This window comes from Phyllobates terribilis, unplaced genomic scaffold (assembly GCF_046119375.1).
Source record: "Phyllobates terribilis strain yellow unplaced genomic scaffold, ASM4611937v1 Scaffold_12__6_contigs__length_324123572, whole genome shotgun sequence".
NCBI classification, from domain to species: Eukaryota; Metazoa; Chordata; class Amphibia; order Anura; family Dendrobatidae; genus Phyllobates; species Phyllobates terribilis.
The window spans coordinates 581,673-653,761 of NW_027362772.1; the positions used below are offsets into that span (position 1 = coordinate 581,673).

At 48.5% G+C, this 72,089-nt stretch overlaps 2 protein-coding genes across 2 annotated transcripts in view; both read left to right on the forward strand.

The window, feature by feature from the left end:
- The first annotated feature begins 2,332 nt into the window (after positions 1–2,332).
- On the forward strand, positions 2,333–30,850 carry LOC141171858 (uncharacterized). The gene is made up of 8 exons (XM_073655487.1): positions 2,333–2,408; positions 5,180–5,241; positions 14,526–14,675; positions 14,805–14,984; positions 15,069–15,192; positions 15,272–15,369; positions 15,568–15,658; positions 28,114–30,850. The coding sequence occupies exons 3-8, from the start codon at positions 14,598–14,600 to the stop codon at positions 29,919–29,921; spliced, it is 2,379 nt and encodes a 792-aa protein (XP_073511588.1). The 5' UTR covers positions 2,333–2,408; positions 5,180–5,241; positions 14,526–14,597; the 3' UTR covers positions 29,922–30,850.
- A 32,419-nt stretch (positions 30,851–63,269) lies between these two features.
- LOC141172894 (uncharacterized) overlaps positions 63,270–72,089 on the forward strand; it is a 13,680-nt gene continuing 4,860 nt past the window's right edge. Inside the window, exons 1-2 of the mRNA XM_073657514.1 lie at positions 63,270–63,338; positions 63,414–63,504. Coding sequence (XP_073513615.1) covers positions 63,270–63,338; positions 63,414–63,504 — 160 coding nt within the window. The remainder of the gene's footprint in view (positions 63,339–63,413; positions 63,505–72,089) is intronic.

The following is a 72,089-nucleotide window of genomic DNA, read 5'->3' on the forward strand; positions in this document are numbered from 1 at the left end:
CCGACAGGAGCCCATACATTCTCCTGCCTCCAATAATATATACCTGACAGAAGCCCATACATTCTGCTGCCTCCAATAATATATACCTGACAGGAGCCCATACATTCTGCTGCCTCCAATAATATATACCTGACAGGAGCCCATACATTCTGCTGCCTCCAATAATATATACCTGACAGGAGCCCATACATTCTCCTACCTCCAATAATATATACCTGACAGGAGTCCATACATTCTGCTGCCTCCAATAATATATACCTGACAGGAGCCCATACATTCTGCTGCCTCCAATAATATATACCTGACAGGAGCCCATACATTCTGCTGCCTCCAATAATATATACCTGACAGGAGCCCATACATTCTCCTGCCTCCAATAATATATACCTGACAGGAGCCCATACATTCTCCTACCTCCAATAATATATACCTGACAGGAGCCCATACATTCTGCTGCCTCCAATAATACACTGCTCAAAAAAATAAAGGTAACACTTAAACAACAGAATATAACTCCAAGTAAATCAAACTTCTGTGAAATCAACTGTCCACTTAGGAAGCAACACTGATTGACAATCAATTTCACATGCTGTTGTGCAAATGGAATAGACAATAGATGGAAATTATTGCCAATTATCAAGACACCCTCAATAAAGGAGTGGTTCTGCAGGTGGGCACCACAGACTACAGCTCAGTACCAATGCTTTCTGGCTAATGTTTTGGTCACTTTTGAATGTTGGTTGTGCTTTCACACTTGTGGTAGCATGAGACAGACTCTACAACCCGCAGAAGTTGCTCAGGTAGTTCAGCTCATTCAGGATGGCACATCAATGCGAGCTGTGGCAAGAAGGTTTGCTGTGTCTGTCAGCGTAGTGTCCAGAGGATGGAGGCGCTACCAGGAGACAGGCCAGTACACCAGGAGACGTGGAGGGGGCCGTAGGAGGGCAACAACCCAACAGCAGAACCACTACCTCCGCCTTTGTGCAAGGAGGAACAAGAGAAACACTCCCAGAGCCCTGCAAAATGACCTCCAGCAGGCCACAAATGTTCATGTGTCTGCACAAACGGTTAGAAAACGACTCCATGAGGGTGGTATGGGGGCCCGACGTCCACAGATGGGGGTTGTGCTCACAGCCCAACACCGTGCAGGACGTTTGGCATTTGCCACAGAACACCAGGATTGGCAAAGTCGCCACTGGCGCCCTGTGCTCTTCACAGATGAAAGCAGGTTCATACTGAGCACATGTGACAGAGTCTGGAGACGCCGTGGAGAGCGATCTGCTGCCTGCAGCATCCTTCAGCATGACAGGTTTGGCAATGGGTCAGTAATGGTGTGGGGTGGCATTTCTTTGGAGGGCCGCACAGCCCTCCATGTGCTCGCCAGAGGTAGCCTGACTGCCATTAGGTACTGAGATGAGATCCTCAGACCACTTGTGAGACCATATGCTGGTGCGGTTGGCCCTGGGTTCCTCCTAATGCAGGACAATGCCAGACCTCATGTGGCTGGAATGTGTCAGCAGTTCCTGCAAGATGAAGGCATTGAAGCTATGGACTGGCCCGTCCGTTCCCCAGACCTGAATCCGATTGAGCACATCTGGGACATCATGTCTCGCTCCATCCAGCAACGTCACGCTGCACCACAGACTGTCCAGGAGTTGGTGAATGCTTTAGTCCAGGTCTGGGAGGAGATCCCACAGGAGACCATCCGCAACCTCATCAGGAGCATGCCCAGGCATTGTAGGGAGGTCATACAGGCACGTGGAGGCCACACACAATACTCAGCCTCATCAGGAGCATGCCCAGGCGTTGTAGGGAGGTCATACAGGCACGTGGAGGCCACACACAATACTGAGCCTCATCAGGAGCATGCCCAGGCGTTGTAGGGAGGTCATACAGGCACGTGGAGGCCACACACAATACTCAGCCTCATCAGGAGCATGCCCAGGCATTGTAGGGAGGTCATACAGGCACGTGGAGGCCACACACAATACTGAGCCTCATTTTGACTTGTTTTAAGGACATTACATCAAAGTTGGATCAGCCTGTAGTGTGTTTTTCCACTGTAATTTTGGGGGTGACTCCAAATCCAGGCCTCCATTGGTTAATAAATGTGATTTCCATTGATGATTTTTGTGTGATTTTGTTGTCAGCACATTCAGCTTTGTACAGAACAAAGTTTTCAATGAGAATATTTCATTCATTCAGATCTAGGATGTGTTATTTGAGTGCTCCCTTTAGTTTTTTGAGCAGTGTATATACCTGACAGGAGCCCATACATTCTAGGCTCAACCGTGCATCCACTGAGGCCCCTGATCATGTGACCCCTGACTCCTCCCCTCCTGTGACCTCATCACAGGTCCTGTGCGCACACAACAGCCATATATGTGGTGGCGGCTCTGCAGGTGGAGGTATGTGGAGACCCCATTACTGGGCGCAGTGGGCATTAACCCCTTCAGCACGGAGGCTCTTTGGGGGTCTCTGTGTGGTGTGAACAGTGAGGTAACAGCTGTGGACAGAATGCGGCTTCGCTGGTTCCCGTCCACATTTGATCCCTTCAGACGACTGCAGGATGAAGGACAGAAGCCCAGAGACGTCCTCACACAATGGCCGCTGCTTCTCTCCTAGTTCCCGCACAGTGATGTAGATACTGGTGATAATCGCCCCCATATTCTCTTTATTCCTCCGGTGCGATGGATTTACCCTCCAGTTCAGCAATGCTCCTCCGCCATCTCTCCTCCACCTCAGCTATTTACCCTTTCAGTGCCACAAAACTGAACGTTCTTCCAGTCCCCATTGTGCTCTCTTAGGAAATGTGTGGAATCGTTGGAGGGGTTAATGGCCGCGGGATTAGTGGGGTCTCCTATGTGCTCATTAATTCTCTGCCTTATTTACGGGAGCAGCAGCCGACATATCTGACAGTACACCCCAGACACTGAATGCCATATGCTACAAATTCACTGCTGCAGGCGATCCATTGTTTAACCCCTTCGCGACCTTGGGATTTACCATTTTTGCATTTTCGTTTTTCACTCCCCTTGTTCCCAGAGCCATAGCGTTTTTATTTTTTGGGCAATATGGCCGTGTGAGGGCTTATTTTTTGTGGGACGAGTTGTACTTTTAAACGACATTACTAGTTTTACCATATCGTGTACGGGAAAACAATTCCAAGTGCGGTGACATTGTAAAAAAAAAAAATGCAATTCCACAGTTGTTGTTTGTTTTTTTTTCTTTCCAATTTCACAGTTGTTTTTTTTACCACGTTCACTGAATGCTAAAACTGACCTGTCATTATTATTCTCCAGATCATTACGAGTTCGTAGACACCAAACATGTATAGGTTCTTTTTTTATTTAAGTGGTGAAAAAAGAATCCAAAGTTTGCTAAAAAAAAAAAAAAAAAATGGTGCCATTTTCCGAGACCCATAGCATCTCGATTTTTTTTGGGGATCTGGGGCTGGGTGAGGACTTATTTTTTGCGCGCCAGGCTGACGTTTTTGATACCATTTTGGGGTAGATACGATGTTTTGATCGCCCGTTATTGCATTTTATTGCCATGTTGCGGCAACCAAAAAAACGTAATTGTGGCGTTTGGAATTTTTTTCTCGTTGCGCCGTTTACCGATCAGATTAATTCTTTTTTTTATATTGATAGATCGGGCGATTCTGAACGCGGCGATACCAAATATGTGTATGTGGGGTAAAAGGGGGGTGATTTAAACTATTATATTTTTTTTAAATATTTTTAAAAACATTTTTTTTAAACTTTTTGCATGCTTCTATAGTCTCCATAGGATACTAGAAGCAGCAACTGTCTGATCGCCTCTGCTACATAGAGGTGATCAACAAGTCACCTCTATGTAGCATAAATGCACCTGTACTATGAGCGCTGACCACTAGGTGGCGCTCATAGTAATCTTTGCATGACAACCACTGGAGTCTGCTGCAGACCCAGGGTTGTCATGCCCACCCATCGGTGACCCGCGATCACGTGAGGGGGTCACCGATGGGCGGGGCTAATGCCGCGTTTCCGGCGCGAGAATGTTAAATGCCGCTGTCGGAGATTGACAGCGGCATTTAACATGTTAACAGCTGCGGGTGGATCGCGATTCCACCTGCGGCTGTTGCGGGCACATGTCAGCTGTAAGAATCAGCTGACATGTCCCCGGTTCAGTGCGGGCTCAGCGCCGGAGCCCCCGCTGAACAGGGGGTGACAGCCTGGTGAGTACTAATACGCCCTGGGCCATTAAGGGATTAATGAAATGTTTTTATTTAATGTGATTAAACCTATTTCTTGTGTTCCGCATATTTACATGGTGAACATTCATCAATGCCGCATTGGTGAAAACCCAGAGGTGTAAGGCAGGTTCTCGTTATCGGCTTCTCTTGGGATTAAAATAGGAGACAGGAGTTGTGAAAGGGTCGGGGCCGAGAACAAACAACCATCTCGTAAAATCTAATTTAATTGGCTATCAATATATAACATGGGAAGGTATTTGTTAATAATTCCTTTAATCTGGCTATTTTCTTTGCTGTAAATTGTTACAAATATAGCTTTATCTAAGGTTACTTACTTCTCTGAATGTTTGATTAGTAAATCATAACGTAATTTTTTATCTGCTACTTTAGTGGCTCTATTCATTGCCCATCTATTATAACTGCCTTTTTGGAGTCTGTTGTAAATGATGTTTTTCCTTATTATATTGGAAACTCTTAAAAACGCTTGGTAGAAGGTCTGCCATGTTCCCCAATGATAATCCTCATGTGCTGTGCACATGGTGCGAAAATTTCCGCTGCGGATTATCATTGCGGAAAAATCCACAGCACTACCAATTATTTTGCGGAATTGCTGCGTTTTAGCATTGGACCGCGTGACATCCGCATGACTACACATGCACATGCGGATATCATGTGGTTCAATGCACGGATGGTACCCGGGTCTGGAGAAGAGGAGACTCTCATCCAGACCCGGGTACCATAGTACCTGTAGATAAAAAAGAATTAAAAAAAAACAAAAAAAAAACCTTATAGTCACTTTCGGCGCCCCCGGTCTCCTCTGAGTGGCGCTGCTGTCTCCTTGGCTTTCGGCGGTGGTCTGCAAGGACCTTCCGTGACGTCAGCGGTCAGTTGATGGTCACGTGACATTCACATGACTAAATAACGTTTAGTTATTTACTTTTTTAGAGCACCTGGAGCCACCGAAGATACCAGACGCATCGGAGAAGGAGACCGGGGGCCATTGGAAGGTGAGTATAATGTTTTTTTTAATTTTTTTTTTTTTTTTTTTTACTATTGATGCTTCATTTGCAGCATGATAACTTGGTCACAGTATATAAATCCATGCCGGTTGCATGGATTTATATTGTGTGACCAAGTTGTCAAGTACTTTTCCAAGTGATGCTAAAAGCGCTTGATAACCCGCATGCGAAATCGTGCTAAGCTTCTACCTGGAAAAAAAAACGCACGTACAATCCGCATGCGTTTTCTCTGCCAGGGAGATGCAGAAACGCTCAGGAAAAATCAGCAGCATTTCTGCATCGTGGGCACATAGACTTAGAATGGTGTTTACATCCACAACAAGCCATTGACCTTATAATTTTGCTAGCTTTAAGTATATATTTGTTAGTTCTGATTTTAATGCATATATTTAATAAAGGTTTAAAATTTTACTTCAGAGAGGTTTCTCACAGTACTGCCCCCTACGCACACATTATGGTACTACCCCACAGCTGATTAATAAATACTATAATGCCCATAAATTGAGAAGGCTCAGTGTGACTCAGCACCAGGCACCTTGTCCCATGATGGTGATACCATTGAATAGAATAGTGAATCAGGGAGATTTAAGCTCTCCGATCCACCATTCACCCTTCACCTGTGAGTCTAAGACTTCGTTCACTGCAGGCACAATGGCGTCACTACATCCCACCTGTAGTACGGAGCCTCAGTACTCACACTGCACAGACCGGAGCAGCGCACCTCAGAAATGGGTTGGATGAGTTGTGTGTGTGTGTGTGTGTGTGTGTGTGTGTGTTTTTATTGTTAACTATCAGGAATTGTTGGGGCATCATATTATCATATTAAGTGAAGGGCTGTGGGGGCCATCATACTGTGTGGGATCCCTCATTCTGAGCTATATGAGTACACAGAAATACAGTGTCCATTTTAGGACACGATCAGGTATCAAAATCAAACATCAGAATTATGTCAGTTTGAGGCTAAATACCCTGTCTGAGAACTGATTCTGACTAGTGACTTTTACAACTGTAATAATAATAAAAAAAAAAAGTAACTGTTCACTGATGGGACTTGAACCCAAAATTCTGTGTCCTAAAGCCAGTGCACTAACACTGTAGTTTCAGAGGTAATGCCATGCCTGGAAGCAAGGAGGGGTCCCCTAATCAGGTATACCAGCATACAACGCTTTCCTGGCTCCAGACCAGCAAGGAGCTTCTCCCTTTTTACTCAGGGACGAGGGCTGCAGCATAGCTATACACAGCAGGGCCAAAGAGGTAGCGCAAAGGGAAGGCCTACAACTCCACCTGGCTAGGTGGATCCCCCCAACTTGCTTCCAGGCCGCCCGGACCTCTACTACCAGCTAGTACCCGTGCCCCGGTCTGCCTAACCACTGCAAGTAAAGATAAGAGGAAACCGCCACTAAGTTGTGGACTGATTATTAACTGCGCCATCCTCTGCACTACACCATAACCGCAACGTCTACACTGCCCTGGAGCTAAGCTCTGCCTGTGGAGAGCTAAACCAACTCTGCTGCATTAACAACAGCTCCAGAGGACCTGCTCCGCAGCGGCGGCTCCACATAGCCGCATACCACAGGTGGCGTCACAAACTGTATATAAGAACTTTTATTCCCTGAAAATATCCCCTTTTTACTGACCGCCCTGGGTCATGGACTGGGTCTCCGCCACTGTGACATCTCCCCTAGCAACGACCGGCCCGGCACCGAGTACCCCACGTCCCAGGGGGCGCGTCGGATGCCTTACCATTGCGCTATCCAGTCAAGTGATGAAAATACTCAGGGTGACTAAAAGTCATTGTGTGACTTTCTTCAAACATCAGAATCACACATCAAAATCACACATCATTTGAATTTGGCTTGCTTGCAGTCTGTGCATAAGTCCCAATGAGTTTTAGACAAGTTGCACTGAAAATCATATAACCAAATAGAACTCCTAGGTTTTTAAAACTGAGTTAATAGCTTAGTGGTTAGTGCACTGGCTTTGGGATGTATAATTTTGGGTTCAACTCCCATCAGTGAACAGTTACTTTTTTTTATTATTACGGTTGTAAAAGTCACTTGTCAGAATCACTTATCAAAATCACTTATCAAGATCAGTTCTCAGACAGGGTATTTAGCCTCAAACTGACATCATTCTGATGTTTGATTTTGATATCTGATCATGTCCTAAAATGGACACTGTACAGGAGAACAATTTCCTGGTGATGAGTCAGATAGGGATAAGTAAGTGAGAAATACAGACCTTTGTTCTATCTGGTTGCAGACTTGAATTGATAGGGTGTTGTGTGACAGGAGGGAGACATCAGATTGAACGTTCTGAAGGAAAGATATAATGGCAGTGTGAATCCAGATTCCAGGCAGGGAGCATAGCGGAGTCATAGAGCAGGGAAAAGTCCTTAGCTCAGACCAGGAGGTCTACTTAAACAGTATAGAACTTCGCCCTGGAGGGAGGGGGCAGAAGGCCAGGAGGCCTAATTAAAGAGGTAAAACTTTAAGGTGAGCAGCAGGATGAGGTTCTTAGCACAGGCCAGAAGACCTACTTACAGTAAATGGTGCAAAACTTTGCCCTGAGGGGGCAGAAGGCCTAAATAAGGCTATGTGCACACGATGCAGAAATGAAGTAGAAAATTTCTGCATCTCCCTGGCAGAAAAAACGCATGCGGATTGTACATGTGTTTTTCCTGCGGAATACATGCGGATTGACAATCGTTTTCCAGGCGATTTTAGCATCACCTGGAAAGTGCTTGACAACTAGATCACACTATATATAAATCCATGCAAACGGCATATATAGTGTGACCGTAAAAGAATGTTTAAAAATAAAAAAATAAAGCTATACTTACCCTCCGATGGCCCGGCGTGTGCTGCCGCGTTCGGTCCTGGCTTGTTCCTGGCTGCTGGGATATCGCGAGACACTGCGCTGAAGGACCTGGGTCACATGACTGTGACGTCACCGAAGGTCTTTCAGTCTTGCACGCGAGCAGAGGGAAGGAGACCGGGGGCCATCGGAAGGTGAATATATCTTATTTTATTCTTGTTTTTACAGTTTCTATGGTACCTGGGTGTGGAGGAGAGTCTCATCTTCTCCACACCCGGGTACCATCCGCACATTAGAACGCGCCAATAACGCAATTACAAATGCAGTCTTGCGGAATTGGCGCGTTCTAATGCAAGTCAATGGCGGCAAAAACGCTTCGTTTCCGCAAAATTAATGGACATGCTGCGGATTTTTGAGCGCAGCGTAAACGCTGCGGAAAAATCCACAGCATGGGCACAGCACATGTGGATTATCATTGGGGAACATTGCTGCCCTTCTACCATGCGTTTTTAATGCATTTCCGCAGCTGCAAAAACGCTGCGGAAACGCATTAAAAACGCATCGTGTGCACACAGCCTTAACGGGATTAAGTTAAGCATAGATTCCTTATCTTAAAGGAAGAGGATTTAAGCAAACTATTGTCTATAGTAGAGAGGAAGTTACAGCGTCGCCAAACTGGGACACGAGTCCTTCTACAGAGAGTTGAAAATGCAGTGTCACAGCAAGTAGTGTGTGGCCCTCATTGAATGTATTTTGAGCGTACTATACTAATGAGGAGTCGTACAAGATGCACCTCAGCCAGTGAGGTCCTCACAAATGAACTGGAAGCTGAAAGTAGCTCTAGGGGCCGTAGTGACACATCTCGACCCGTATGGTCCCCACAGGGGATAATGGACCTTCCCATAATGGTTTGCTGGACTGTTGTAGCTTGTAATAAAACTTATGTACTGTACCCAGAAAGCTCGTGACTGCATGAATGCAGAAGAATTCATAAAGTGTTGTGTCTGATGTCTGATGTGTATATACTTCTCATTAAGTTCTTGTTAAGTAAAGAAAAGTTTATTTTTGGATTTTGGTCTCATTCATTCATCTCCATACCATGTGGTCTGTTCCTGCCGAGTAGAATAGCAGCATGCGGTCTGCAGAGTCGGGAGATATGACTCCTTCCAAACATGCCTAGATATTTTTTTCCTTTTGAGGTTGAGAGGCCCAATTACAGCTATTGATGTGGGCCCTGTGATTTCAATCTATGCCACTGTGAAACTTATTGATCTCATAGTACAATGTCCCCCACACAGTATAATGTTCCCACAGTACTGGCATCTGTCACACAGTGTTGTGCCTACTATCTGATGTATATACTTCTCATCAAGATCTTGTTAAGTAAAGAAAAGTTTACTTTTGGACTTTCGTCTCCCTCATTAATCTCCATACCATCTGGTCCGGGTCTGCCAAGTACAATGGCAGCATGTGATCTGCTGAGTCAGGAGATATGACTCTGCCAAATACATTTATATATATTTTCTGTTTGAGGTTGGGGATCAATTACAGCTATTGCTGTGGCACCTGTGATTTCTATCTACACCATTGTGTATAGGATAATAGAGTATAATAAAGTTGTTATGGATGTGACTTAACTAACATTGTGCAGTGAATGTGTTTTCCCTATAGTGACGAATTCTTGCTGGTAAAACTGTGATATTTTTATTTCATATTAAAACTTTTTTAAAAGTTTAAGCAACTCTCATCAGTGCGATCATACACCATACAAGCCTCTGATTGCTCAGGTGATGCACTGTACTACTGTAGTGCCGTGTATTATCCCTGCCTGTCTGTGTAATACTAACGGCCCCATACACATGAGATAAGGGATGGCTAAACGGTTATTTGGCAGACGACATATCTCTCCAGACACCCCCATACGCACACATATTCCAGCTTTCCTGTGGGCAGCATGAGAGAGTCGCCTCCAGACTCCTCTAGCGGAGGGTTATCTACAGCAGTGGTCCCCAACCTTTTTTGCACCAGGGACCGGCTTGAAGCAAGATCATTTTTCCATGGCCCAGCAAAGAGGGGGTGGGGTGGGCGGGGCTTTGGTCATATGGGGGCGGGGTAATGGAGGGATTTGGAGTTTAGTGCATACTTATCATATAGTGTAGACCAGGTCCCCGCCAGGAGCTATGCCAGGAGCCCCACATAATGTGCTGTGCCAGGAGCCGCATCACTGAGGCCCCATCACGCCCTGCAGCAGGACAGGGCAGCTGTCCTGACAGCTGCTGTTCAGCTGCATTTACTTCATCCCAGGGGCGGACACAGACTGTAGTGGGCCCCTGTGCAAGAAATTTTTTGGGGCCCCCCCCTGCCCTTCATAAGGCAACAAAGTTATGTAAACATAACCCCCCCCCATGTGCATCTCTCACCCCCCCATGTGCAGCTCACCCCCCGTGCATCTCTCATCCCCCTCCGTGCATCTCTCATCCACCCCCCGTGCATCTCTCATCCACCCCCCGTGCATCTCTCATCCACCCCCCGTGCATCTCTCATCCACCCCCCGTGCATCTCTCATCCACCCCCCGTGCATCTCTCATCCACCCCCCCCGTGCATCTCTCATCCACCCCCCCGTGCATCTCTCATCCACCCCCCCGTGCATCTCTCATCCACCCCCCCGTGCATCTCTCATCCACCCCCCCGTGCATCTCTCATCCACCCCCCCGTGCATCTCTCATCCACCCCCCCGTGCATCTCTCATCCACCCCCCCGTGCATCTCTCATCCACCCCCCCGTGCATCTCTCATCCACCCCCCCGTGCATCTCTCATCCACCCCCCGTGCATCTCTCATCCACCCCCCGTGCATCTCTCATCCACCCCCCGTGCATCTCTCATCCACCCCCCGTGCATCTCTCATCCACCCCCCGTGCATCTCTCATCCACCCCCCGTGCATCTCTCATCCACCCCCCGTGCATCTCTCATCCACCCCCCGTGCATCTCTCATCCACCCCCCGTGCATCTCTCATCCACCCCCCGTGCATCTCTCATCCACCCCCCGTGCATCTCTCATCCACCCCCCGTGCATCTCTCATCCACCCCCCGTGCATCTCTCAATCCACCCCCCGTGCATCTCTCAATCCACCCCCCGTGCATCTCTCAATCCACCCCCCGTGCATCTCTCAATCCACCCCCCGTGCATCTCTCAATCCACCCCCCGTGCATCTCTCAATCCACCCCCCGTGCATCTCTCAATCCACCCCCCGTGCATCTCTCAATCCACCCCCCGTGCATCTCTCAATCCACCCCCCGTGCATCTCTCAATCCACCCCCCGTGCATCTCTCAATCCACCCCCCGTGCATCTCTCATCCACCCCCCGTGTATCTCTCAATCCACCCCCCGTGCATCTCTCAACCCCCCCCCGTGCATCTCTCAACCCCCGCCCGTGCATCTCTCAACCCCCCCCGTGCATCTCTCAACCCCCCCCCGTGCATCTCTCAACCCCCCCCCGTGCATCTCTCAACCCCCCCCCGTGCATCTCTCAACCCCCCCCTGTGCATCTCTCATCTCTCAACCCCCCCCTGTGCATCTCTCATCTCTCAACCTCCCCCCATGTGCATCTCTCATCTCTCCCCTCCCCCCCATGTGCATCTCTCATCTCTCCCCTCCCCCCCATGTGCATCTCTCATCTCTCCCCTCCCCCCCATGTGCATCTCTCATCTCTCCCCTCCCCCCCATGTGCATCTCTCATCTCTCCCCTCCCCCCATGTGCATCTCTCATCTCTCCCCTCCCCCCCATGTGCATCTCTCATCTCTCCCCTCCCCCATGTGCATCTCTCATTCCCCCCACTCCTAGTTAATTGTATTTAAAAAAAAATAAAACTTGTTATACTTACCCCCATGCGATCCCTGCAGAATCCTGGCGCTCGTCCAAATCGCTGACACCAGGTTCTCCTGCCTTCCGGTCATGTGACGGCGCCGTCACATGACCGGAAGTCAGAGGAATTATGAGATGTCCTGGACCCGGCGCTTTGCATGGGGCCGGGGGCCCCATGAGGAGAGAGACTCACAAGAGGGGGGCTCCGAGGGGGCTCCTACCGGCCCGGGCCCCATACTGGAGTCAGGGCAGTCATGCCCTGATGGCGGCCCTGCTGGAGGCTGGAGGGGCCCCCTCTCCCTCGGGGCCCCCATTCAATGAACCGGCTGCACGGGCGGTAGTTCCGCCCCTGCTTCATCCTGCTTCAGGACCTGTGGTGACATCACAGTTATGTACCTTGATGTCATCACAGGTCCTCTACAGGTCTACCCTGCGGGAGTCTAGAACAGCGGGCAGCATCCACCCCACACAGTGTGCTCTGAGCCACCGCAGACCAGAGCACACTGTCAATGTTTAGTGATTGTCTGTGGCGGTGCCGCGGACCGGCTGAAAAAACCCCAACGGCCCGGTCCTGGTCGGCGGTTGGGGACCTCTGATCTACAGGAAGAACAAACTGATTAGCCTCTGAAATTCAGGATGCCAAATCCTTCTCTGCCCTGACATCATCTGTCGGGAGGCCCCCAAATACATTATATAGTCGACCAAACCCCCCGAAATCAGTGCTTTCATGTAACTTTAGTCTAAAGTGTATGGGGGCATTAAAAGGTAACTTATTGGACATTGCCTCTGGCCTGGCCTAATAGACTTTCATGGATTGCAGGCCCAGACACCATTAATAGGCATTTAAGTATCATAGCTACTAGGCAGCCCCATACTATCGTGTACTTGGGGGAGGAGGGGAATTCAGCTGAACTTTCTCAAACCTTCTTAGATGCCATGTTTGTTTTGGACAGCAGCAAGTGGTTAAGCTGCCAGTGTTTTTGTTGCGGCTGCACCTGTGCCATCCCTGCGGTGTACATCTATGTTCTAGGGCCAAAAGAGTTATTTAAAAAAAAAAAAAAATGTTTAATGTGTTAAAAAATAACCAAATGTGTGTTATTATTATATCGCCATTTATTCCATGCCGCTTTACATGTGATCGGGGTATACACAGCAAAAACAATTACAATAATCTTGAACAATACAAGTCAGCAACTGGTACAAGAGGAGAGAGGACCCTGCCCGCGAGGGCTCACAATCTACAAGGGATGGGTGAGGATACAGTAGGTGAGGGTAGAGCTGTTTGTGCATCGTTATGGTGGAGCGATGGTTACAGCAGGTTGTAGGCTTGTTGGAAGAGGTGGGTCTTCAGGTTCCTTTTGAAGGTTTCCACGGTAGGCGAGAGTCTGATATGTTGGGGTAGAGAGTTCCAGAGTAGGGGGGAAGCACGGGAGAAATCTTCTATGCGATTGTGGGAAGAGGAGATAAGAGGGGAGTAGAGAAGATCTTGTGAGGATTGGAGGTTGCGTGCAGGTAAGTATCGGGAGACTAGGTCACAGTTGTATGGAGGAGACAGGTTGTGGATGGCTTTGTATGCCATGGTTAGGGTTTTGAACTGGAGTCTCTGCGTGATGGAGAGCCAGTGAAGGGATTGATAGAGATGAGAGGCCGGGGGAATAGCAGGGGGTCTGGTGGATTAGTTGGGCAGCAGAGTTTAGGATAGATTGGAGGGGTGGGAGAGTGTTAGATGGGAGGCCACAGAGCAGGAGGTTGCAGTAGTCCAGGCGGGAGATGATGAGGGCATGCACTAGTGTTTTTGCAGATTCTTGGTTGAGGAATGTGTGTATCTGGGAGATTTTTTTGAGTTGGAGTCAGCAGGAAGTGGAAAGTGCTTGGATATGTGGTTTGAATGAGAGATCAGAGTCCAGGGTTATGCTTTTTCATGTTTTTTTCATTTTACAAGAATTGTTGGTGCCAATTTTCTTTTGAAACATTTTAATATCTGCTTTTTTCTGGTGTTTTTATTGTAATATAGGAAAACCTAAGGCCAGAAATAAACCCCATAAAATACTGTACATGCAGACTTTGGTATCAAATAATTTATGTCCGTGGTATTTGTGCAAACAAGAAAGTTTTATAAAAGCCTCAAACTTCTGTGTGTGAATCAGACATGATAATAGAAGATTACAGTTTGGGGAAGACGGGAAACATTCATATAGACGGCCAGTGGTGATGTAGTCAGTGACTTACTCTGGCCAAATATCTGTCTAGAGCCGTATTATAAGATAAAGATGTCGTCCTCATCATGAAGTAGTTATTTCTCATGTCACGTGTAATGAATATCTCCTGCAGTATTACTAATGCTGATCCCAGTGTCAGTAAATGAGATGAGAATTAGTGTTATGGAAGATGAGTCTATGAGAAACGTATTCAGCTGCCGACTCCGAGGAAGAAACTGCTTGTTGTCTGTGGCCTAAAATATATAGGTTTTATTAGTAGATGTAAAGAAGAAAACTAGATACTGTAAAGTAATAAATCTCATATCTCCAGTAATTGTATTATTACACTGAATTCTTTATGATGTTACATTTTTATCTTTTTCTCATTCAGGTCTCTACAATATCAGATCATCTCAGTGAATATCTTCTACAAAAGGGAATTTTACTGATTTACCCAACAAATATGGATATGGACAGAGACAAGATGGCGGAGAAGATATTGCACCTCACCCTAGAGATCCTCTTCCGGCTTACTGGAGAGGTGAGAGATTCTGATGACGTCACATTACATCATTCTTATCTATGGGAATAACAGATGGACAGAACTGGAGAGGTGAGGACTCTGGAAATGTCTGGAGTGAGATTTATTAATGTGTCTCTCCACAATCAGGATTACACAGTAGTGAAGAAGACCTCTAGTGAGCGCTGTCAGGACCCTGTGTCTGAGGGATGGGGAAGACCCCTGAGCCCAATCACAGGGCCTCCATTTCACCCCCTGATACATGAGGACATCAGTGACCAGAAGATCCTAGAACTCACTTACAAGATGATTGAGCTGCTGACTGGAGAGGTGACACTGCTGGGAATGCTGGGACATTATACAGTAACGCTATGGAGGGATCGGGGGGGGTGATGGTATCATTGTATGTGTCAGGTTCCTATAAGGTGTCAGGATGTCTCCGTCTATTTCTCCATGGAGGAGTGGGAGTATTTAGAAGGACACAAAGATCTGTACAAGGACATCATGATGGAGGTTCCCCAGCCCCTCACATCACCAGGTAATAGGATTAAATACACACGGCCTATAATTATCTGTATGTAAAGAATGAATTCAGTCCCTGTATGTGTTTCCTCCAGATCTATCCAGTAAGAGGACAACACCAGAGAGATGTCCCCGTCCTCTTCTTCCACAGGACTGTAAACAAGAAGATCCCAAGGTTCCTCAGGATCATCAGGTAGATGGAGAGAAGGTGTCATGAGATCTCCCCTATGATGTGTAGACGGCTGTGAAGGTCTTGTGCTCAGTCTTGTTTTATCCACCATTATTATATGTTTTATACTTGTGTAATGAGAACGGTGGAGATGGCAGGATTAGAGCTGATCATAGATGTGACTTCTCCATCTGTCTGTGACTTTTATAATATTTGTTTCAGGGTGAAGATCTGACCCATATTAATACTACAGAGACATATGTGAGGGGTGATGAGTGGTGTAAGGAGGAGATTCCTACATATGACTACCCAGGTGAGTAGTGACCACTAAATGCAGAGAAGTCACAGATTCTTCTCAGTCACTAGATGTGGTTATCTTCTCTTCGGTGTAGTCCGGTCATATCACAGTCAATCAGTCACCCTTTTCCTGCTAAACCAAAACTGTCCCCATTACTTTGAGCGTTGACAGTCCTGTTGGAGTGAGACATGTTCCGACCAGAGCTTACAGTCCGGAGAACGCACCCTACCCCCTGGGATTAGTAGACGCTGACCCTTACCTTCACAGGTCCCTAAACCGCAAAGCAAAATGACAGCGTACGTAAAATTTGCTGACAACATAGACAATCATGTGAACAAAAATATAATCCGTATGGTGGGCCTTGCTTTTATGACGAGACACCAGTCCAAGTCCTTTTTATTTATATGCTCAAATATAAACCATAGTCACAAAAACACAAGAAATATAATAGAATTATATATTTTCTCCTTTCTTTTTCTATTTAAACACTTCCCTGACACTCCCCCATTCAGAGAAGAGAAAAGAAGAGAAAACCCTTCAATCAATAATTCTTGCCCATATTTCTTAAATTCTTTTGCTCCTACTTATTCCAGCTTTTCATTTATTGTGATGTGCAACTTTGCCTAAGCTGCTGTTAGAAAATTATATTTTTCTAAGTTATCCAGTTCTTAAAAATAAAACCCCTTGCAGATAATAACTGTGAAGTAATTAGATCCTTAGTAGGAAAATCCATCCTGACTCCTATAAAAAAAAAAATGAAATGACAAAACAATATTCAGCCTCTCAGCAACAAATGTGTTAACTGGTTCCCAAAATTCCCTAATTTCCCGGCAGTCCCAATACACATAAGATAGATCTGCCGCCTCTGAGTTATGATGTTTTTAATTGTAAGTTTTTGTATATAAATATTACAATACACAAAAGTATCCCCACTAGTCCCAAATCCCTCCCGCCCCAACAAAATACAACAAGATATATTAAAGTGCAACATAATCAGTAAAGTAGATTCACGGTTCAGTAAAGGATAGGGAGGCCGGAATGACCTCTAGTTGTGCTCAAAAGTTTACATACCCTGGCAGAATTTTTCCTTTCTTGGCCTTATTTCAGAGAATATGAATGATAACAAGAAACCTTTTTCTCCACTCATGGTTATTGGTTGGGTGAAGCCATTTATTGTCAAACTACAGTGTTTTCTCTTTTTAAATCTTAATGACAACCAAAAACATCCAAATGACCCTGATCAAAAGTTCACATACCCTGGTGATTTTGGCCTGATAACATGCACAGAATTTGACACAAATGGGTTTGAATGGCTACTAAAGGTAACATCCTCTCCTGTGACCTGTTTGCTTGTAATCAGTGTGTGTGTGTGTATAAAAGCTGAGTGAGTTTCTGGGATCCAGACAGACTCTTGCATCTTTCATCCAGCCAGTGACGTTTCTGGATTGTGAGTCATGAGGAAAGCAAAAGAATTGTCAGTGGATCTACGGGAAAAGGTAGTTGAACTGTATAACAGATGAAAGGGATACAAAAAGATATCCAAGGAATTGATAATGCCAGTCAGCAGCGTTCAAACTATGATTAACAAATGGAAAAATCAGGGGCTCTGTAAAAACCAAACCACGGTCAGGTAGACCAACAATAATTTTGGCCACAACTGCCAGGAAAATTGTTTGGGATGCAAAGAAAAACCCACAAATAACATCAGCTGAAATTCAGGACTCTCTGAAAACTAGCGGTGTGGCTGTTTCAAGATGTACAATAAGGAGGCACTTGAAGAAAAATGGGCTGCATGGTCGAGTCGCCAGATGAAAGCCATTACTGTGCAAATGCCACAAAGTATCTCACCTACAATACGCCAAACATCACAGAGACAAGCCTCAAGACTTCTGGAACAAGGTAATTTGGAGTGATGAGACCAAAATTGAACTTTTTGGCCACAAGCATAAATGTTACATTTGGAGAGAGGTCAACAAGGCCTATGATGAAAGGAACACCATTCCTACAGTAAAGCTCGGAGGTGGATCGCTGATGTTTAGGGGATGTGTGAGCTACAAAGGCACAGGAAACTTGGTAAAAGTTGAAGGAAAGATGAATGCAGCACGTTATCAGCAAATACTGGAGGCAAATTTGCACTCATCAGCCCGGAAGCTGCGCATGGGAAGTACTTGGACGTTCCAACATGACAACGATCCAAACCACAAGGCCAAGTTGACCTGTCATTGGCTACAGCAGAACAAAGCGAAGGTTCTGGAGTGGCCATCTCAGTCTCCTGACCTCAATATCATTGAGCCATTCTGGGGAGATCTGAAGCGCGCAGTTCATGCTAGACAGCCCAGGAATTTACAGGAACTGGAGGCTTTTTGCCAAGAAGAATGGGCAGCTTTACCATCTGAGAAAATAAAGAACCTTATCCACAACTACCACAAAAGACTTCTAGCTGTCATTGATGCTAGAGGGGGCTATACACCGTATTATGAACTGGGGTATGTAGATTTTTGATGAGGGCCATTTGGATGTTTTTGGTTGTCATTATGATTTAAAAAGAGGAAACACAGTAGTTTGATAATAAATGGCTTCACCCAATCAATAACCATGGGTGGAGAAAAAGTTTTTTTGTTATCATTCATATTCTCTGAAACAAGGCGAAGAAAGGAAAAATTCAGCCGGGGTATGTAAACTTTTGAGCTAATATAGTACAAATAACATCGATATCACATGTATACCTTCAGGAATTCTATATTATAGGATTTAGAAGCTTAAAAGAGACCTAGACATTATCTTTGCAGTTCTCGCGAAGCACAACCAGATCTATCAATCCAAAAGGCCCATCGTTTTTCAAATTTAGTGATAGCATTTCTCTTGAGATATTTCTTTCCAAGTTTAGGAGAAAGTTAATCTTGTTTATGGATTCTGGGATTCTGGGGGTCTGGTCTTTTATCCAGTGTTGAGCTATTAATTTCTTGGCCATATATAACATTTGAGAAACAGCAGATTTACCATATTCATCAATAACTAAATCTTTAATAAACCCAATATGCATACCAAAGGAGTGACGTCTATTTGTACTAAGTAAATTCTGTTTATAGTGTCTTGTACGCCCTTCCAAAAGGATTCCAAGTTAAAACAAGACCAAAGCATATGTAATAAGTCTGCTGAGTTTGTCTTACATCTAGCACAGTGAATGTGGTCTAAGCCCACTATCAAATAGCAATTTATGTGTTCTATAAACTTGATGCATCACCTATAGCTGGGAGAGTCTGTGAAGTTCCCTTAATCCCTTTACCCCCGAAGGTGGTTTGCACGTTAATGACCGGGCCAATTTTCACAATTCTGACCACTGTCACTTTATGTGGTTATAACTCTGAAAAGCTTTGAAGGATCCCGCTGATTCTGAGATTGTTTTTTCGTGACATCTTGTACTTCATAATAGTGGTAAAATGTATTTGATATGACATGCATTACTTGGTGAAAAAAAATCGGAAATGTGAAGAAAATGTTGAAAATCATGATCCACCCGCTTCTGTTAACATGTTAAATGCTGCTGTCAATCTCTGACAGCAGAACTTAACAGCGCCGCGCCGGAAGCGCGTCACTTACCCCGCCCATCGGTGACCCCGTCACGTGATCGCGGGTCACCGATGGGTCGGCATGACAACCCTGGGTCTGCTGAAGAGCCCAGTGGTTTCATGTAAAGACCGCTATGAGCGCCACCTAGCAGTCGATCCTCATTACTGCTACATAGAGGTGATCTGTTCATCACCTCTATGTAGCAGAGGCGATCAGGCAGTTGCTGCTTCTAGTCTCCTATGGAGACTATAGAAGCATGCAAAAAGTTTAAAAAAAAGTTTTTAAAAATATTATTTTTTTTTTTTAAAATAAAGTTTAAATCACCCCCCTTTTGCCCCATTCAAAATAAAATAATAAAAAATAAACCCCACATAAACATATTTGGTACCGCCGCGTTCAGAATCGCCCGATCTATCAAGGTAAAAAAAGAATTAATCCGATCGGTAAACGGCGTAATGAGAAAAAAATTCCAAACGGCAGAATTTTTTTGGCCACCGCAACATTGCAAAACAATGCAATAACGGGCGATCAATACATTGTATCTACCCCAAAATGGTATCAATAAAAACATCAGCCCGGCGCGCAAAAAATAAGCCCTCACCCAGCCCCAGATCCCGAAAAATGGAGACTCTACGAGTCTCAGAAAATGGCGCCATTTTTTTTTTTTTTTAAGCAAATTAGCAAATTTTGGATTTTTTTTCCACCACTTAAATAGAAAAGAACCTATACATGTTTGGTGTCTACGAACTCGTAATGTCCTGGAGAATAATAATGGCAGGTCTGTTTTATCATTTAGTGAACGTGGAAAGAAAAAAAAAAAAAACAACTGTGGAATTGCATTTTTTTTGCAATTTCACCGCACTTGGATTTTTTTTCCCGTTTTCTCGTACACAATATGGTAAAATTAGCAATTGCATTTAAAAGTACAACTCGTCCCGCACAAAAATAAGCCCTCACATGGCCATATTGGCCAAAAAATAAAAACGGCATGGCTCTGGGAACAAGGGGAGCAAAAACCGAAAATGCAAAAACTGAAAATCCCAAGGTCGCGAAGGGGTTAATAACCCTTCAGGTGCGTCACAGGAATTTTTGGAATGTGGAAGAAAACCATGAACATTTAACTTTTTTTCACAAAAATTTAAATTTAGACCCTATTTTTTTTATTTTTGCAAGGGTAACAGGAAAAAAATGGAACAAAAACTTTGTTGTGCAATTTCCCCTGAGCATGCAGATACACCAAATGTGGGGGAAAACCACTGTTTGGGCGCACGGCAGGGTTCGGAAGGGAAGGAGCGCCATTTGACTTTTTGAATGTAAAATTTGCTTGAATAATTAGCGGACGTCATGTTGCGTTTGGAGAGCCCCTGATGTGCCTAAGCAGTGGAAACCCCCCACAAGTGACCCCATTTTGGAAACTAGACCCCTCAGGGAACTTATCTAGATGTGTAGTGAGCACCCTGAACCCCCAGGTGCTTCACAGAATTTTATAATATTGAGCCGTAATAATAAAGTTTTCACATTTTTCCCACGAAAATGTTTTTCTGACTCAAATTTTGCATTTTCATAAGCATAACAGGAGAAATTGTACCAAAGCATTTGTTGTGCAATTTCTCCTGAGTACGCCGATACCCCATATGTGGGGAAGAACTACTGTTTGGGCATACAGCAGGGTTCGGAAGGGAAGGAGCGCCATTTGATTTTTTAAATGTAAAATTTGCTTGAATAATTAGAGGACGCCATGTCACATTTGGGAAGGCCCTGATGTGCCTTAAAAGTGGAAGCCACCCACGTGTGACCACATTTTGGAAACTAGACCCCTCAAGGAACTCCTCTAGATGTGTGGTGAGCACCTTGAACCCCCAGGTATTTCACAGAAGTTTATAATGTAGACCCGTGAAAATAAAAAAAAATCTAACTTTTTCCACAAAAAATGATATTTTAGCCCCAATTTTTTTATTTTGACAAGGGTAAGAAGAGACCCCAAAAATTGTTGCACAATTTGTGCTGAGTACGCCGATACCATATAAGGCTATGTGCCCACGATGCAGAATTGAAGTAGAAAATTTCCGCAGCATTTCTGCATGTCATTGGCCGTAAAAATGCTTGCGGATTTTACACGCGTTTTTTAAGCGTTTTTGCAGCGTTTTACATGCGGATTTGCCATGCGTTTTTCAAATGCATTGAGTAGTCAAATGCCCATGCGGAAACACACAAATAATGGACATGCTGCAGATTTTTTCGCACAGAAAATCCGCTGCGGAAAATTCCGCAGCATGTGCACAGAACATGTAGATTTTCATTGGGGACCATGGGGCACATATCACCAAGTGTTTTAAAAGCGTTTCCGCTGAGGAAATTCCACAGCTAAAAAAACACTTGAAAAATGCATCGTGGGCACGCAGCCTATGTGTGGAAAAAACACTGTTTGGACACATGGCAGGGTTCAGAAGGGAAAGAGCACTGTGTGACTTTTTGAACGCAAAATTGAAATCGAGAGCGGACGCCATGTCGCGTTTGGAGAGCCCCTGATATGCCTAAACAGTGCAACCTCCCCCACAACAAGTGACCCCATTTTGGAAACTAGACCCCTCAAGGATATTATCAAGGGGTATAATGAACATTTTGAACCCAGAGGTACGACACAGAATTTGACAACATTAGGTCATCATGTTGAATAAGTTGTCATTAGTCTTGAGCGCAAGTGCTCGCTACTTGAGTTTGCATCAGGTACACTCGGGTATGCACCAAGTATCGTGGGTGCTTGAGTGACATATTCGAGCCCCCACCTTGCATGTTTCATGGTTTTTAGACACCCAGAAACAACCATGCGGGGATTGCCCGTGTATGGCAGGCAATTCCCACGTGTTTTTTTTTTTTTAGCTGTATAACAAACGCAAAACATATGGGGCGGAGACTCGAGCATGTCACTTGAGCACCCGCGATACTAGGCGCATACCCGAGCACCTGATGCAGTCAAGTAGCGAGCACTTGCGCTCAACACTAGTCACCATATCGTCATTTTTTTTCTTTACTGCTAACCCCAACACAACCCTAACCCCAACCCTAATACAACCCTAACCGTAGGTCTAATCCTAACCCCAACACAACCCTAATCCTAATCGTAACCCTTAAACAACCCTAATCCCAACACAATCCTAACCCTATCCCAAGGAATCCATTCACTATAATGAGGCAGCAAAGTTACTCTGCAGTTCGTCTTGCCTTTGTTTAGCCTTGTCCTTTCAGAGATTTACAAAACTGTGGCCGAGTGCACTTTTATGCACACCTAATAAAAAGCCGGACACTAGGATCACAGGCCAGACGGCGTCGACTGTGCCTCCACCTTCCTCATTACAGGGAATCTTTTGCCAGGGGTTCCGTCTGAATCATTTATTTCAGAGATTTACACGGAAACCCCGGTGTAAGCGCTCAGCGCAGAGTGCAGGATAAATGTGAGCCGAGCCTTACTGCGATTTTTGGGAGGCAGAATGAACAAATCAGCAGCAGGTGAAGAATTGGTTTTATTTATTTTTTACACCGTTCCTCGTGTAGTATAAATGATTAGATTACTTTATTCTTTGGGTCGGTGCGATTACAGCGATACCAGATTTATATAGGATTTTTATGATTGAAAGCTATCATACACTATAAGACTTTTTTTTTGCAAAGACTAGTTTTTGCATTGCCATATTTTGAGAGCTATAATTTTTCCATATTTCGGCTGACAGTCATATAAGGCTTATTTTTTGCGGGACAAGTTGACGTTTTTATTGTTACCATTTTCGGGCATGTGACATTTTTTGATCACTTTCTATTACGATTTTTGGGAGGCAGAATAAACAAAAACCAACAATTTTATAGAAGAATAATTTTTTTTGCATCGCATAACTTTATTTTTCGGCTGATGAAACTGTCTGGCAGCTTGTTTTTTGCAGGACAAGATGACGTCTTCAGTGGTCCCATGTTTATTTACATTCATCTTTTTGATCGCATTCTATTTCACTTTTTGTTCGGCGGTATGATGATGATAAAGCACTGGTTTTTGCCTCTCCTTTTTTTTTTTTTACCGTGTTCACTAAAGGGGTTAACTAGTGGGACATTTTTATAGGTCAGGTCGTTCTGGATGCGGCGATGCCAAATATGTGTGCTTTTATAATTTTTTTTTTCTGAATATTTATTCATGGGTACTAATAGATAGATATAGTACAGACCAAAAGTTTGGACACACCTTCTCATTTAAAGATTTTTCTGTATTTTCATGACTATGAAAATTGTACATTCACACTGAAGGCATCAAAACTATGAATTAACACATGTGGAATTATATACTTAACAAAAAAGTGTGAAACAACTGAAAATATGTCTTATATTCTAGGTTCTTCAAAGTAGCCACCTTTTGCTTTGATGACTGCCTTGCACACTCTTGGCATTCTCTTGATGAGCTTCAAGAGGTAGTCACCGGAAATGGTTTTCACTTCACAAGTGTGCCCTGTCAGGTTTAATAAGTGGGATTTCTTGCCTTATAAATGGGATTGGGACCATCAGTTGTGTTGTGCAGAAGTCTGGTGGATACACAGGTGATAGTCCTACTGAATAGACTGTTAGAATTTGTATTATGCCAAGAAAAAATCAGCCAAGTAAAGAAAAACGAGTGGCCATCATTACTTTAAGAAATGAAGGTCAGTCAGTGCGAAAAATTGGGCAAACTTTGAAAGTGTCCCTAAGTGCAGTTACAAAAACCTTCAAGCGCTACAAAGAAACTGGCTCACATGAGGACCGCCCCCGGAAAGGAAGACCAAGAGTCACCTCTGCTTCTGAGGATAAGTTTATCCGAGTCACGAGCCTCAGAAATCGCAGGTTAACAGCAGCTCAGATTAGAGACCAGGTCAATGCCACACAGAGTTCTAGCAGCAGACACATCTCTACAACAACTGTTAAGAGGAGACTTTGTGCAGCAGGCCTTCATGGTAAAATAGCTGCTAGGAAACCACTGCTAAGGACAGGCAACAAGCAGAAGAGACTTGTTTGGGCTAAAGAACACAAGGAATGGACATTAGACCAGTGGAAATCTGTGCTTTGGTCTGATGAGTCCAAATTTGAGATCTTTGGTTCCAACCACCGTGTCTTTGTTCGACGCAGAAAAGGTGAACGGATGGACTCTACATGCCTTTTTCCCACCGTGAAGCATGGAGGAGGAGGTGTGATGGTGTGGGGGAGCTTTGCTGGTGACACTGTTGGGGATTTATTCAAAATTGAAGGCATACTGAACCAGCATGGCTACCACAGCATCTTGCAGCGGCATGCTATTCCATCCGGTTTGCGTTTTAGTTGGACCATCATTTATTTTTCCACAGGACAATGACCCCAAACACACCTCCAGGCTGTGTAAGGGCTATTTGACCAAGAAGGAGAGTGATGGGGTGCTACGCCAGATGACCTGGCCTCCACAGTCACCAGACCTGAACCCAATCGAGATGGTTTGGGGTGAGCTGGACCGCAGAGTGAAGGCAAAAGGGCCAACAAGTGCTAAGCATCACTGGGAACTCCTTCAAGATTGTTGGAAGACCATTTCCGGTGACTGCCTCTTGAAGCTCATCAAGAGAATGCCAAGAGTGTGCAAAGCAGTCATCAAAGCAAAAAGTGGCTACTTTGAAGAACCTAGAATATAAGACATATTTTCAGTTGTTTCACACTTTTTTGTTAAGTATATAATTCCACATGTGTTAATTCATAGTTTTGATGCCTTCAGTGTGAATGTACAATTTTCATAGTCATGAAAATACAGAAAAATCTTTAAATGAGAAGGTGTGTCCAAACTTTTGGTCTGTACTGTGTGTATATATATATATATATATCTATATCACTGTGTTCCAAATTATTATGCGAATAATATTTTCTCAGATTTTCCCAAATTACCTATATGAATTGCAGTCATTGTAATTTTCCAGTCAAATAACTATTAGAGTACAATTGAAAGGTTTTTGTACAAACTGCCTATGATAACAGTATATTTAAAAAAAAAAAAAACCTCAAACTGCACTGAAAATGCATGTTCCAAATTATTATGCACAGCAGAGTTTTCAACCTTTTCATTTTAATAAAGAACAAAAAATGGTCATTTTTGAAATTATAAGCATTAGCAGGTTATTACAAACTGAAATCAAACAGTTTTCAACTCAAAACTTTCTTCTAGGTGATGTTACATTTGCACATAGGACCCCTTGTTCGAAAGGAGCTTCTGAACTCTCTCGTCCATTGAATTTGTCAGGTTTTGGATGGTTTCTGCTTTAATTGTTTTGCATGAGGACAGAATACCCTCCCAGAGCTGTTGCTTAGATGTAAACTGCCTCCCGCCATCATAGACACTCCTTTTAACGATGCTCCAGAGGTTCTCAATGGGGTTGAGGTCAGGGGAGCATGGGGGCCACACCATAAGTTTGTCCCCTTTTATGCCCATAGCAGCCAGAGATGCAGATGTGTTATGTGCAGCATGAGACGGGGCATTATCATGCATGAAATGATCTTGATGGTCCAGATGGATGGAGTGGAGGATGACTGGTTGATGGACACCCCATGCAAACACGGCTACGGTGCTAACAAGGAGGAGGTCGAGTAATGTTTTGGGCTGGAATCATGGGGAGAGAGATTGTTGGCCCTTTTAGGATCCCTGAAGGGGTAAAGATGAACTCCATAATGTATGTTGAGTTTCTCAAACAGCACTTCCTTCCATGGTTCAAGAAGAAGAACAGTGCATTCCGCAGCAAGATCATTTTCATGCAGTGATGGGTGTCAGCTGTCAAAATCAGCTGACACTTGCGATCCACCAAATGTAATAATTATTACTTATAATGTCTAAAAGGGGTTAATGATTACGTAAAGGAGCCAGGAGTAGAACGATAGAGCTTAGGGGTAAATAAGTTAGGTATCAGGGCAGAGACATAAGGAATATATGTCCCCAAATAGATGAGTATAAAGGCATGTTAGGTATAGGGCAGAGACATATCAGCAATATAGGGCCCCACTCAGATAAGTAATGAAGCTTATTAAGTAACAGGGCAGAGACATATAGGGAGTACAGGTGCCCAAACCGATCAGTATAGAAGCATGTTGTATGATCTTGCCAGGTGGCTTGCCTGTCTGCACAAAGTGTGCTGGGTGGCTACCTTTAATGGAGCTGTGAACTGGCATTCCGGCGCTCCTGCTCCTTCGTCTCGTGCATCTGTCTCAGGTTGCGGCTGGAGGGTTTAGGTAAGTTTCCGCAATTACTGCCGAACTGGAAGTGCGTGCGTCAAACCCGCCCACTGGAAGTTGTGTCACGGGCGGGTGACATGGCACAGGGACTGGGTCTGTTGGGTAGTGCCTGCTCACTGTATGGCCGTGTCACATGTAGCGTAACCATTGCGATGGGCAAAGTCCGCGCTTGTGCTGTAGGTTATATGCGATAGTTTTGTTATATTGTCATCACGGTGTGTGGATGAGGGGCAAAAGTGAGGTTTATCTTGGTGGGGGAAAAAAACTGCTTCTTTTGGTTGGATCAAATGGTGACCTGGATTAAAGCAATAATGGAGAGGGATGTAGGAAATGTATGGAGTCTTGTATGAACCTATACAGTGTGAGGGTATGTCCCTTGTATGTACTTAGATTTGCAAGAATGACACATAGGTGCTGTGTGTAAGAGGGGGAGGGTGAAGGGGTGGAGGAGATCTGAGTGGGAGGGCAGGGGAGAGGGGAAGGGGTTTCAGGCACTCCCTTGGAGAGGGGGAGTAGGAGTGGGTTATAGAGCTGATCTGGCGTGTCTGAAAAAAAGATCAGGTTAGCCAATCTATTTCATGGTTGAGAGCCTTGAGGGACAGTGTATGAAGGGCGTGGATCTAGAACCACTCCCGCTGTTTAAGGATTTTAATAAAGTTATCACCTTGTCTGGGTCTGGATACTTGTTCGATCACCTGGAACCTGAGTTGTTATACTGTATACCTGGCGAAATGATAGGGTAGTAGTAACCAGGTTTTGCCACAACGGATAGTGGATTTGTGTTTGACAATGCGGTCCCTGATGTGTTGAATAGTTTTCCATACGTATTGTAGACCACATGGGCATTTGACTACATATACCATGAAGTTAGATTCTCTGCAGAATGAATGAGGCCACGTATGGTGACAGAAGCAGATGCCGCAGGAGCAGATCCCAGAGGCGATGAGACCCACCATTTGCAGAAGCCCTAATATGACAAAATTACAGAAAATCAGAGCAGTAGAAATCCCCAGAAAGTGACTCCGTTTTGGAAATTATAACCCTCAGGAAATGAATCTATAGGAGTAGTGACTATTTTGACTCCACAACCACTTTCTGGAAATTTGCACGCCTGGATGTTGCGAGACTGAAAATTGCAAATATATTATTTTATTGCCCAACACATAGTGTTCATATTGTACTCCAGGAGATACACACACACACACACACACACACACACACACACACACACACACACACACACACACACACACACACACACACACACTATAAATTAAGTGGGTTCTTCTTACTAGAGTAATGCCAAATATATGGATGCTAAATGTGGTTTGGGCACGCTGCAAGGCTCAGAAGCAAGGGGGAGACTTGAGAGATATTGCTGAATTGGGTTATGGAAGCCATGTTGCTTTTCAGGAGCATTTGAGACCATAATAATGTAGAAACTTCAGTTTTTACACTGGCAGATGATGGACCACGCTCTACTGGTTCATGCTATGAGGTTTTAAATTAGACTGTGAACTGTCAGTGTCTTAGTGAATAATTCAATGTTATTACGTAACTTGCCATTTCTACAGACAGTTTAAATGTTCAGAAATATAAAATTCAAGGATATTTTCTTCAAAAATAATAATTGGTTTTATTCTTGGCAGATGACTGTACCAGGAGATCAGAGGGACAGCTGACCTCTTCAATTTCTAAATCAGATGATCTTGAGATCCCACAGGATACAATTGAAGTGAATGCCATTACTCCAGATTTACCATCATCCCTTCACAACAAAGATTTGTCATCGGATTCTTTAAAACAGGTCCTGACTTCTGATTCATTACCGACTACTAAGGAAAATCACAGTCACAAAAGAGGCATTAACAGACGAACTGCTCCTAAACGAAAGAAGCCATTTTCACAGTCAGAATATGGAAATAGTTTTCCCCTCAAAAAGTATTTTCTTAAACATCAAAAAATGTACACAGGAGACAATCGAATTTCCTGTTCCAATTGTGGGAGATGTTTTAACCAGAAATCGGATCTTGTTAGTCACCAGAGAACTCATACATTGGAGATGCCATTTTCATGTTTAAAATGTGGGAAATGTTTTGTAAAGAAAATATATCTTCTCAGACACAAGAGAACCCACACAGAAGAGAAGCCTTTTTTATGTTCCAAATGTGGGAAATGTTTTAAATGGAAAAGAAATTTTGATACCCACCAGAGAACCCACACAGGGGAGAAGCCATTTTCATGTTCAGAATGTGGAAAATGTTTTGTGCAGAAAATATCTCTTCTCAGTCACCAGAGAACCCACAAAGAAGAGAAGCCTTTTTCATGTTCAGAATGTGGGAAATGTTTTAAATGGAAAGCAAATCTTGATGGCCACCAGAGAACCCACACAGGGGAGAAGCCTTTTTCATGTTCAGAATGTGGGAAATCTTATACATCGATAACAAATCTTTTCGCACATCAGAGAACTCACACAGGGGAGAAGCCATTTTCATGTTCAGAATGTGGGAAATGTTTTGCAAAGAAATCAAATCTTATCAAGCATCTGCGAACTCACACAGGGGAGAAGCCATTTCCATGTTCAGAATGTGGGAAATGTTTTGTAAATAAATCAGATCTTATCAGACATCACAAAACTCACACAGGGGAGAAGCCTTTTTTATGTTCAGAATGTGGAAAATGTTTTAAACATGAATCAGATGTTGTTAAACACCAAAGAACCCACACAGGGGAGAGGCCATTTTCATGTTCAGAATGTGGGAAATGTTTTATAGCGACATCAAATCTAATCAGACATCAGAGAACCCACACAGGGGAGAAGCCATTTTCATGTTCAGAATGTGGAAAATGTTTTAACCAGAAATGTTATTTTGTTAAGCACCAGAGAACCCACACAGGGGAGAAGCCTTTTTCATGTTCAGATTGTGGGAAATGTTTTAACCAGAAATCAAATCTTATCAAACATCAAAGAACTCACACAGGGGAGAAGCCTTTTTCATGTTCAGAATGTGGGAAATATTTTACACGGAAATCAACTCTTAATAAACATCAGAGAAGTCACACAGGGGAGAAGCCTTTTTCATGTTCAGAATGTGGGAAATGTTTTAACCAGAAATCAAATCTTATCCAACATCAAAGAACTCACACAGGGGAGAAGCCTTTTTCATGTTCAGAATGTGGGAAATGTTTTAACCAGAAATCAAATCTTATCAAACATCAAAGAACTCACACAGGGGAGAAGCCATTTTCATGTTCAGAATGTGGGAAATATTTTACACGGAAATCAACTCTTAATAAACATCAGAGAAGTCACACAGGGGAGAAGCCTTTTTCATGTTCAAAATGTGGGAAATGTTTTAACCAGAAAGCGCATCTTGATAGCCACGAGAGAACCCACACAGGGGAGAATGACTCAACTACACCCAACTGGTCTCTGTATACACTAGAAAGGCCCTAGCTGCACAACTTAAAACACCACCTCGGACCTAACTACCAAATAGACAGTTGAGGAGTTTCTCGTATTTCCTGAGGAACCAGAGGGGAGTCTGCAACACACTGTCAACAAGGGGAAAGAAAAGTGTGACATAAGATATGAAAAACCCTGAGTGAGAAACTAAAACACATTCATATAGGGCAAAGAAGGCAAGCTAATGAGAACCAAAAATAAAAGGAGCAAGTATAACTTCCCAGAAACCTAACAGTGGTAGAAGGAAAAGGTACTGGGAGAGAAAGCAAACTGACCAGGAGGATTATTTCACCTTTGTGGTGAAAATTACAAAATTCATCTTCGCCCACAATTATTAGAATTTGATAACATAACAATATATATCTACAAGAGACTGGTACAGCAATAGGAAGTAACATGGCTCCACAGTACGCAAATCTTTTAATGGCCAAGCTTGAAAGTGACTTCTTGTTCACATGTCCCATCAGGGCTCTTGCCTACTACCATTACTTTGATGATATTTTAATCATCTGGACGGAATCTGAGCAACAGCTTAAGACGTTCCATGAGCACTTTAATCAATTTTATCTCACCATTGTTAAATATTAATTATGGATATTCATTTTATTCTTAATTCTGAATTCTGTACCATACATAAGATTGCATCAGCCATCGTGCTGGGGTTTCTAGATGACATGCGCTATTTGTGTATTTTTAGTTCAGCACCATAATTAGAAGAACAGGTGCTATATGACAGGCCTATAAAAGCCCATGTTAGAGACGGGGGGGGGGGTCTCTTGCCATTCCACAGGACAAGGATCTGTGTGTAAACCAGCTGCTGATGTAGGCCCAAGGAAACACGTTCTTTAGCCGGACACATGGTGTCATCCTGAGACGTGCTGGACACAGACAGACGCAATCTACCATCCAGGATCCCAGGGAAAGATGGGTGAATCTCAATTATTAAGCTAATTATGGACAATCACTCTGTAACTATTTAATTATTTTATGTAATCAGTCTTTTTAATGGACAATCCGAGAATAAATCGATACATTTTTTCATAAGAATATCGTGATAGTCATTAATCGATCACATCTGATAAGAAGTCCTCGATAGAAAAAATATACGGAAAGAAGTATCTTTTTACAACCATCAACTTAACACTCAACTACTCCTGTACTGAAATTAACTTTTTGGACACCTTCATTAAGCTACAGAACAATGAAATAGAGACATCCAATTAACCGTCCAACATACCTTAAATGGGTCAGTTCAGTTTCCATCCAAAACACATAAAAAAACTGTATGGGCTAAAGCCAAGCCATCAGATACAATCGGATATGTTCCAACCCTATGGACAGAGACAAACACCTTGGTGGCCTCAAAAAGACCTTTTTGAACAAGGGCAACTTGGTGCCTCTAGTAGTCACCTACAATCCAAATTTGGCAGCGCTAAAGAGAGCTGCATGGAAATTACAACCTTTATTACAAAAAGATGCCCAGTTACAATCTATATTTCCAGATCTCCGACTTCTCTGTTTTAGGCAGTCCCCAAATCTAAAAAGCATCATTGTCAGAAGCTCCCTGTCCTCTCCAATAGCTACATGAACCTTTCCCTGCAACCAGAAAAAATGTAAAACCTGTCCATTTATAATGACACTGACAAGATAAAGATCCCAACTCACATCAGGACCCCAAGATCTCGGGTACTTTCAGCTGCATCACATGTAATGTACTTAATTATATGTACCAAATGTCCAGCTGGGGGTCTGTATGTAGGGGAGACAGGGCAAAAACTTAGGACAAGAATGAATTCTCATCGCCACACAATAAAAGAAAAAAGAATAGATCTACCTGTGGCCAATCATTTTTTATCCCTGATCACAGCATCATAGACATGAAATTATACCAAAAATAATGAGTACATAATGGCCCAAATAAGAACATCAAGAATGTCCATGCTAGTGCTCAAAATGCAATTATGTTTATTAATCGGTTACATTGTGGACAGCTTATACAAATCTTGGAGACAATAATATGATAAACAAAGGACTGAGCAGAGAGCCAAGGTAGGGAAAAAGAATAATACGAAGGCAACAGAGGGGAAATAAAGTGCATCTGGTACAGTTAAGGGTCCTTGTGCAAAGTAGCAAAATTGGGTCCCAGGATTATGACAAGGGTAAAAGAATCCGCCCCTATATCCCTCTCTAAAGTGCTAACAGGTCCCCAAATGTAAATTATTGCTCACCCATACTGTATCCAGAAGTCATGCGTCCCTCCATGTCAAAGTGCAGCCCTGACACGTGTTTCGCTAGATGCTGCTTCCCGGGTCATGTGGAGAGGAGTGTGCAAATGGGGAGTTTTATAGGAGCGCCTCTGATGCTTAATTGGCATCACCGGCGCATGTGAGCTGTGTCAGGCCGGTAGAGGAGCAGTGAGGGGGCGTTTCCGAGTGGCCACGGGTCAGGAAGAATGACTTCCTGTTACGTCAGAGACACGTGACCAATCTGATGGAAGCCCCGCACACATGCTCATTCCCAGCCCCACAGCACCCATGCGCACTGCCAAATCGGCCATCTTTGTTCAGGGCAAGTTAAGGACAAAATCTGCTCTTCCCACCAATAAAAATAGACATGGAATTACTTGTATTGCAAGGTACCTTCAGATCTCAGAGAGACAGGAAAATGTGGAAGTACAAACTTATGACAATCTTTGACACACTCTGAGCTGGAATGAATGTGTCGCATGGATTTATGTCTTTCTACATCAACTAAGGAATGGGCTCCTCAAACCGTTTGGGGGCATCACAATCATGGACCAGACCTCAATCACAGGACAATAAAACTTTCACACTCCTTATCTATGAACTCTTCTAATATTCACCACCACAACTGCTTCTCCCTCTCCCATACTGATAGTTCTGCTTCACATCACTTGTCTTATCTATTGCATTATTCCTGTGCCATGTTGTGTATAAATATGTGACTCTGCAGGTTTTGTGTTATACTATGTCTGATGAAGAGACCTGAGTAGTCTTGAAAGCTTGAGATTTGTTACCATCTTTTCAGTTAGCTATTAAAAGGTATCAATCACTGAAGACTCTCAGATTTTAATATTTTTCTCCAAACAGCAATTTTAAGATCTCTCCACAGGTGTTCAATGGGATTTAGATCTGGACTCATCACTTCACAACGCTCCAGCACTTTGTTTCCACCCATTTCTGGGTGCTTCTTGAAGTATCTTTGAGGTCATTGTCATGGTGAAAGACCCATGACCTAGAATGCAAACCCAGCTTTCTGACACTAGGCACTACATTGCCACATAAAATCCTTTGGTAATCTTCAGATGATTACACTCCTGTCAGTGTATAGTGCTGTCTTCTACAGCAGTCACATCAGTGATTGATGTGGTTGCTGTAGAAGTGACCCGGATCGCCGTGGGATACACTGTATTACGTCACAATGGCGGACAGGTGAGGGATATGGTTGTTTTATATTTTTGTTTTTTTTCAGGAGACGAGGGCTTCAACGGATTAGGCGAAAAATAAATTATTAAAACCGTGTGCAATTTTATTTCAATAAAAGACTTAGAGATTCCTCTCCATTACTAACCTGGGCTTCATGTCAGTCACCAATACAAGGCTGACATGAACCCCAACCCTATTACCGCACTCGCCTGCGTTACATGGCAGTGGGAAGAGCAAGGCTAAGTGCCAGATTTGCCACATCTTATGGATGTGCCGTTTCTGGGTCCGCTGAGGGCTGATATTATTAGTTGTGGAGGGGGCCAGGATTTCAATTTCACTACGGTAGAAATAGTGTAATTAAGACCGACACCTCTTCCATTACAGCCAACCAAGGAGATGGAGACCTAACCAGGATTGTTCACATTTCCCTAAATTAGCACCTAACACCATCGAAGTGGCATCAATTTCATTAGAATAGAAGTAGTTTAATGGAGACCAAAACCTCTTCCATTACAGCCAACCCAGCAGATGGAGACCCAATAAGTAGTGTTCACATTTAAAAAAATTAGGGCCTAACACCAAAACAGTGGCACCAATTTCACTACAGTAGAAGTAGTATAATGGGGACCGACAACTCTCCCACTATAGCCAACCCAACAGATGGGAGACCCAATCAGGATTCTCCATATTTCCAAAAATTAGTGGCAGACAGCAGCAAAGTGGCATCAATTTCAGTACAGTAGAAATTGTAGAATTAGGAATGACACCTCTTCCACTACAGGCAAACGCAATAGATGGAGACTCAATTAGGATTCTCCACATTTCCAGAAAATTAGTGGCAGAAACCAGCAAAGTGGCATCAATTTCACTACAGTAGAAATAGTATAATTAGGAACTACACCTCTTCCACTACAGCCAACCCAGCAGATGGAGACTCAATCAGGAGAGCACCATCCTCTCCAGTCGTTCACCACGTGTCATACTTGTACTCTGTTGTGCTGGTGCATGAGCCAGACTAAAAAATGCGTGAAAGGGATCACAAAAATTGCTTCTGCCACTTACACTACTGCTACTGCTAATATTTTGGTGATGACGAATTGACGTGCTGGAGGTTGGAAGTGTAGAGCTGCGATGCACTCTGTGTGCTTCACTGCTGTCTTGGGGAAAACCTATCTTAAGGTTATGTAAAAGCGTGTTTCCATACTCCAGCATTCGCGGGTCCCTTTCCAGGGTGGGAAGCATCTGCCAAAATTTACTCTTATAACGTGGCTCTAACAGAGTGGCAACCCAGTAGTCAGCACTATTTCGAATCATAACTATATGGGAATCATGTTGCAGATAGTGCAGCAAAAAAACACTCGTATGTCGGGCTCTTCAATGAGTTTAAAGCCCATGCTGTGTTGGTAGCTGGGTAATTCTGATGCTTGCTTCCTCTGTCTCCTCCTGCTAAACACGAAAAACAGAGAGGGGATGATTATCCTCTTCATGTTCAGACTGTTGCTCGCCCCCATCACCTCTTCCTCTTCCATTTGTTCCTCGCCTCTTGCACCTTCACTAACAGTTTTTCTGGTATCACCAACCCCCCTCGATCGCAGTGAACCACCCTCCCTTGGCACCCTGAGATGTCTTCTAGTGTATGACGTTAGTAGCAGAAGAAAGTATTTTTTACTGTGGATGAGGCCGGTATAACATATGAGGTATTCTCCAAACTATTTCAAACTGAGATGTCCCCTGCTGTATAACATTAGGAATCGAAGAAAGTATTTTTTGACTGTGGATGAGGCCTGTATAACATAGAATATGTGCTCCAAGATATTTCAAACTCAGATCTAACCTGTTGTATCATGTTAGTCACAGCAAAAAATAGATTTTTTTTACCCTGCAGAAGCTCTGCATACAGCTGAATTTCACCGCCACTAAAGGACTAGGTGGCTTATAGCAGAGTGTAACACGTTGGTGACCGAAAAAAAAAAATTGTGGACTCTGGCTAGCAACAGAAAAAAAATATTTTTTACTCTGAAAACAGCTGAAGTTCACCGCCACTAAAATAGTAGCTTTCTTATAGCAGAGTGTATCACGTTTGCGACAGATAAAAATATTTTTTGTAGTTTGGCTAGCAACAGAAAAAATATATTTTTTTTACTCTGACAACAGCTGAAGTTCAATGCCACTAAAATAGTAGGTGACTTATAGCAGAGTGTATCATGTTTGCAACACAAAAAAATCTTTTGTCTGCTGTGCCCAGCAACAGAATTATTTTTTACTGTGCATACAGCTGAATTTCACCTACCAATAAATGACAAAGTGGCCTAATATAGCTTGCACTGTCACATTAGCAAACGAAAGAAAAGGTTTTTGTGCTCTACACTGACAAGCTCTGTAGATAGCTGAATTTCAACCCCACAAAATCAAAAGGTGGGCTACAAGGGCTTGCTTGTTTTATCACATTAGCAAGTGAAAAAACAGACTGAAGGGATACTTGTGCATACAGCACAATACAAGCAGTGCACAACACAGTTCTATGCCATGGACACTGCTGTTTCTGTCTGAATCTCAGTAATTGCACAAGAAAAAAATGTGCTGCAAGGTCGATTTCACAGGTAAGCAGCAGAGGACTTATCTACACTATTTGACTACCAAACAAGCGCCCATCTATCTAGCTAATATCTCTCAATAAACAGGAGGAGCACACTGAGCAGCGTCTGTCACTGGCAGTGACATGGATAAAATGGCGCCGAGTAAATATGGCCGCTCTTTATATAGAGAGGACGTGATTTCAGCACCCAATGGCAGAAGCTCTTGTGCCTGGACAGTGTGAATGCTTCCAGCGCTCTGATTGTCTAGCCGCGCTTTCCTCACTTACAGTTACAGGGGGAAAAAAAAGATTACAAACGCGCTGCTGATATGTCCTGTTCTGAGCTATCACCAGCTCCTTCCTCATCTAACACATACCCCCGCTCATCATACACAACCACTATGCTAGCCAAACTGTTAAAAATGCTGTAGCTGCCCGCAATCAAGTTCCCACACTTATTTGGCAAACGTTACCAATTTTCCCGAATTTAATAAAAAATGTTCATGTTTCCGATCACAAATTTGAATGTGCCATATTCGTGTCGAACTTAAGTTTGGAGTTCAGATTTCGAACATATTCGCTCATCACTACTTGTTAGCAACTGAAAAAAATAGATATTTTTTACTCAGCATACAGCTAAATTTCACCCCCGCAAAATGACAAGGTGGGATCTTATAGCTTGCTGTATCACATTAGCAAATGAAAAAAAAATATTTTTGTACTCTGCACTCAATTGCTCTGCATACAGCTGAATTTAAAGCCCACAAAATTAGAAGATGGGCTAGTAGGGCCTGCTGTATGACATTAGAAAGTGAAAAAATAGATTTTTTAAGACATACTCGAGCATGGAGCACAATGCACAACAAAGTCCTATGACATGGGCCCTGCTGTCTTTTTCTGGAACACAGTAATGGCACAAGAAAAAAAAATCTGCTGGAAGGTCGATTTCACAGACACACAGGACACTAGTTATCTAAACTCTCTGACTTAGAAACAACCGCCTATCTAACTAGCTAAAATCTCTCGGTATGCAGGAGCAGCGTCCAGTAGCAGCATCTGTGACTTGTTATAATCAGAAATGGCGCTGACACAACATATCCGCTCTTCATATAGAGAGGACATGTGATTTCAGCAGCCAACGGCACAAGCCATTATGTCTGGACAGAGTGGATGCTTTCTGCGCCCTGATTGGCTAGTCGCGATTTACACACATAAAGTTAGGGGAAAAAAAAGGGTCAGCTCTTCCCAGCCCCTCCGTCTTCAAACACATCCTCCCGCTCATCATACACCACCACTATGCTAGCGAAAGTGTTAAATAATTTCACCCATATTTTCACCGAATGTTACTGATTTTTGCAGATTTTAAGAAAAAATGCTTGTTTCCGATCATGAATCCCAATTTGCCATATTCATGCCAAATTTGAAATTGGTGATTGTTTTTCGAACATATTTGCTCATCACTAGTCATCAGACGTAATCCCATATTACTGCAGCAATAATCCTGAAATTTGGGGGGTGTATCAGATATTACACTACATTTAAATTCTGGCAAGCGTATGTTGGTCAAAAGTATTCACACTTGGTCACTGAAATATACCATACAATTAGGCGACTGCATAAAAACGTGGCCATCAGACGTGATCCTATATTACTACGGTAATAATCCTGAAATTTTTGGAAGCACATCAGATATTACACTCCATTTAAAGTCTTGCAGGTGTATGTTGGTCAAAACTATTCACACTTGGTCGCTGAGAAATACCGTACTAGTAGGCGACTGCATAAAACCATGGTCATCAGACGTGATTCGATATTACTGCAGTAATAATCCTGAAATTTCGGGGAGCGTGACAAATATTATAGTCCATTTAAAATGGGCAAGTTGCGTGGCAAGGGACGAGGAAGTGGACATGATGGTAATGGTGCACACAGAGGCCAAGGCCACGGGCAAGATAAAATTGTGCCTGCTGAGGGAGCACAACAAACACCCACATTATCTCGAACTAACTTCCTGTCCGAACTTCTAGGGGGCCACAGATCAACACTATTGAAGCTAGAGCAGTGTGAAAAGGTTGTTTCTTGGATAGCAGATAATGCTTCCAGTAAGTTTGCCACCACCACCACCCTGTCTTCCACATGGTCTCATCTCAGTAGCCGTGAGTCTGGACCACATATTCTTCACACTGATTCTCCTTCCTCCCACCATGCCGAGTGCCTGGTAGACAAGTGATCCCACACTTGGACACTCTGAAGAGCTGTTCACTTATCCATTTATAGTTTCGGGCCTCTTGCCCGGCCCAATTCAAGAGGGGCTACAGGAGATCGCATGTAGCAATGCCCAAATATTTTAACAGCCACGGTCACACAAAGTCAACAGTGGGAAACTGTCGCAAGAGGTGGATGATGATGAGACACAATTGCCATCAAGTCAGGAGGTGGCCCAGGGTGCGTACGTGGAAGACAAGGTAGTGGACGACAAAGTCACTGACCCAATCTGGCAAAGTGACATGCATAACGAGGACAGCAGCACAGAGGGGGAGGGAGGCGTAGCACCACAACAGGCAGGAACAAGCAGTGGGGTGGCCACAGACACAAGGCGGGCAACTGCTCCCGGAACACTAACACAAGGGAAGTTGCCAGTACAACTGTTAGTTCTTCCAAAGTCTGGCTCTTTTTTAAAGACTGTCCAGATAACCCCAAAAGGCCATTTGCAACCTCTGCTATGCCAACATCAGCAAGGGTTGCAAAACTACAGCCTGACCACCACCAACATGCTCAGGCACATGACAGCAAAGCACCCAACTAGTTGGCCGAACGCCAGGGTACAGAAACAGTGTCTGCGGGTGACACCACTGCGTGTTCCGCTGTTGTATGTGCACGCCAAGCCTCCGTCCATGATGCAGGTGAAGATGCCTCCTGCCCTGCACCTGTCGTTGCAGACTTGCAACCGTCAGCGTCCACGTCCTTGTCCCAGCACAGCGTTCAGTTGTCCCTACCCCAGTCCTTTGAACGCAAGCGCAAATAAGCAGCCAACACCCCACAGGCCACACTACTAAACTCACACATTTCTCAAATGCTTGCACTTGAAATGGTGCCTTTTCGGCTCATGGAGACAGAATCTTTCCGCAACCTGACGGCGGCGGCCATCCCTCTGTACTTGGTCCCAGCCGTCACTATTTCTCCCAGTGTGCTGTCCCTGTATTACACAAGCACGTGTCCCAGAAAATTATGCGTGCCCTCAACAATGCTGGGAAGGTCCACCTAACCGCGGACATGTGGATACGTGCTTGTGGCCAGGGATGGTACATCTCGCTGACGGCACACTGAATTAAGATAGTGGAAGCTGGGACCCAGTCGGATCCTGGTGCGGAATACATCCTCCCGATGTCAAGGATTGCAGGCCCTGGGTCAATCAGGGTTGCCCCCACATTGTACAGCTCCTGCACCTCCTCCTCGGCCTCCATCTTCAAAATGACCACATCAATCGCAAGCTGGAAGCACTGCCTCGGCCAAGCGGCAACAGGCTGTGCTGAAGCTAATATGCTTAGGTGACAAACCGCACACCGCTGCAGAGTTATTGACAGCTGTAAAAGAGCAGGCAGATCTGTGGCTGTCACCGCTGAACCTACAGTCAGGCATGGTCGTGTGTGACAATGGCTGGAACCTGGTGGTTGCTCTGAAATGAGGAGAGCTCACACACGCATCATGCTTGGCCATTGTGCTGGCCCATATGCCGATGTGCTTCCAGCTCACCGACTGGTGTGCCATGTCGTCACGCATTGAAACTCAACATTGCACATGTTGGGAATTATTTGTAAGCAGTAGTGGGCAGTTGTTGAGTAGCAGCTTCAACACGCCCGTTGGCATTCAGGTCATCCTCCGCACATAAGAACTGATGAGTGGGCATAGATGTCAGACATCTGTGTCGTCCTCCAAAACTTTGAAGACTCCAAGATGGTAAGCGGCGATGACGCCATAATTAGCGTCACCATCCCGCTTCTCTGTCTTCTGAAATGCTCGCTGCTCACAATTAAAGAGGCACAGCATGATCATATGGAGCAAGGAACCATACAGGCTGATGCCACAAAGCCCAGCCTCATCTCATCCCAACTCGGATTGGGTGCTAATGAGGAGGAGAAGCTGGTTTTGTGCCCTACAGACGGTATTACCCACATGACATTCATACCGTTTATTCATCGTGGATGGCCTGAGGAAAGGGAGCATGGACAGTGGTCTTCTTGGTCAGGACAGGGAAGACTTGGCTGTTGGCAGTCCGGCACACATGGCTGAGTTTGTGTTCCTCTGCCTTTCTCATGACCCTCGTGTTGTACACATTTTGGCCTACAGTAATTACAGGTTGGTCACACTTTTAGACCCACGTTACAAGGAGAACTTTCTATCTCTCCTTCTCGCGGTGGAGAGGTCTAGTAAAATGTTTCAGTACTAGAAGGTCCTTGTTTCGTAATTTAAAAAAAAATTCACATCTGAAATTGCTGGCGGCAGAGGTCACAGTACCTTGGACAACCAAGGAGTACAGATGAGAGAGACACAAATATGATGCGCGGGTTACTTTGACAAAAAAGAAAAGTTTTAGAAGATGCTGAAGGACTACCTTGGCGACTGTACCAGCGTCCCGGTGCCTTACAACTATTTGGTATCCAAGCTAGACACATGGCATGAACTGTCTCTCTATGCCTTGGAGGTCCTGGAGTCTAGCATTTTGTCAGAGATGGTTTTTAGTGTCGCTGGGGTATTATAAGGCGCATCCACCTGTCAACTGAAAATGCTAATAGGCTGACTCTTATAAAAATGAACAAGGGCTGGATTGGACCAGACTTCTCATCACCACCGGATGATAGCAGCGGAACATAAAGTCAAATCCAGTGGCTTTTTTTGGGGGGGTCTATTCCCATGCACCTCTTCACACCCAGACATGGGTATACTCTTCCTGATTTTGTCTATTTTCTGTTGTCCTCCTCCTTCTCCTACACCACCATATCACCAGGGTGACCATGAAGCAACACCCACATAATTTTTTTGTAAGGGTTTTTATGATGCCCATAGGAATATTTTTTTAGAGGCCTACCTCTAACATTCTGTAGGTTATACAGTATGTTCATGTATACCCCACAGGGATAAAGGTTTTTCAGCCAATGCACTTAGTGCATGGGCATTACCAGTATAGAAGACCCGCTCCTTAACAATGGTAACAATTTTTTTTAATGAAGACCTCCTCTAAGTCTCTTTAAAGGTGTACTGGGGTTTTTCCAAAATTTGGGCAGCCCTTCCAGTCACTGCATACGCAATAACAGTATAGGAGACCTGCTCCTTATTAATGGGAAATTTTTTTTTAACTGAGGCCCTTCTCTATGTGTCTTCAAATTGGCATTGGGTTTTTTCCAAAATTTGGGCAGCCCTTGCAGTCACTGCATACACAATAACAGTATAGGAGACCCGCTCCTTTATAATGGGGACATTTTTTTTACTCAGGACCTCCTCTATGTGTCTTCAAAGGGGTATTGAGGCTTTTCAAAATTTTGGGCAGGCCTTGCAGTCACTGTATATGCTATAACTGTATAGGGAACCTGCTCCTCAACCCCTTTCTGACGCAGGGCGTAATAATATGTACCTGTGCCCTGGGCCTTAATGACCAGGTACGTATTATTACTCCTCATTGATCGCGCCCGTACAGAGGCTGTGCGGGAGTGATCGCCGCCGGGAGCCAGCTGCAGAGGCATGTGACCCAGGCGCAGCTGGCAGGGGGGCGCAGTCGGGCAGTTTGATGTGTCTCCCCCGGCGGCTGCGTTCTGCCGCCCCCCAGACTAGGAGTTGGCCATTCTCTGAGCAGAATGTCAAGCTGACACTGGCTCAGAGAAGCTGCAGCGTGCTGGCTCCCAGCGTTGACGCTCTGACCTCAGGGTCAGGTCATGTGATCACGTTGCTGACACCACTCACCGGGGCTGCAGCTGCAGAGGCGCAGATTGGTGGAAAGTGCTCTGTGCTTCAGAGCTGAAGACACCGAAGATGGAATGGAGATGAAGATTCATTGTGGGGGGTGATTTACTATGGAGGTGATTTATGGTATTGCTAAGGGATGATTTACTATGGAGGTGATTTATGGTATGGCTAGGGGGTGATTTACTATGGGGGTGATTTATGGTATGTCTAGGGGGTGATTTACTATGGGGGTGATTTATGGTATGGCTAGGGGGTGATTTACTATGGGGGTGATTTATGGTATGTCTAGGGGGTGATTTACTATGGGGGTGATTTATGGTATGGCTGGGGGGAAATTTACTATAGAAGGAGATTTATTGTATGGCTGGGGTGATTTACTATGGGGTGTGATTTACTATGGGGGTGGTTTATGGTATGGCTAGTGGGTGATTTACTATGGGGGTGATTTATGGTATGGCTGGGGGGAGATTTACTATAGGGGATGATTTATGGTATGGCTGGGGGGAGATTTACTATGGGGTGTGATTTACTATGGGGGTGGTTTATGGTATGGCTAGTAGGTGATTTACTATGGGGGTGATTTATGGTATGGCTAGTGGGTGATTTACTATGGGGGTGGTTTATGGTATGGCTAGTGGGTGATTTACTATGGGGGTGATTTATGGTATGGCTAGTGGGTGATTTACTATGGGGGTGGTTTATGGTATGGCTAGTGGGTGATTTACTATGGGGGTGATTTATGGTATGGCTAGTGGGTGATTTACTATGGGGGTGATTTATGGTATGGCTAGTGGGTGATTTACTATGGGGGTGGTTTATGGTATGGCTAGTGGGTGATTTACTATGGGGGTGATTTATGGTATGCCTAGTGGGTGATTTACTATGGGGGTGATTTATGGTATGGCTAGTGGGTGATTTACTATGGGGGTGATTTATGGTATGGCTGGGGGGAGATTTACTATAGGGGGTGATTCATGGTATGGCTGGGGGGAGATTTACTATAGGGGATGATTTATGGTATGGCTGGGGGAGATTTACTATAGGGGATGATTTATGGTATGGCTGGGGGAGATTTACTATGGGGTGTGATTTACTATGGGGGTGGTTTATGGTATGGCTAGTGGGTGATTTACTATGGGGGTGATTTATGGTATGGCTGGGGGAGATTTACTATGGGGGTGATTTATGGTATGGCTGGGGGGAGATTTACTATGGGGGTGATTCATGGTATGGCTGGGGGGAGATTTACTATAGGGGATGATTTATGGTATGGCTGGGGGTGATTTACTATGAGGGCAGATTTATTGTGTGGCTGGGAGAAGATTTAGTGTGAGGGAAGATTTATTGTATGGGTGGGGTGATTTAGTGTGGGGGGAGGGGTGGGAGAGATTGTGTGTGTGGGTGAATGGTGCGGACACAGAATGGGGAGGATGGGTGCGTACGCAATATGGGGAGCGAAGGAGGGAAATGTATACGGACACAGTATGGGGAGCGAGGGTGATGTGATGTGTGCAGACACAGTATGGGGGATGTGTGAGGGTAAATATATGAGGAGACAGTATGGTTTACAGGGGGATGTGAGAGAAGACAGTATGAGGAGGGGAGGGGGAAATAATGGGGGGAGAAAAGTGTGAGTGGGCACAGAATAGAGACTGAGTAGTGTTGGGGGTGTAGTATGGGGTAACAGTGTAAGGGCACATCCAGGAGAGGACAGTAAGCCAAGGAGGGAGAGCTTGCAAAAGGCGTCCGACCTCAACTCCTATGCTGTGGCTGCCACAGCTGTGGGGGAGCCAGGCGCCATTTAATTGTATTATCATTGTATGTTCCAAAATGATACATAGCACTTCAATAAGACTAGAAAGTTCATAAGTCTGTGACATAAAATATCACAGACAAAGAAGAGCTCGGTGATCATAAGAAAATTCTAATTTTATTAAACTACAAAATTAAAATGACAATAAAATCAGGTAAAAAAACAAGGATACCTCAAAAAAGTGCCAACCATTAGATTGTGACTATCAGATTAGTAATATGCAGAAGTATAATAGGAAAGAATTAATAAATTCTTAAATGCTAGTGCAATATATTCTCCCTATATGTTAATAATTACCCGCAGTTTATATATCATATAAAGTATTTTTTCTATTGATCCACTATTTCTGTTACATCACAATTAAGCCCCACATAGGATCCTTATCAGGTAAACTTATTTCACTTGAATGAACATAGGGAGTAGTCAATCTGTATACAAGTCTGCCCCCTTTTAACCCGACGCGCGTTTCACCGCTCTGGCTTCTTACTGGGGGTGTGTCTTAAGTGGGGGGCATAGCCTGGTTAAATATGTCACTGGACCAATCAGCTACAGATACGTTTTTACTCAATCGGCCAATAAAAAATGTCATCTGATGTCATGAAGTGGGTGGTGTCGTTGGCGCATGATGTTCCTGTGCCGCCTCATAAGGAAGTGATCTCCTTCATGTGCGAGGTGAACCACAAGCAGGATACGCAAGCGGTTACTATGATACCCACTGAGTGAGGTCTATGAGGTCCTCAGGAGACGCATGCGCATTACCGCCCATTATTACTTAGATGGTTCTCTGCGCTGGTTTTATATATGTTTGGATATTGACAGGAGAAGAAGGGAGATATAAAAGAATTATACGTATGAGAATGTTTGAATTACCAAAATAATCCAGATTATTTAGTATTTTTTGAATACTATATATGTGTTCAGATTACTAGAAATTACATATGTTGTTATAGCGTATACCTATCACTGTGAAAACTGTACAACTAATTTAAACAAGAAGAGCCCATGGGAGAAGAGTATTATTATACTTATTGTCTGGATAAGTGAAATTAGTGTAGGAAAAATAATTTGCCCAAATGTGTGAAAAGAAATTGTGACTAAGGGAGTATGAGGGAAATGGCGTGTGTTAACCAACAAATATGGAGAGGAGATGCCGAGAAACTGTAAGAAAAGTGCAAAAATATACAGACGTGTAGAAGTGATGAGACGGGAATAGTGGAGAAAATAGAGAAAAGACTTTATGTGATTTATAAACTGCGGGGAATTATTACCACACAGGGAGAATATATTACACTAGCACTTAATCATTTATTAATTCTTTCCTATTTTACACATAGTTCTGCACATTACTAATCTGATAGTCACAATCTAATGCTCTGCACTTTTTGAGCTATCCTTGTATTTTACATGAATTTATTGTAATTTTTATTATGTAATTTAATAAAATTAGAATTTTCTTATAATTCTAGAGCTCTTCTTTATCTGTGATATTTTATGTCCCAGACTTATGAACTTGTCATTTATTTGTAGCCCAGAGCTAATAACACTGGGAAATCCTGACAGCCGGCACCGACTGACCGGACAAAGCCTTCACAGCAGAGCTCAGACGACCATGACAGCCGGCACCGACTGACCGGACAAAGCCTTCACAGCAGAGCTCAGACAACCATGACAGCCGGCACCGACCGGACAAAGCCTTCACAGCAGAGCTCAGACGACCATGACAGCCGCCACCGACTGACTGGACAAAGCCTTCACAGCAGAGCTCAGACGAGTCTCATCCCTATTGTTATTCCGTCCATGTGTCGTCATCATGTCCGGATTTATCAGCAATGTACAAAAGGTAAAACGGTAAATATTGTAGACGTAACCGTAAGAAATATATATATGTAGGGTCAGTATGTATATATTCTGTACTGTATGTATATATACATTTATAGAGATAAGTGATATAGTAACACCGCTCCGTTCCGTACACTTCGTACACGTGCGGCTCCGCTCCGTACACCTCGTACACGCACGGCTCTGCTCCGTACACCTCGCACACAAGCGGCTCCGCTCCGTACACGCGCGGCTCCGCTCCGTACACCTCGTACATGCAGGGCTCCGCTCCGTACACCTCGTAGACACGCGGCTCAGCTCCGTACACACGCGGCTCCTCTCCGTACACCTCGATCACATGCGGCTCCGCTCCGTACACCTCGTACACGCGCGGCTCAGCTCCGTACACTTCGTACACACGCGGCTCAGCTCCGTACACTTCGTACACGTGCGGCTCCGCTCCGTACACCTCGTACACATGCGGCTCCTCTCCGTACACCTCTTACACACGCGGCTCAGCTCCGTACACCTCGTACACGTGCGGCTCAGCTCCGTACACCTCGTACACGTGCGGCTCAGCTCCGTACACGTCGTACACGTGCGGCTCAGCTCCGTACACCTCGTACACGTGCGGCTCAGCTCCGTACACCTCGTACACGTGCGGCTAAGCTCCGTACACCTCGTACACGCGCGGCTCAGCTCCGTACACCTCGTACACGCGCGGCTCCGCTCCGTACACCTCGTACACGCGCGGCTCCACTCCGTACACCTCGTACACGCGCGACTCCGCTCCGTACACCTCGTACACGCGCGGCTCCGCTCCGTACACCTCGTACACGCGCGACTCCGCTCCGTACACCTCGTACACGCGCGGCTCTGCTCCGTACACCTCGTACAAACACGGCTCCGCTCCGTACACCTCGTACACGCGTGGCTCCGCTCCGTACACGCGCGGCTCCGCTCCGTACACCTCGTACACGCACGGCTCCGCTCCGTACACCTCGTACAAACACGGCTCCGCTCCGTACACCTCGTACACGCGCGGCTCCGCTCCGTACACCTCGTACACGCGCGGCTCCGCTCCGTACACCTCGTACACGCGCGGCTCCGCTCAGTACACCTCGTACACGCGCGGCTCCGCTCCGTACACCTCGTACACGCGCGGCTTTGCTCCGTACACCTCGTACACGCGCGGCTCCGCTCCCTACACCTCGTACACGCGGCTCTGCTCCGTACACCTCGTACACGCGGCTCTGCTCCGTACATCTCATACACGTGCGGCTCTGCTCCATACACCTCGTACACGCGCGACTCCGCTCCGTACACCTCATACACGCGGCTCTGCTCCGTACACCTCGTACACGTGCGGCTCCGCTCCGTACACCTCGTACACACGCGGCTCTGCTTCGTACACGCGCGGTTCCGCTCCATACACCTCGTACACGCGCGGCTCCGCTCCGTACACCTCGTACACGCGCGGCTCCGCTCCGTACACCTCGTACACGCGCGGCTCCGCTCCGTACACCTCGTACACGCGCGGCTCCGCTCCGTACACCTCGTACACGCGCGGCTCCGCTCCGTACACCTCGCACACGCGCGGCTCCGCTCCGCACACCTCGCACACGCGCGGCTCCGCTCCGTACACCTCGTACACGCGCGGCTCCGCTCCGTACACCTCGTACACGCGCGGCTCCGCTCCGTACACCTCGCACACGTGCGGCTCCGCTCCGTACACCTCGTACACGCGCGGCTCCGCTCCGTACCCCTCGTACACACGCGGCTCCGCTCCGTACACCTCGTACACGTGCGGCTCTGCTCCGTACACACGCGGCTCTGCTCCGTACACCTCGTACACGCGCGGCTCTGCTCCGTACACCTCGTACACGCGCGGCTCCGCTCCGTACACCTCGTACACGCGCGGCTCCGCTCCGTACACCTCGTACACGCGCGGTTCCGCTCAGTACACCTCGTACAGGCGCGGCTCCGCTCCGTACACCTCGTACACGCGCGGCTTTGCTCCGTACACCTCGTACACGCGCGGCTCCGCTCCCTACACCTCGTACACGCGGCTCTGCTCCGTACACCTCGTACACGCGGCTCTGCTCCGTACATCTCGTACACGCGCGGCTCCGCTCCGTACACCTCGTAAACGCGCGGCTCCGCTCCGTACACCTCGTACACGCGCGGCTCCGCTCCGTACACCTCGCACACGCGCGGCTCCGCTCCGCACACCTCGCACACGCGCGGCTCCGCTCCGTACACCTCGTACACGCGCGGCTCCGCTCCGTACACCTCGTACACGCGCGGCTCCGCTCCGTACACCTCGTACACGTGCGGCTCCGCTCCGTACACCTCGTACACGCGCGGCTCCGCTCCGTACCCCTCGTACACACGCGGCTCCGCTCCGTACACCTCGTACACGTGCGGCTCTGCTCCGTACACACGCGGCTCTGCTCCGTACACCTCGTACACGCGCGGCTCTGCTCCGTACACCTCGTACACGCGCGGCTCCGCTCCGTACACCTCGTACACGCGCGGCTCCGCTCCGTACACCTCGTACACGCGCGGTTCCGCTCAGTACACCTCGTACAGGCGCGGCTCCGCTCCGTACACCTCGTACACGCGCGGCTCCGCTCCCTACACCTCGTACACGCGGCTCTGCTCCGTACACCTCGTACACGCGGCTCTGCTCCGTACATCTCGTACACGCGCGGCTCTGCTCCATACACCTCGTACACGCGCGACTCCGCTCCGTACACCTCATACACGCGGCTCTGCTTCGTACACGCGCGGTTCCGCTCCATACACCTCGTACACGCGCGGCTCTGCTCCGTACACCTCGTACACGCGCGGCTCCGCTCCGTACACCTCGTACACGCGCGGCTCCGCTCCGTACACCTCGTACACGCGCGGCTCCGCTCCGTACACCTCGTACACGCGCGGCTCCACTCCGTACACCTCGTACACGCGCGGCTCCGCTCCGTACACCTCGCACACGCGCGGCTCCGCTCCGCACACCTCGCACACGCGCGGCTCCGCTCCGTACACCTCGTACACGCGCGGCTCCGCTCCGTACACCTCGTACACGTGCGGCTCCGCTCCGTACACCTCGTACACGCGCGGCTCCGCTCCGTACCCCTCGTACACACGCGGCTCCGCTCCGTACACCTCGTACACGCGCGGCTCTGCTCCGTGAACACGCGGCTCTGCTCCGTACACCTCGTACACGCGCGGCTCTGCTCCGTACACCTCGTACACGCGCGGCTCCGCTCCGTACACCTCGTACACGCGCGGCTCCGCTCCGTACACCTCGTACACGCGCGGCTCCGCTCCGTACACCTCGTACACGCGCGGCTTCGCTCCGTACACCTCGTACACGCGCGGCTCCGCTCAGTACACCTCGTACATGCAGGGCTCCGCTCCGTACATCTCGTAGACACGCGGCTCAGCTCCGTACACACGCGGCTCCTCTCCGTACACCTCGATCACACGCGGCTCCGCTCCGTACACCTCGTACACGCGCGGCTCAGCTCCGTACACCTCGTACACACGCGGCTCAGCTCCGTACACTTCGTACACGTGCGGCTCCGCTCCGTACACCTCGTACACATGCGGCTCCTCTCCGTACACGTCGTACACGTGCGGCTCAGCTCCGTACACCTCGTACACGTGCGGCTCAGCTCCGTACACCTCGTACACGTGCGGCTAAGCTCCGTACACCTCGTACACGCGCGGCTCAGCTCCGTACACCTCGTACACGCGCGGCTCCGCTCCGTACACCTCGTACACGCGCGGCTCCACTCCGTACACCTCGTACACGCGCGACTCCGCTCCGTACACCTCGTACACGCGCGGCTCCGCTCCGTACACCTCGTACACGCGCGACTCCGCTCCGTACACCTCGTACATGCGCGGCTCCACTCCGTACACCTCGTACACGCGCGACTCCGCTCCGTACACCTCGTACACGCGCGGCTCCGCTCCGTACACCTCGTACACGCGCGACTCCGCTCCGTACACCTCGTACAAACACAGCTCCGCTCCGTACACCTCGTACACGCGCGGCTCCGCTCCGTACACGCGCGGCTCCGCTCCGTACACCTCGTACACGCACGGCTCCGCTCCGTACACCTCGTACAAACACGGCTCCGCTCCGTACACCTCGTACACGCGCGGCTCCGCTCCGTACACCTCGTACACGCGCGGCTCCGCTCCGTACACCTCGTACACGCGCGGCTCCGCTCAGTACACCTCGTACACGCGCGGCTCTGCTCCGTACACCTCGTACACGCGCGGCTTTGCTCCGTACACCTCGTACACGCGCGGCTCCGCTCCCTACACCTCGTACACGCGGCTCTGCTCCGTACACCTCGTACACGCGGCTCTGCTCCGTACATCTCGTACACGTGCGGCTCTGCTCCATACACCTCGTACACGCGCGACTCCGCTCCGTACACCTCATACACGCGGCTCTGCTCCGTACACCTCGTACACGCGCGGCTCCGCTCCGTACACCTCGTACACACGCGGCTCTGCTTCGTACACGCGCGGTTCCGCTCCATACACCTCGTACACGCGCGGCTCCGCTCCATACACCTCGTACACGCGCGGCTCCGCTCCGTACACCTCGTACACGCGCGGCTCCGCTCCGTACACCTCGTACACGCGCGGCTCCGCTCCGTACACCTCGTACACGCGCGGCTCCACTCCGTACACCTCGCACACGCGCGGCTCCGCTCCGCACACCTCGCACACGCGCGGCTCCGCTCCGTACACCTCGTACACGCGCGGCTCCGCTCCGTACACCTCGTACACGCGCGGCTCCGCTCCGTACACCTCGTACACGTGCGGCTCCGCTCCGTACACCTCGTACACGCGCGGCTCCGCTCCGTACCCCTCGTACACACGCGGCTCCGCTCCGTACACCTCGTACACGCGCGGCTCTGCTCCGTACACGCACGGCTCTGCTCCGTACACCTCGTACACGCGCGGCTCTGCTCCGTACACCTCGTACACGCGCGGCTCCGCTCCGTACACCTCGTACACGCGCGGCTCCGCTCCGTACACCTCGTACACGCGCGGTTCCGCTCCGTACACCTCGTACACGCGCGGCTTTGCTCCGTACACCTCGTACACGCGCGGCTCCGCTCCCTACACCTCGTACACGCGGCTCTGCTCCGTACAACTTGTACACGCGGCTCTGCTCCGTACATCTCGTACACGCGCGGCTCTGCTCCATACACCTCGTACACGCGCGACTCCGCTCCGTACACCTCGTACACGCGCGGCTCCGCTCCCTACACCTCGTACACGCGGCTCTGCTCCGTACACCTCGTACACGCGGCTCTGCTCCGTACATCTCGTACACGCGCGGCTCTGCTCCATACACCTCGTACACGCGCGACTCCGCTCCGTACACCTCATACACGCGGCTCTGCTTCGTACACGCGCGGTTCCGCTCCATACACCTCGTACACGCGCGGCTCTGCTCCGTACACCTCGTACACGCGCGGCTCCGCTCCGTACACCTCGTACACGCGCGGCTCCGCTCCGTACACCTCGTACACGCGCGGCTCCGCTCCGTACACCTCGTACACGCGCGGCTCCACTCCGTACACCTCGTACACGCGCGGCTCCGCTCCGTACACCTCGCACACGCGCGGCTCCGCTCCGCACACCTCGCACACGCGCGGCTCCGCTCCGTACACCTCGTACACGCGCGGCTCCGCTCCGTACACCTCGTACACGTGCGGCTCCGCTCCGTACACCTCGTACACGCGCGGCTCCGCTCCGTACCCCTCGTACACACGCGGCTCCGCTCCGTACACCTCGTACACGCGCGGCTCTGCTCCGTGAACACGCGGCTCTGCTCCGTACACCTCGTACACGCGCGGCTCTGCTCCGTACACCTCGTACACGCGCGGCTCCGCTCCGTACACCTCGTACACGCGCGGCTCCGCTCCGTACACCTCGTACACGCGCGGCTCCGCTCCGTACACCTCGTACACGCGCGGCTTCGCTCCGTACACCTCGTACACGCGCGGCTCCGCTCAGTACACCTCGTACATGCAGGGCTCCGCTCCGTACACCTCGTAGACACGCGGCTCAGCTCCGTACACACGCGGCTCCTCTCCGTACACCTCGATCACACGCGGCTCCGCTCCGTACACCTCGTACACGCGCGGCTCAGCTCCGTACACCTCGTACACACGCGGCTCAGCTCCGTACACTTCGTACACGTGCGGCTCCGCTCCGTACACCTCGTACACATGCGGCTCCTCTCCGTACACGTCGTACACGTGCGGCTCAGCTCCGTACACCTCGTACACGTGCGGCTCAGCTCCGTACACCTCGTACACGTGCGGCTAAGCTCCGTACACCTCGTACACGCGCGGCTCAGCTCCGTACACCTCGTACACGCGCGGCTCCGCTCCGTACACCTCGTACACGCGCGGCTCCACTCCGTACACCTCGTACACGCGCGACTCCGCTCCGTACACCTCGTACACGCGCGGCTCCGCTCCGTACACCTCGTACACGCGCGACTCCGCTCCGTACACCTCGTACATGCGCGGCTCCACTCCGTACACCTCGTACACGCGCGACTCCGCTCCGTACACCTCGTACACGCGCGGCTCCGCTCCGTACACCTCGTACACGCGCGACTCCGCTCCGTACACCTCGTACAAACACAGCTCCGCTCCGTACACCTCGTACACGCGCGGCTCCGCTCCGTACACGCGCGGCTCCGCTCCGTACACCTCGTACACGCACGGCTCCGCTCCGTACACCTCGTACAAACACGGCTCCGCTCCGTACACCTCGTACACGCGCGGCTCCGCTCCGTACACCTCGTACACGCGCGGCTCCGCTCCGTACACCTCGTACACGCGCGGCTCCGCTCAGTACACCTCGTACACGCGCGGCTCTGCTCCGTACACCTCGTACACGCGCGGCTTTGCTCCGTACACCTCGTACACGCGCGGCTCCGCTCCCTACACCTCGTACACGCGGCTCTGCTCCGTACACCTCGTACACGCGGCTCTGCTCCGTACATCTCGTACACGTGCGGCTCTGCTCCATACACCTCGTACACGCGCGACTCCGCTCCGTACACCTCATACACGCGGCTCTGCTCCGTACACCTCGTACACGCGCGGCTCCGCTCCGTACACCTCGTACACACGCGGCTCTGCTTCGTACACGCGCGGTTCCGCTCCATACACCTCGTACACGCGCGGCTCCGCTCCATACACCTCGTACACGCGCGGCTCCGCTCCGTACACCTCGTACACGCGCGGCTCCGCTCCGTACACCTCGTACACGCGCGGCTCCGCTCCGTACACCTCGTACACGCGCGGCTCCACTCCGTACACCTCGCACACGCGCGGCTCCGCTCCGCACACCTCGCACACGCGCGGCTCCGCTCCGTACACCTCGTACACGCGCGGCTCCGCTCCGTACACCTCGTACACGCGCGGCTCCGCTCCGTACACCTCGTACACGTGCGGCTCCGCTCCGTACACCTCGTACACGCGCGGCTCCGCTCCGTACCCCTCGTACACACGCGGCTCCGCTCCGTACACCTCGTATACGCGCGGCTCTGCTCCGTACACGCGCGGCTCTGCTCCGTACACCTCGTACACGCGCGGCTCTGCTCCGTACACCTCGTACACGCGCGGCTCCGCTCCGTACACCTCGTACACGCGCGGCTCCGCTCCGTACACCTCGTACACGCGCGGTTCCGCTCAGTACACCTCGTACAGGCGCGGCTCCGCTCCGTACACCTCGTACACGCGCGGCTTTGCTCCGTACACCTCGTACACGCGCGGCTCCGCTCCCTACACCTCGTACACGCGGCTCTGCTCCGTACAACTTGTACACGCGGCTCTGCTCCGTACATCTCGTACACGCGCGGCTCTGCTCCATACACCTCGTACACGCGCGACTCCGCTCCGTACACCTCATACACGCGGCTCTGCTTCGTACACGCGCGGTTCCGCTCCATACACCTCGTACACGCGCGGCTCTGCTCCGTACACCTCGTACACGCGCGGCTCCGCTCCGTACACCTCGTACACGCGCGGCTCCGCTCCGTACACCTCGTACACGCACGGCTCCGCTCCGTACACCTCGTACACGCGCGGCTCCGCTCCGTACACCTCGCACACGCGCGGCTCCGCTCCGCACACCTCGCACACGCGCGGCTCCGCTCCGTACACCTCGTACACGCGCGGCTCCGCTCCGTACACCTCGTACACGCGCGGCTCCGCTCCGTACACCTCGTACACATGCGGCTCCGCTCCGTACACCTCGTACACGCGCGGCTCCGCTCCGTACCCCTCGTACACACGCGGCTCCGCTCCGTACACCTCGTACACGCGCGGCTCTGCTCCGTACACACGCGGCTCTGCTCCGTACACCTCGTACACGCGCGGCTCTGCTCCGTACACCTCGTACACGCGCGGCTCCGCTCCGTACACCTCGTACACGCGCGGCTCCGCTCCGTACACCTCGTACACGCGCGGCTCCGCTCAGTACACCTCGTACACGCGCGGCTCCGCTCCGTACACCTCGTACACGCGCGGCTTTGCTCCGTACACCTCGTACACGCGCGGCTTTGCTCCGTACACCTCGTACACGCGCGGCTCCGCTCCCTACACCTCGTACACGCGGCTCTGCTCCGTACACCTCGTACACGCGGCTCTGCTCCGTACATCTCGTACACGCGCGGCTCTGCTCCATACACCTCGTACACGCGCGACTCCGCTCCGTACACCTCATACACGCGGCTCTGCTCCGTACACCTCGTACACGCGCGGCTCCGCTCCGTACACACACGGCTCTGCTTCGTACACGCGCGGTTCCGCTTCATACACCTCGTACACGCGCGGCTCTGCTCCGTACACCTCGTACACGCGCGGCTCCGCTCCGTACACCTCGTACACGCGCGGCTCCGCTCCGTACACCTCGTACACGCGCGGCTCCGCTCAGTACACCTCGTACACGCGCGGCTCCGCTCCGTACACCTCGTACACGCGCGGCTTTGCTCCGTACACCTCGTACACGCGCGGCTTTGCTCCGTACACCTCGTACACGCGCGGCTCTGCTCCGTACATCTCGTACACGCGCAGCTCTGCTCCATACACCTCGTACACGCGCGACTCCGCTCCGTACACCTCATACACGCGGCTCTGCTCCGTACACCTCGTACACGCGCGGCTCCGCTCCGTACACCTCGTACACACGCGGCTCTGCTTCGTACACGCGCAGTTCCGCTCCATACACCTCGTACACGCGCGGCTCTGCTCCGTACACCTCGTACACGCGCGGCTCTGCTCCGTACACCTCGTACACGCGCGGCTCCGCTCCGTACACCTCGTACACGCGCGGCTCCGCTCCGTACACCTCGTACACGCGCGGCTCCGCTCCGTACACCTCGTACACGCGCGGCTCCGCTCCGTACACCTCGCACACGCGCGGCTCCGCTCCGTACACCTCGTACACGCGCGGCTCCGCTCCGTACACCTCGTACACGCGCGGCTCCGCTCCGTACACCTCGTACACGTGCGGCTCCGCTCCGTACACCTCGTACACGCGCGGCTCCGCTCCGTACCCCTCGTACACACGCGGCTCCGCTCCGTACACCTCGTACACGCGCGGCTCTGCTCCGTACACACGCGGCTCTGCTCCGTACACCTCGTACACGCGCGGCTCTGCTCCGTACACCTCGTACACGCGCGGCTCCGCTCCGTACACCTCGTACACGCGCGGCTCCCCTCCGTACACCTCGTACACGCGCGGCTCCGCTCCGTACACCTCGTACACGCGCGGCTCCGCTCAGTACACCTCGTACACGCGCGGCTCCGCTCCGTACACCTCGTACACGCGCGGCTTTGCTCCGTACACCTCGTACACGCGCGGCTCCGCTCCCTACACCTCGTACACGCGGCTCTGCTCCGTACACCTCGTACACGCGGCTCTGCTCCGTACATCTCGTACACGCGCGGCTCTGCTCCATACACCTCGTACACGCGCGGCTCTGCTCCGTACACCTCGTACACGCGCGGCTCCGCTCCGTACACCTCGTACACACGCGGCTCTGCTTCGTACACGCGCGGTTCCGCTCCATACACCTCGTACACGCGCGGCTCCGCTCCGTACACCTCGTACACGCGCGGCTCCGCTCCGTACACCTCGTACACGCGCGGCTCCGCTCCGTACACCTCGTACACGCGCGGCTCCGCTCCGTACACCTCGTACACGCACGGCTCCGCTCCGTACACCTCGTACACGCGCGGCTCCGCTCCGTACACCTCGCACACGCGCGGCTCCGCACACCTCGTACACGCGCGGCTCTGCTCCGTACACCTCGTACACGCGCGGCTCCGCTCCGTACACCTCGTACACGCCCGGCTCCGCTCCGTACACCTCGTACACGCGCGGCTCCGCTCCGTACACCTCGTACACGCGCGGCTCCGCTCCGTACCCCTCGTACACACGCGGCTCCGCTCCGTACACCTCGTACACGCGCGGCTCTGCTCCGTACACACGCGGCTCTGCTTTGTACACCTCGTACACGCGCGGCTCCGCTCCGTACACCTCGTACACGCGCGGCTCCGCTCCGTACACCTCGTACACGCGCGGCTCCGCTCCGTACACCTCGTACACGCGCGGCTCCGCTCCGTACACCTCGTACACGCGCGGCTCCGCTCCGTACACCTCGTACACGCGCGGCTCCGCTCCGTACACCTCGTACACGCGCGGCTCAGCTCCGTACACCTCGTACACGCGCGGCTCTGCTCCGTACACCTCGTACACACGCGGCTCCGCTCCGTACACCTCGTACACGCGCGGCTCTGCTCCGTACACCTCGTACACGCGCGGCTCCGCTCAGTACACCTCGTACACGCGCGGCTCTGCTCCGTACGCCTCGTACACGCGCGGCTCTGCTCCGTACACCTCGTACACACGCGGCTCTGCTCCGTACGCCTCGTACACACGCGGCTCTGCTCCGTACGCCTCGTACACACGCGGCTCTGCTCCGTACGCCTCGTACACACACGGCTCCGCTCCGTACACCTCGTACACACGCGGCTCTGCTACATCCACACTGTAAACCCCTCCTGACCCCACACATAAACTTCAGCTCATCCAGCACCATGACAACCAGCACAGCAGAGTCCTGCATCCACTGAGGCCCCTGATCATGTGACCCCCTGACTCCTCCCCTCCTGTGACCTCATCACAGCTCCTGTGCGCACACAACAGCCATATATGTGGTGGAGGTATGTGGAGACCCCATTACTGGGCGCAGGGGGCATTAACCCCTTCAGCACGGAGGCTCTTTTGGGGTCTTTATAAGAATCATAAGGTTTCTGTTCTGTTTCCTGTAATAGATACATACGACCCAACTATGGAGACAGGAAGGGAGGAAACGTATTGTTCTCAGAGTACAGGACCCCCACAGTGTAATGCCCCCATTATACCCCTTATACAGTATGTATGATGCCCCCCACAGTGTAATGCCCCACACAGTGTGCTGCGGTGCAAGGAGGGACCAGAGGGGCGTGACTAAGTATCTACTCGGCCCGACCAAGGTCGCACGGCGGCTCAGTCGACTCCGTGAAGGCACCTCCTCCAATATGGAGGTGCCCGTGCAAGGTTGTTGCTTTGAGTTACTTACTTGCTTCAGCCCTCAGGTCACCTGCAAGTCAGTCCTGTCTGCCAGTCTGTCTGTGGGCTCCACCCACCCGCTTACCTGGAAGCACCGGCCTGTTACCTGCCGTGCCCGCCAGCCAGCATTACCTGGAAGCACCTGCCTGTTACCTGCCGTGCCCGCCAGCCTGCTTACCTGGAAGCACCCGCCTGTTACCTGCCGTGCCCGCCTGCATGCTTACCTGGAAGCACCTGCCAACTATCTGTTTTGCCCGCCTGCCTGCTTACCTGGTAGCACCCGCCAGATACCTGTGTGCCCACCTGCTTATCTACCCAGACCACCCGTCAGCCTGCCAGCCGAAGCTTATCCGCTGTACCGGTCAGTTCCTGCCTTCTGACCCGTGGGAGTCACCTGCTCTCATACAAGGTCGGTCCCAGAGTGGCACCTGGTCCCTCTGCTCGGTTCCTCCCTGGTTCACGGAGTCGATTGAGCCGCCTTGCGACCTTGTTCGGACCAAGTTGATACTTAGTCACGCCCCTCTGGCCCCTCCTTGCACCGCAGCACAGAGGTTCCACCACCCGGATCTTTAACACGGATTAGACGGAGATCGAGCCGGGCGAACCGGAACCAGGCAGGTCTCATGGCAATCCTTCCCCCAACGGAGCACCTCACCAGATCGCCAATTCAGGACGGGTTCATTTTTCTGTAGCCAGGGTAGACCTAGCAAAAGGGAGTGAGAGAGTCCGGATAGCACATGGAAGGAGATCCTCTCCGAGTGCAGCATTCCCACCTGAAGGGTTACAGGCTGTGTGACGAACAAGATGGTCACCGGAAGGAGTCTCCCATCCACAGAAGCGACTGCCAATGGTTCGGCCAGAGGTTTGGTAGGAATCTGATACTTCTCCACAAGGGCCTGAGAAATGAGATTCCCAGCGGCTCCGGAATCCAGGTGGGAGGTCTCAAAGAAGCTGGTCTCACCACTGGAAATAGAAACGGATAAAGTCAAGGACGGAGAGGATTTACTCTTGCCTAGGACGACCTCTCCAAGCGGTCCTAGACACTGGAGTTTCCTGGCTTCACCGAACAGGAAAGGATCAGATGCTCCTTACTGCCACAGTAGAAACAGCTCCCCTCGGCTCGGCGCGTCTCTTGGCGAGACTTGACCATCTTGGTCCGGTCAATCTGCATGGGTTTGGTTCAGCGTGCCCGAGGAATTGCTGGCCTGGAGGTGGGTTTCTGGAATACAGGAGCGAGACGAGGAAATCCTTCTCTCCCGGGTAGTCTCCTTAACTCTTTCCAAGAAACGGTTGTCAATCCGGGTAGCTAGAGACACCAGGTCGTCCAGGGTGGAAGGAATGTCCCGGCCGGCTAGCTCGTCCTTGATCCGTCCGAAAAGACCCTCCCAGAAGGTGGACACCAGGGCCTTGTTGTTCCAGGCAAGCTCAGATGCGAGGGTACGGAACTGTATGGCATACTGGCCCACGGTGAGACTCCCTTGGAGACGGAGCAGTGAGGAGGCAGTGGAAGTCCTTCGTCCGGGCTCATCGAAGACCTTCCGGAAGGCAGTGAGGAAAGCCGGAAGATCGGACACCAGGGGATCCCCTCTCTCCCATAGAGGGTTTAGCCATGCCAATGCTTCCCCGGTGAGGTGAGACATGATGAACGCCACCTTGGCCTGGTCGGAGGGAAACTGATGTGCTAGGAGTTCAAAGTACAGCGTGCACTGGTTCAGAAAACCCCGACATAAGACGGGGTCACCACCAAAATGTGGAGGCGCAGAGAGCCGGGGTCCAGAGCTGAATGCCATGGCACCAGTAGGCTGAGGCGCCGCTGGAGCGGCTGCCGCTCGACTCGAGACGGACACAGATGGGGTGGGCAGCATGTCCAGGCGGAAGTTGACAGACCGCAGGTAGGTCAGGATAATTTCCTGTTGGGATCTCTGACGAGAAACCTCCTGGTACAGGTCAGAGAGCGAAGGAGCCTCGGGGCCACCTGGTTCCATGGCCCATGCAAACTGTTACGGATCCGAGTGGTGGAACCTCTGTGCTGCGCTGCAAGGAGGGACCAGAGGGGCGTGACTAAGTATCTACTCGGCCCGACCAAGGTTGCACGGCAGCTCAGTCGACTTCGTGAACCAGGGAGGAACCGAGCAGAGGGACCAGGTGCCACTCTGGGACCGACCTTGTATGAGAGCAGGTGACTCCCACGGGTCAGAAGGCAGGAACTGACCGGTACAGCGGATGAGCTCGGCACGCAGGCTGACGGGTGGTCCGGGTAGACCAGCAGGTGGGCACTACAGGTAACTGGCGGGTGCTTCCAGGTAAGCAGGCAGGCGGGCACAACAGATAGCTGGCAGGTGCTTGCAGGTAAGCAGGCTGGCGGGCACAACAGATAGTTGGCAGGTTCTTCCATGTAAGCAGGCAGACGGGCAGCGCAGGTAACAGGCGGGTGCTTCCAGGTAAGCAGGCTGGCGGGCACGGCAGGTAACAGGCAGATGCTTCCAGGTAATGCTGGCTGGCGTGCACGGCAGGTAACAGGCCGGTGCTTCCAGGTAAGCAGGTGGGCAGAGCCCATAGACAGACTGGCGGGCTGGATAGTAGTAAGACTGGTGGACTGGACTGTAGAACAGGCTGGCGGACAGGACTGACTTGCAGCGGACCTGAGGGCTGAAGCTAAGTAATTAACACAAAGCAACAACCTTACACGGGGATTTCCATATTGGTGGAGGTACCTTCTATAGGGAAAGTCCTCCGGACATTGGCCAGGGAATTTTTAGGATGGCGCGCGCTTCCTAAGCACAGAACCAGGGAAGCTGCGTGCACCAGCAGCAGCTGCAGGGAGGCCGGAAGACGCCGGAGCAGGACCGCGGCGGTAAGGGGGACGGCGTCTCTGCCTGGCAGAGGGCAGAGACGCCGATGCTACATGTATGATGCCCCCACAATGTAATGCCCCCATTATGCCCCTTATGCAGTATGTATGATGCCCCCACACAGTGTAATGCCCCCATTATGACCCTTATGCAGTATGTATGATGCCCCCACACAGTGTAATGCCCCCATTATGCCCCTTATGCAGTATGTATGAAGACCCACACAGTGTAATGCCCCCATTATGGCCCTTATGCAGTATATATAATGCCTCCACACAGTGTAATGCCCCATTATGCCCCTTATTCAGTATGTATGATGCCCCCACACAGTGTAATGCCCCCATTATGCCCCTTATGCAGTATGTATAATGCCCCCACACAGTGTAATACCCCCATTGTGCCCCTTAAGCAGTATGTATGATGCCCCCATTATGCCCCTTATGCAGTATGTATGATGCCCCCACAGTACCGCCTGAGGTCCTGCAGTTGGAATAATCCCTCTGGAGTTGGTTTTCCCTTTGCCTGCTCCCCTCCATGTATACCCTCGAGCATGTATACATGCATGTAGGGGAGCAGCCGGCCTTACTAGATATCGAGGCTTTGTACAGTAATATACGGCCTGAGGATGGTATCAGAGGAGTAAGACATTTCTTTAAATCGAGATCAATACAGTGTAGCAGACATAATGACTTCATGGAGGATCTTCTAAAATTCACTCTTACTCAGAACTTCTTTCTTTTTGACAGGCAGTACTTCCACCAGCTCAGGGGTACTGCGATGGGGAGCACCTGTGCCCCCTCATATGCTAACCTATTCCTGGGCTGGTGGGAGGAAACCACAATATTCAGGGATGATCATAAGTGTGGGATCCATATACTGGGGTATAGATAAAAGTATCATTAATATATCCTCTGGTCAAAGACGAGTGAACAATTTCTTGAATTTGTCAGGGAAATCAGTAGAGTTGAGATTTACATCAGAGTTTAGCTATAACCAGTTGCCTTTCCTGGATGTACTAATCTAGAAAGAACTGGACGGACCCTAGGGACCCTCATCTACCATTATCCTACAAGCACTAATAAACTATTGAAGTGAGATAGCCACCACCCCATCCCCCTAAAAAAAGGAAAACCCAAGGGGCAATTTTTATGGTTGAGAAGGTACTGCTGTAATGTCACAGATTTTAATATACAGGCAATAGACATGAACACCAGATTCAGGAAAAAGGGTCCCCACAGTACATTTTGTATTCTGTTTGTAGAAAAGCGGGAGAGACAGACACCATTTTACACATTTATATAAAAATAAGCAACACAGTTATACTTACCTAATGCCTCATGCCCTTGTCCGCTGTAAATGAGAACAAATAAAAAAACACCATAATAATCACCTGTCGGGCGTAATCCACATCAACAGTCACTAATGTGACTGCTCTACATGACAGCCGGCTACATACTGACACAGTCAGTGTCTAAATAAATAAGTGACAGGCAGTGTGTAGAGCTGAGTTGCCGGGAGAAAGTTCAGTTCAGCTGATGAACCCAAGTGATCTCATGGCACCGCCGCTGACCGCAGTGTGATTGTAAGTGTGTAGCCGGCTGTCTTGTAGAGCAGTCACATCAGTGACTGCTGATGGGATTACATCCGACAGGCGAGTATTATGGTGGTTGTCATGGAAGTATTATGGTGGTTTTCATGTATGTATTAAGAAAATATTAAGAATTTCCCCCAACCCTCTCTTCACCCCTTCTCCCCTATAGTATTTGTCAGAGGAGAGGAGCTGACAATCCACCATCTGTCTGTATGCAAATTATCACCCACAGCAGAAGTAGCTAGGAGAAATGGTAGCACAAAAGGTGCTACAAACCCAATTAGCACTCGCAGGCAAAGTGGCTTGTAAGCAGATGCCAGTACTGAGAGTGGTGGCGAACCCAATTAACAGAGACTTGTGATAAATGTACATCTAGCCAAGGAAGATTAGTTCCCGGGAATTCAACAGAGCTCTGCAGCCGGACAAAATATGGAATAGCTAAAGTTCCATAAGTTCGATAATAATGGGGCCCATATTTTTAGTGACAGGGTCAGTTAAGGAACAATATGCTTATTTTTCCGTTGATGTAAGCCCCTCCTGGGAGCTGTGACGCAATAGTAACAACCTGGCATACCACAGCTATATCGTGTGTGGTCTCTAACAGAAGGTAAATTCACAACGGAAAAAATTGTATAATTTTCGGGCCTCTACGATCAACCAGCGATAAGTTATCACAAAAGCCAGATATTTTAATAAAAATGTGAAGGCAGCACATGGGGTTTGTTTGCAGGTTTCACCCTTCGACATAAAAGAATCCACTGAGGGATGGATCAGTATTCATTGCCAGGGGGTATAGAGAGAGACTATAAGCAACGGATCACGTTCCATAACGTTCACATCAAAGTGGGGTGCCCCCACCCCCCCAGCTATATTGAATCGTCTCTGATCTTATAGTAAGTTTCTTCTTTAATCCGTATTATTTTGTGTAACTGCATATGTATTGTATTGTCTCCTTTTGTAAAATCTCTGTATATTTTTCCTAAACACTGCCTCTCTTTTGGATTAAATATAAAATTTATTAGTTCTGTTTCTTTTTTCCCATTCCCCACGACAGCACCCATGGAGAGAGGGAACCGCTCCGAGGGCAGGAAACCACTACAGGTTTGAAAGGCGGAGCCCTCTACTATGCCTCAGTGGTTTCCTGTCCTCGAAGAGACCCTACAGCTCCTCAGGCGCTGCCGAGGGAGTGAAAATTCACCTCGGCGCTACTGCTCCCTTGTCAGTCCGGGTTTCCTGGCTCCTGTGGGGCATGCGGCGCTGTTCCGGATGCCGGCCGGCGAGTCGCATGCAAGCATCTCCGGGGCGGCGTGACGTCAGTTCCGGGGGAACGGTCTATTGTGGCAGAGTGCTTCCCCGGAATCCCCGCCTGCGTCTTGCGTCACATCCGGTGGCGCGATGCTTTGCTGGGAGCCGGCCAGCGGTGGTCCCGGGGTCACGGCTTGGTTTGGTTGGTGCGTCCCCGGGACGAGAGCGGGGGCGTCATCTGGGGGCACGGCCCGAGGGGCATAGTGCTTCACCAGAGAACACCATGGGGCGTATCACGGGGGGGGGGGGGAGCAAGAAGAGGACATAAGCTCCCCCCCACCTCCATTCAGTGCTGCATCCCAAGAATGGAGGACACAGCTCAACCTGTAGAACCCATGGAAGCTGCCCCTCCGACCTGTGTAGTCCTGCGTCAGGTGAGGTAAGTCAGGGGTGAAACCCTGGGGAAAAAACTTTGTTAAAAGTACACTTTTTCTATACATTTCCTTTAGGGAAGACCTAGGAAGACTCAAGCCAAATTGAAACATAAGGAATGTGCATTATGCAAATATAAACTAGAGTCAGCTTACACCAAACGACTTTGTAAGGATTGTATAGAAAGAACTTTGTCAGCGGCGTTTCCCTCACTAATGGATATCATGCAGGGCATGATTAGAAGTGAAATTAAAAAATCGTTCAAAGGGTTCCAGTCCACAAAACCATCTCCCAGCTGATCCAAAGGGAATGGAAAAAAGCAGACAGGAAGGCTTATATTCCCGAGCTGATGAAGAGAAAATACGCTTTCGGAGCAGAGGACTCAGAGACCTGGGACAAAGCACCCAAGATAGATGTGGCGGTCTGCAAAGTCTTCAGGAACTCATCCCTCCCATTTGATGATGCTGGACTAAAAGACCCTCTTGATTGGAAAGTAGAGAGTTTTCTAAAAAGAGCTTGGGAGACAGGGGCCGCAGAATTTAAATCGAACATAGTGGCAACATGCACTGCAAGATCTTTAAGCTCAATTACAAGACCAGATCCGGAATAAATGCCCCAAAGACGAGATACTAGCCTGTATACCCAATTTAGCCAAAGCGGCAGACTTCCTTGCGGACTACTCAGGAGACGCCGTCCGTCTAACAGCCCGAACCTGTGCCCTGTCAAATTCAGCCAGAAGAGCCCTCTGGTTAAAAAACTGGAAGGGCGACTTCGACTCAAAGTCCAGGCTTTTTGGTATTCCCTTCGAAGGGAATTACCTTATTGGGTCCTCTCTTGCCAAAATTCTGGACAAAACAGGAGACTCTAAAAAAGTTTCCCCAGTTAAGTGCACCAAAATTCAAGAGGCCTTTCCGCACGTTCTGAAATGTGGGGGCGAAGCCAAAAGACTCGAAATGGAATGAACCAGAAAGAAACAGGGGAAAAACCTCACAGGTGGATCGTTTTTTGTCCGGGTTCCCAAAAAGAGCGAGAAGACAATGACGCCAGGTCCCCGGTAGGTGGAAGATTAAAACTCTTCTTCCCCGCCTGGGAAAGAATTTCCCTAAGTCCCTGGGTCCTGCACACAATACTAGAGGGGTTGAAATTAGAATTTCTTTCTTCCCCTCCAGACGCTTATATTGTCACCAAAATCCAACCTTCGGGTTTGGTACAGGATATCCTGGAACAGGAGGTTATGTCTCTAATCCAAAAAGGAGTTCTATCCTGTGGGAAAAGGGTTTTACAGCCCCGTATTCCTAAGATAAAAAACAGATCAGTCTTACAGGACCATCATAAACTTAAGGAACCTCAAAAAGTTTCTGGTTCTCAAACGGTTCAAGATGGAAAACACCGAGTCAGTGATAAAACTCCTATTCCCAAAGTGCTTCATGGCCACTATAGATCTGAAAGATGCCTATTATCATGTTTCCATCTTTCAAGTTCATCAAAGATTCCTAAGAGTGGCGGTCTACATTAAAGGCCATCTGACACCTCTACAGTTCCAAGTGCTCCCCTTTTGGACTTTCCATGGCCCCAAGGGTCTTTACAAAAATAGTGGGGGAAATGTCAGCACACATAAGGGAAACTGACGTTTTATTCATCCCGTATCTGGACGACTTTCTTGTGGTAGGAAGATCAGAGTCCGAATGCAACCTGGCAGTCACAAAGGTTTTAAGTATCTTAGCCTCTTTAGGGTGGCTGATAAACTCAAAAAAAATTAAAGGCTCGAGCCAAAACAAAAACAAACCTTCTTAGGCACCTGGTTGGATTCAAGAAAACAAATGTCCTTCCTTCCAGAAGAAAGAAGGGAAAGACTAGAAAGACTAGCTTTAGAACTAATAAACAAACCAGAGACTACACTAAGAAGGGCCATGTCCACCTTGGGGTCCCTCCTGCATGCATCTCGACAGTAATTTGGGCAAGGTGTCATTTCAGACCTCTCCAATGGGATATCCTGAGAGTAGAACAGAAAGCAGGAGGGAACCTGAACACGCCAAAAATGATATCCAAGGACACTCAACTATCAATGATGTGGTGGACAAACGAGTCAAATCTATCGCAAAGAGTCCCATGGGAAATAAAAAATCCCTTTATACTCACTACGGACGCAAGTTCCTGGGGTGTGGGGTGCCCTTGTAGAGGGAAGCATCCTGCAAGGGAGATGGCCTCGAGACTTGATAGATGCATATTCCAACAGGAAAGAGTTAGCAGCCATAGGATTAGCCTAACGACAAATCTTGCCAGTTGTAAAAGATCGTCATCTAAGAATCCTCTTAGACAACAAAACTGCAGTGACCTATATAAACAAACAGGGGGGAACAAAATAAGAAGGTCTTATGGCAGAAACTCAAAAAATTATGTTGTTAGCGGAAGGAATTCTAAGTTCCATCTCGGCAGGCTATTTAAAGGGGTCAGAAAATATAAAAGCAGACTTCCTGAGTCGTCACAGGGTAGATCAGGACGAATGGTCCGTGAACTCAGGAATCTTCCAGAAAACAGTAGGTCTCTGGGGGGGTTCCAAAAATAGATTTTTTTGCGCACAAGCTGAACAAAAAAGTCCGCAAATTCTTCTTAGATCCAAAAGATCTCCCCTGGGGGGTAGACTCCCTTGTCCTCAAATGGCCAGTAGGCCTGCTCTATGCCTTTCCCCCTGTACATCTAATTCCAGCAGTTCTCAGGGATGTACGTATGGAGAGGGCCGAGATAATTCTAGTGGCACCCTTTTGGCCCAGGAGAACATGGTTTTCCTGGGTTCGTCGCCTATCGGTGGCAACTCCATGGGTACTCCCAGAGATTCCAGACCTCCTTTCCCAGGGTCCCATTCACCACCCAGACGTAAAGAAGCTTGGTGCTTGAGCGGCAACTTCTGAAAGCTAAAGGGTGCTCGGGGAGAGTGATTTCCACACTTGTTAAAGCAAGGAAGAAAATGTCAACTATATATTATAGAATATGGAGTAAATTTCTAATTTTTTCAGGAATAAATCCTTTAAAAAAACAAGGGGTACCATACGTGGGGATTTTAGAATTCCTGCAAAAAGGTTGGGAGATGGGGCTAAAAAGAGCACCCTTAAGGTTCACTCTGCAGCTTTAGGGGCCCTTTTTGGAGGAGACCTCTCGTCCCACCCCTTGATAGTAAAATTCTTTAGAGCACTTAGCCGCTCGGAATCTGTTCCAAAACCGAGAGCAGCCCCCTGGGACTTAGACCTAGTACTCAAAGCTCTTTCCAAGACTCCCTTTGAGCCCATATCAGATTGTTCTCTTAAAAATTTGACACTTGTAATAGCCACCAGGAGTGCCGTTTTATCAGCTAGGCGGGTAGGAGAGATTCAGGCCCTATCAGTAAATCAGCCCTTCACTCAAATCCTATCAGATAGGGTTATTCTTTCCCCGGACCCTGCCTTCCTTCCAAAGGTAGTGTCCTCTTTTCATAGATCACAGGATATAGTTTTACCGTCATTCTGCGAGAACCCTAAAAATGAGGGGGAAAGGGAGTTCCACACCCTAGATGTCAGGGAGTCCATCACCTAATGTGATTGTATGCTGAAGGGGAGTGTGGTAATAGGATTTAATTATTATTATTATTATTATCATTATTATTTATTATAGCACCATTTATTCCATGGCACTTTACATGTGAAAGGGGTATACAGAGCAAAAACAATTACAATAATTTTGAACAATAAAAGTCAGTGACTGGTGCAAGAGGAAAGAGGACCCTGAGCGAGGGCTCACAACCTATAAGGGATGGGTGAGGATACAGTAGGTGAGGGTAGAACTGGTCGTGCAGCAGTATGGTGGAGTGGTGGTTACTGCAGGTTGTACGCTTGTTGGTCTTCAGGTTCCTTTTGAAGGTTTCCACGGTAGGTGAGAGTCTGATATGTTGAGGTAGAGAGTTCCAGAGTAGGGAGGATGCACGGGAGAAATCTTGTATGCGATTGTGGGAAGAAGAGATAAGAGGGAAGTAGAGAAGGAGATCTTGTGAGAATCGGAGGTTGTGTGCAGGTAAGTACCAGGAGACTAGGTCACAGATGTATGGAGGAGACAAGTTGTGGATGGCTTTTTATGCCATGGTTAGGGTTTTGAACCAGAGTCTCTGGGTAATGGAGAGCCAGTGAAGGGATTGACAGAAAGGAGAGGCCGGGGGGAATAGCGGGGGGACAGGTGGGTTAGTCGGGCAGCAGAGTTTAGGATAGATTGGATGTGTGCGAGAGTGTTAGAGGGGAGGCCACAGAGCAGAAGGTTGCAGTAGTCGAGGCGGTAGATGATGAAGGTGTGCACTAGTGTTTTTGCAGATTTATGGCTGAGGAATGTGCGGATCCAGGAGATTGTTTTGAGTTGGAGTTGGCAGGAAGTGGAAAGGGCTTGGATATGTGGTTTGAAGGAGAGGTCAGAGTCCAGGGTTACCCCAAGGCAGCGAGCTTGCGGGACTGGGGAGAGTGAGCAGCCATTGACTATGATGGATTCGTCAGATGAGGGGGTTGAGTGAGATGGTGGAAAGATGATGAATTCAGTTTTATCCATGTTAAGTTTTAAAAATCTGTCAGAGAAGAAGGATGAAATAGCGGACAGACATTGTGGGATTCTGATGAGTAAGCAGGTGATATCAGATCCAGAGAGATAGATCTGTGTGTCATCAGCATAGAGATGATACTGAAACCCATGGGACTCTATGAGCTGTCCCAGGCCGAAGGTGTAGATGGAGAAGAGCAGAGGTCCTAGAACTGAACCTCGGCGGACACGGACAGATAGGGGGTCAGATGAGGAGGTGGTGTGTAAGTGGAAGACACAATGTCCGGTCTGTTAGGTATGAAGAGCTCCAAGATAGGGCCAAGTCTGTGATGCCAAGACATAAGAGAGTCTGTGGTAAAAGGGAATGGTCCACTGTGTCAAAGGCCGATGACCGGTCCAGGAGGAGGAGGACAGAGTAGTGTCGCTTGGATTTGGCAGTTAGTAGGTCGTTGGGGACTTTAGTCAGAGGAGTTTCAGTAGAATGGTGCGGTCGGAAGCCAAATTGTAAGCGGTCAAAGAGGGAGCAGGAGGAGAGGTGGGAGGACAGTTCAGAATGGACGTGTTGTTCCAGTAGTTTTGAGGCATCGGGGAGAAGTGGTATGGGTCAATAGCTAGTCAGAGGATAGGTCAAGGGAGGGCTTTTTGAGGATGGGTGTGATGGAGACATGTTTGAAACATGAGGGGAAGATACCAGTTGTGACAGGTTGAAAAGGTGGGCTAGATTTGGGATGAAGACTGTGGTGAGGTTTGGGATGAGGTGGGACGTATTGGGTCAAGTTCGCAGGTGGCGAGGAGTAAAAAGGAAACTTGATCATCCGTAATGGTGAAGAAGCTGGTTTTGGAGGAGAAGGGTTGAGTAGATAGGAGGAGGGGCTGTGGGGTCTTTAGGCAAAAGCTTTGTCTGATGGTGTCAATCTTCTGCTTGAAGAATGAGGCAAAGTCTTCGGCTGATATGAGAGGAGAGGGAGGAGAGAATTAAAAGTGTTGAATAGCTGCTTAGGGTTGTGAGACAGGGAGAGGATATGAGAGATGAGAAGTAGGTTTGTTTTGCTGCAGTAAGTGTGGAATTGAAAGAATTGAGGGACTATTTTAATGCAATGAAATGCTCATTGGAGTGGGACCTTTTCCATCTCTGCTCGGCAACCCTTGAGGCCCTTCGTAGTTCTTTAGTCAGGTTGGTGTGCCAGGGTTGCCTATTGAGTATGCGAGCTGTGGTATGTGTGGGGGGTCTGTCACGGGTGTGTCAGAGGTGACAGTCGCCCTGCAGTGGTTTGCAGGAGATCTCCACGTTTGGCAATGCAGACAGCTGCCTAGATAGGAGGCTGTGTTTAGGACCCAGCGACTACCTCCCTTTAGTCTGGGTGTATTTTTACCTGGTGTGCCTAGGTGGGCGTCGCCGGTTATACTCATTTCTACTTGGAACTTGGCTGAAGTAGCATCACGTCCTTTCTGGAGTCTTTAGGCCGTTTGCCCTTTTGGAGTTTCTTCTAAGCTAAGTTGTTATTCCCTTGTGTTGTCTTCCCTTTTTTGTCTTTAGAGTGCTAGCGGAGGTTGACTAGTGCGCATCTCCTTCCACCCCCAGCTATAGCCTTACACCATGGATAGTAGGGTGAGGCACGTGATCGGCGACAGCAGTGGAGGCTGTATAGGGTGGTAGGGGGAGACAGGGTGATGCTAGTCCAGATTAGGAGGTCAGCTCTTCCCCCTTTCCCTAGTGTCTGGGTTCCCTTTCCCTTTCCCCTCTGTGTTGCACTCACACCTGGCGTGACTCTCTGTGTTGCACTCACATTTAGAGTGACAGGGTCGACTGAGTTCAGAGCTGCAGCTGTTGTAGTAGTAATATATAAAGTGGCAGCAGCATCTGCATCGTGTAATGAACTTATGCCTGTAAGAGGGAGGAGGGATTCTGAGAGTGAATGTAGGTCAAGGTGTTTGAGATTTCTGCGAAGGTCTGCAAGTTTGTGGAGTAAGGATTGTTCACCTGGAGAGGAGAGGGAAGAGAATGTAAGTAGGTTGTGGTCAGACAGGGGGAGAGGTGAGTTAGAGAAGTTAGGGAACAGAGGTGGGTGAAGATGAGGCCTAGTGTGTGTCCATCTTTGTGAGTGGGGGCAGAAGGCCATTGAGCAAGGCCGAAGGAGGAAGTGAGGGATAGAAGCTTAGAGGCAGATGAGTTGGAAGTGTCAACGGGGATGTTGAAGTCACCCATGATGATAGTGGGGATGTCAGCGGAAAGGAAATGAAGCAGCCAGGTGGTGAAGTGGTCAAAGAAAGTGGTGGCCGGTTGGAGGGGGAGTAGATGCACACAGAATGCACCTGAAAGGAGGGGAGAGTAACGGAGGGTGGCAGTGGGATTTGGGTAATGGAGCGGTAATCTGACAGGAGAAAACCTACTCTTCCACCATGCTTGGTGTTGGAGCGGGGTGTGTAAGAAAGATGGAATCCACCGTACGAAAGTGCAGCTGGAGAGGCCGTGTCAGAGGGGTTGAGCCACGTTTCAGTGATGCCGAGTAAGGAAAGTTTGTTAGTAATGAAAAGATCATGGATGTAGGAACACTTGTTGCAGATGGAGCGAGCTTTGATGTTTATAATTATCTGTACTATACAAATATTTCCTGTGTGATCTCTGGGTGATACGCACATCCTTTTTTCATGTGCATGTCACGATCTCTGTCGCCATTTCCAATTACCTGTATTGTGTAGATTTTATACATGCCTTAACAAAGACTTTATCTTTTATATGATACTCTGTCATTTGGGATTTTTTTGATCATTTTTTTTTTCAGTCCGTGGTTCTGATGTTTTCTAGCGATTTTGTCCCCTTACTCTGTAGTCCACAAGTGCACCTAATCAGATGATTTTTACTGTACAATAATTATTATGAAGCACCTATACTGGTTGAGTAGCTTAATTATTTCTCCCTTTTTCGGCAATTGCCCAATTAGCAGCTTAGAGAGGCCTGTCTGTTTTTTTTCACTCGGTGCCGCATGCAACTGTACCTCTGACAGAGAGGGTCTTGAAGAGTAGGATGCTGGTGTAAAAATGTATCAATGTGGAGGGGATAACCCTTCTCCATTAGTGGGTGCATCAATTCCCACACAATTATCCCACTTGTTAATTTGGACGTCCTTTCCTTCTTAGACCCTAAATCTGTGGGTGTACCCTGTGGTACTCTCGCACATCTTTTATAGTTTAACTCCGTACCTAGCCCTCTTACTGGGCAAGTACACCGCGTGCAGAATTATTAGGCAAATGCTTATTTTGATCACTTCGATACTTTTTATACATGTTGTCCTACTCCAAGCTGCATAGTCTTGAGAGCCAACTACCAATTAAGTAAATCTGGTGATGTGCATCTCTGTAATGAGGAGGGGTGTTGTCTAATGACATCAACACCCTATATAAGGTGTGATTAATTATTAGGCAACTTCCTTTCCTTTGGCAAAATGGGTCAGAAGAGAGATTTTACGGGCTCTAAAAAGTCCAAAATTGTGAGCTGTCTTGCAGAGGGATGCAGCAGTCTTGAAATTTCCAAACTTTTGAAGCGTTATCAGCGAACAATCAAGCGTTTCATGGCAAATAGACAACAGGGTCGCAAGAAGCGTGTTGGCCAAAACAGGCGCAAAATAATTGCCCATGAATTGAGGAAAATCAAGCGTGAAGCTGACAAGATGCCATCCACCACCAGCTTCGCCATATTTCAGAGCTGCAACGTTACTGGAGTATCAAAAAGCACAAAGTGTGCGATACTCAGGGACATGGCCAAGGTAAGGAAGGCTGAAAAACAACCACCTTTGAACAAGAAACATAAGATAAAACATCAAGAATGGGCCAAGAAATATCTTAAGACTGATTTTTCAAAGGTTTTATGGACTGATGAAATGAGAGTGACTCTTGATGGGCCAGATGTATGGGCCAGAGGCTGGATCTCTAAAGGGCAGAGAGCTTTACTCCGACTCAGACGCCACCAAGGTGGAGGTGGGGTACTGGTATCATCAAAGATGAACTTGTGGGACCTTTTCGGGTTGAGGATGGAGTGAAGCTCAACTCCCAGACCTACTGACAGTTTCTGGAAGACAACTTCTTCAAGCAGTGGTACAGGAAGAAGTCGGTATCGTTCAAGAAAAAGATGATTTTCATGCAGGACAATGCTCCATCACATGCATTCAACTACTCCACAGCGTGGCTGGCCAGTAAAGGTCTAAAAG

Coding starts and splice junctions, on each gene's coding strand:
- LOC141171858 (XM_073655487.1), top strand. CDS start 14,598: ATGGATATGGACAGAGACAAGATGGCGGAGAAGATATTGCACCTCACC. Junction 14,676..14,804: donor TCTTCCGGCTTACTGGAGAG/GTGAGAGATTCT, acceptor CTCCACAATCAG/GATTACACAGTAGTGAAGAA. Junction 14,985..15,068: donor TTGAGCTGCTGACTGGAGAG/GTGACACTGCTG, acceptor TGTATGTGTCAG/GTTCCTATAAGGTGTCAGGA.